A 72,089-nucleotide genomic window follows, 5' to 3' on the forward strand; every position below is an offset into this window, starting at 1 on the left:
CAACCATGACGCTGTTAACATTCTGCATACATTATGTCAGAAGATTTGGACAAACCTGCAGTGGCCACAGGATTGGAGGAGGTCAGTTTACATCCCCATTCCAAAGAAATGCAGTGCCAAAGATCGTTCCAACTACCGCACGATCGCGCTTATTTCGCATGCTAGCAAGGTGATGTTGAAAATCCTCCAAGGTAGGTTGCAGCAGTATGTGGATCGGGAGCTTCCGGACGTGCAAGCTGGGTTTCGCAAGGGCAGAGGAACTAGAGACCAAGTTGCCAACCTTCGCTGGATCATGGAAAAAGCAAGAGTTCCAAAAACCCATCTACTTCTGCTTTATTGATTATGCGAAAGCGTTTGACTGCGTAGATCACTGCAGATTGTGGCAAGCTCTCCAGGAGATGGGAGTTCCAATTCACCTCATCTGTCTCCTCAGGAACCTGTATGAAGGGCAAGAGGCCACAGTCAGAACTGGGCATGGTCTTACTGATTGGTTTCCGATTGAGAAAGGAGTGAGGCAAGGCTGTATACTGTCGCCCTGCCTATTTAACCTATATGCAGAGTGCATCATGAGGAAGACCGGTCTGGACGAGTCTTCAGCTGGAGTGAAGATTGCTGGAAAACGTATCAACAACCTTAGATATTCGGATGATACCACTTTAATGACAGAAAGTGAAGCGGAACTCAAGAGACTTCTGTTGCGCGTACAAGAAGAGAGTGAGACGTTTGGGCTTAAACTGAACATTAAAAAGACAAAGATCATGGCGTCTTGCCCTATCAAGTCCTGGAACATCAAGGGACAAGAAGTGCAAGCTGTGACAGATTTTCTCTTCTTGGGCTCCAAGATTACCTCGGAAGGAGACTGCAGCCATGGAATTAGGAGACGCCTGCTTCTGGGAAAGAGAGCAATGGTTAGCCTTGACCGCCTAGTAAAGAGCAGAGACATTAGTCTGCCAACCAAGATCCGTATAACTCGTGCTATGGTCTTTCCAGTTGTGATGTATGGATGCGAGAGTTGGACTGTGAAAAAGGCTGACCGCCGAAGAATTGACGCGTTTGAATTGTGGTGCTGAGGAAGACTCTTGAGAGTTCCTTGGACTGCCAGAAGATCAAATCAGTCAATATTGTCGACCATAAACCCTGACTGCTCATTGGAGGGTCAAATTCTAAAGTTAAAGCTCAGCTACTTTGGTCATCTGATGAGAAGAGAGGAGTCGCTGGAGAAAGATTTGATGTTGGGAAAGGTTGAGGGTCGCCGGAGAAGGGGTAGGCAGCGAACGCGATGGTTAGATGGCATCCTCGAGGCACTGCAGATGAAGTTATGTGATGTTAGGAAGATAGTGAGAGACCGGAAAGCGTGGCGTGACATGGTCAATAGGGTCACGAAGAGTCGGACACGACTGAACGACTGAACTGAACTGAAGTATTTTTCGACCTGGGAATCTTGAAAAAGGAAAGGGCCGTCCTCGGCAGGGCGTGCTTGTTAGTTATTGTTTTTGAAGCTGCCCGGCGTATGATATTTCTGTTATATACTCGAAAATGCCGCGCGCGCGATTTGACCGTGCGCTAGGAACGCTTTCGTTAGGTGCTTGTAATGACTACCTTGGAGCCGGGAATCACGCCTGCACTGCGTGTTCATCTTATATTTGTTCTAGTCGAAACCCGCTTGAAGATAAAATACTGCCGAGCCATGTAGCCGTGGGGCCGTAGTGATGGTGGTTGTTATGGTAAACGTTCATGTAAAATGAAAAAGATGCTGCATCTGTCTTTTTTGGTAATAGCTAGGCACAAACAATTCAGAATACAATAATAGCAAATGGCATTCAAATTTCAACCTTTCAACGAGAGCTGTAAAGGGAGAAAAATATACATAAACAAGGAAGGCGAAAGTAGGATTATATTTCTGATTGGAAAAGCAAACACGCATAGTTCCAGGACTTCCTGCACAATTACGCTACAATAGCTCACTGAACTCAGCCTTGAGTATATTGAACTTATTCATAATATAAGCCAAAGGAGTAATACCACCTCAGCATCATTTTTACATATACGACAATGCTTTTGTTGAACACATCGGAGCTGCTACAGATAATTGACTAAGGAAATATACTATAAATACGTTTCTCTCGACTTGCTGCGGAGGTTGTGAGAAGAAAAAAAAAATAATTTTCCTGCTATCAGCGGCCTTATTTTTCGGTCACCGGCTATGATAGAGATATCTTGGTAATATTTGGCTCTTCTATATTTATGCGTTCTCTCAGCGCAGGAAGCTCAATGCGATTGACCGCAGCTGCCTTGAGCATTTGAAGGCAGTAGTCCAATACTGTCAAACTGTCAAATAGAATCGAAAAAAAAAACCATACTCAGTGTGATGCGTTGTAAGAAAAGCCATCGACACCTAAGAGGGCTTTCTATTGTAAATATAATCCCTCTGGTGGCTCGCTCGCTAAGGTGTTCTACTTTCTCAACGTATCACGAACGTGCGAGGCCGATACCTGGCCGCGATGCCTGATGACTGTGAGGGGATACGACCATGTAGGTAGTTTTGTATTTGACGTAAAGCTATCCGGATAAATGAAAGCCATTCCTTTTAAAATCTTGTGACTGCAGCTTCGCGGACGGCCGCTAAATTTGTTTACAGCACTGGCCATAAAAGCAATTTTTGAGAGATAAAACGGTTTTGTCTTACTACGCCAGCGTCAGGAAATTTCGCGTTCACTAAAACGCCAATGAGAAACACTGTATTTAGGCGAGCCAGAAAATGGGCGCTGCTGAGAATGCGAAATAAAAAAAATATATATATTTGCTACTCGGCCTCCAAATTAAAAAGAAAAATGCTACGTTCATGTTCGCTTCCACAAACTAAATTGTATTTTTTTCTTGTTCGGCTTTCATATGAAGCCGATAGCAAATTTTGTAACCATGCGGTATTGAATGAGCTGTGAAATCAGTGATTTTATTAGGCGAGACGGACATGCCACATACAGATGTTAACAAATTCTAAGAGAATCAACGCAGAGCTCTCAGCACATTATCATTGGGTTGAAAACGAAGAGAGTAAAAATGACACGATCATGGAAATAGGAATTGTTCATGTCTCCTAACTGCTCTTTCTATTAAAAGAAAAAAGTAAATTATCTATATGTGAGAGAACGTAGGTGCACTAAAACATTGTCTCTGCCCATCACTGAAGATCGTAACGCAGCCCGGACGACGATGGTGGCTGCCTTTTATCTTTCTGTGCTGGGCTTTTCTTGTAAACAGGGGGGGGGGGGAATGCTAGCGTTTTAACTTACGCTGTTGAGTTCCTTAAATTTCAAATTGTCAATAAAGTGACTACAGATGGAGTGCGGCATCGGCTCCGAGACTCTCGTGCCGTCACTCCTAAGAAACATAAGACACAAAGCATCCGGTTTCAACCGGAGTTTAAAACAATCGGCACTTTCCATGACCACACAGTAACCAAATACGCAGATTGGTGCCTCTGCTTTTCAAAGAACCAAGCATAGGTCACCCGTCACTCTTGTGTGGAAACCCGTAGAAATGAATCGATTTAAAAGCATCCGACGAGTTTGCGTAGCTGCCAGTGCAGCCAACAACGCACCACGTTTCGCTAGCCTTGTTTGGCCAGACTTCGTTTCACCGGACATATTCACAAAACTAGCCCAAATATCTGCTCTCTTGAGGTATATTCACGCACATCATCATCATCATCATCATCGTCGTCGTCGTCGTCGTCGTCGTCGTCCCCACTGCAGGGCGAAGGCCTCTCCCATATTACCACACACAGCATCACACACACATCATCTAAACCTAAGGACTACCAATTTACACACAAATCAACGACAAACAGCACGCTCCGATGCGCCGGCTGGGGCCGGCGCATGCCAGCAATTGAGCGATGCGCCGAGAGGCGGCGCCACCCGTTAAGCTGTCCCGTCGTTATACGGTTTGAAGAAAAACAGAAAGAGACGGAGCTAAGGGCACTGCTACTAAAGTTGCTTCAACAGGAATCTCGGGCGCCAGGGAAATGGATAGAAGATATAAGAAAAATAAAACAAGAACTAGAATTATAGGAAGAACGGTATCGTGCAGGATTGCTGTGGGCAAGGACAGAGGACATAGCCTTAGGGGAAGCGCAGTCAAAGTGAGCACTAGCGCTGGAAAAAGCAAATGCTGAAAGCAACCACATCGATAAAATAGAATGGCAAATGATCTATAATTTTTATTTGTTATGTGGGATCATGGAATTCGTTCATAAAAAACTGCAATTTCTTAAGCAGTCAGCATACTGTAAGGCCGTGGTTATGTGGGTACAAGAGCATCGGCGCGCAGGTCTTTGAAAATGGTTAATATAGAGAAAAAAAGTTAGAGGACGCTTAAGCTTCGCCTATAAGAGTTTAGTTTTGGTAGTGTTTTGGAAGAGAAATTATAAAAAAGATATTGGTGGGGATATTTGGAAAGTAAGCGTCCAGATCTTGGGCAATGAAGTTGCTATTGAAATTTTTAGCCGCGCTTTGGAAAAGTCAAAATCACATAAAGAGAATTTTAGCCAAATTGGAAAGTTCTAACGAAGTTCTAAACAAGAATTAAATAGAAAGAGGCGGTGAAATTGTCTAACACCAAAAGAGTCCGTCGAAGCCTGCTGAAAATAAGCTACAAGTACTGATGCAAAATGAATGTCAGACCCTAGGGTTATACAGCGAAGACGTACGTGCCGGGGAATCCCAATTAGAAACGTTGGATAAGGAGCATTTTCAGTGTGCAGTTGTACTACCGAGAAGAGAGCTCTTGCTTGGTGAAGCCCCAACAAAAAGGGCTCTTAGCACAGTGAGAATGTATGCTTGCAAAAATAAGATCTTTAAGATTGAGCATAACAAAAACATACTTGCAATCGTGCAAAAATGTTAACAGCCTTCACTGCGCTTTATATAAAGCCTTTTTCGGCCGATGTGGTTCACTTGGAGAAGAATAAAAATTCCTTTTAGAGCTGGCACAATTAAATGAAGAGCGTGCGCTGCGCCGTGACCTCTCTGTTACTGTAACCGAAGTCACCAACGCTATTTAAGAGATGAACAATGGAAAGTCGCTAGGCTCTGACCTCTTTACTGCATTCGTTTACAAAATGTTTAAGCAAAATAAACTGCACCAATATATGTCAGGTTTTTATGGAAACATAATTTCATCTTGCTGCCCCATCATTCTAGTGTTCCCACACAACACTGATACCAAAGACTGATGATAGTGTAAACCTCAAACAGATTTCGAGTTATCGTACATTTAGTTTGAGAAATGTAGATCATGAAATAATAATAAAAATTCCTGATGCGAGGTTGCAAACCATAATTGAAAATTTTGTGGGCCGCGTCAGACATGCATCATAAATCGAAGGTGAGTTGTTACTAATATTTAAATAACCAAGAGTATATTAGAGTGCTGAGATTATATGAATGGTGTCTTTGCCTTTGACCAGGCATCTCGTGAAGTACCATTTCCGATACTGAAGCAGACAAAGATCGGATCACTCCTTTTGGAGGGCCTACGCATGGCGTGCAAAATTTGCAATCATAGAAATATCGCGAATAAAGCACTTAGCGACAGGAGTCCGGTTCAACGCTCCATGCGAATCGAATCTTCTGCAGGCGTTTCCTCGCAAGGAATTAACTTTTTGGGTTTGCACTGCATTTATGTGAAGTACGAATTTTAGCATATACTGACGACACATGACCATATTGTGCTCACACAAGGAAAGCTTTAGGCAGGCAGCCAATACGGTCAAGGATTTTCGCAGGGTTAGTGGGAGCACATGCTGGAAGATATTACGTGATTATCGACTCCAGCCAAGTATCTCGGACGCCACTTGAGATCTACAAGGATAGCACAAGGCGAGAACTACAAGGCGGCAGCGGACATATTAATTAGCGGTAAAAGGCTGAAAAATATAGGGGGGAGGAGGCAAAAGAATTGTCAATGTTTGCTCGAGCGACAAAATGCGACTTATATTTTTCCAAACTAAGTGTGGTATTGTGATGCAGGTTTTGTACAATTCAAGAGTAAATTTACAGAAGATACACCGGGCCTTGCATTTTTATCTTCGCTCCAACTTGTGTGCAAACAAGTTGAACGAACCTTTTCGCCGAGTACACGATAAGAGATTGTCTTTGTCACACTTATTTTCGCCTCAAATTGTTAACCGTTTCATTTTGTTACGATTGGTAAGGATCCTTTTATGCCTACCGTTGGTCTATTACGCTTTACGAGAGCTTTGCCAAAGATGCTGGTGTCAATTGCTTGTCAATTCACTGGTGAAACGCGGGATTATTTTCGTGAATTGCTCAATCAATACTGTTGCTGTGTACCCGATCTTCAATGGAATGTTTAACCAATGTCACAAGATAAAGGCTCTACTAAGACCTTATTGAACTAATCTTGCCTGATCCTCTATACTGGTCGTTATGCTCTGCTGCGCCGAACAAAATGTTTTGAAACATCTAGAAAGAATGCCTGTAGAGCCTTCTGTGTTTTTAATTTGCATATAAAGGTTCCGCCTGTGAAGAAATGAATGGCAGAAAAAGAAATCTGTGTGCCATGGGGTGCGAACTATCTAAGTAGAAAGCCAAAGAATGTTTAACATGTGTTTATAGGTTGTTGGGATGGGGTTTTCTTTTAGGTTGTCCTGGAGCGAGCTTTCCATGAAATTTTCCTTAAAATTTTCTTGTTATTATGTTCTTGGCTGTAGAGAATGATGACAGTGTTTCGTATAATATGATATTGCTATTAGGCTTGCATATCGTGTGGAAAAGCAGACTGGCTGTTCGACATGCTGAAATTCACCTCAGACCAATTCAAGCGTATAGTGAGATTCTATCCGACCAATAAATGATATATAGAAACTCAGGCTTATGTACCTTGGTTTATCACTGTATTTGCAAAAGGGATTAATTTGAAAAATTTCTTATTTCGGCTACTGCATGGCAACTGGCTTATTTTAGCAAACTCGAGCAGCCTGTTGTGGTTGTGAAATATTGGCTATCAAGACAAAGATATTGTTCCAATTTGGAGTGGCTACGGGCTCGCGTCGCACTGGAAAGGAGCCGTGTTCGACTTAGCGTGTTTCCGTAAAATTTTATTGTTTCTTTACCTTCTTCTGAGTTTCGCGTTGCAACCGCAATGCCGACACTGGCTTTTGCGCGATATCGGCCCTTACCTTTATTTTACTAATAGAGGAGTAACAGACGACCTCGGTCACACATCCACGAAGAGCTTGGGCCTCCTCACTCATAGCGTTCTCGAGAGACATGTGCGCTGACTGTAAGAGCGCGAACATTCTAGCACATTGTAATCAGGCGGGGAGGGGAGCATAGCTTCGTCTGTGTTGCAGATTGTGCTCTCTCAATTCGAACTTCACTCCTCTTTTAAATATTTGAACCTGATTATTCGAGAACGCGCTGCTCCGCGACTACCGGCTCTAGTTCAGGCTGAGACAGCCGAACAAATCAGACTCTGTGTTTCAAGAAGGGCCTGATTGGAGCGCTGTGAAGTCAAGTGGTAGGTAGCTCCATAGTACGTGCAGCGGCGTTTAGCGTGAATCAGTCTCTGTTGTACAAGGGCAATCGCCTCTTTTCCTTGTATTGTTTTCTTGTATTTTTTTTCTGCGTCTTGTATTGTTTTCTTATTATTGTTATAAAGTCTTGTGCATTGCATTTAAATCATATTTTTCGTCTTTCCATGTCAACTACAGGTCGCCCGCATTCCAACTGCACTTCGAAGTGTTGAGGTGAAGAAAAAGAAAAGAAAGAAGGCGAATACAACGAACCTGACATTTACTAGTGCCGCTATAACGAGAGCGTTGCAGTTTTCCTTGCTTTCTTTTCCGTGCTTCTATATAGAAACGTTTCATGGAAATCTGCGCATAGGCTTTTGCAGCGGTTATACTGCGTCATCGGAGAACAACTGCCGAAAATAATTTCGAGATGAGAAATAATGTCTTAGAGAGAAAGAAAGTAAATTAATGAGAGCACAGCTGAAGGGGTCCGCCAGCGGCATGCTGCTCCATACTTGGCAAGGAAAAAAAAAACTGAGAGCGCTATAGGTACATTGAAATTCTTACTTGCGATTTTAGTTATAGGGAGATCACACACTTGGTGGCGTTCGTGCCGCGCCGCATAGAGCACATGTTTTCCACACACACATCTCCTTGTCAATGTATTTACACCAGCATAGTTGCAGAGAAATGGTATTCAGTCTAACAGCGGCGCAAAGGCGTAAACAAAAACGGCACGCTGCACTTTAAAGGCAGAAGTACGTAGAAACATGTAGCAGCGCAAACGCGTATGCTTGCCTGGCACAAACTGTAGTGTGTGCACTCGCGCGCTGCACAGTGCATGCAAGTGTCACAAGCAGGATCATTGGCCGGTTTGGCTTAAAAAGACAAACAAAGCTTTCATGGCATGGCTGTTACTAATATGTTTCGCCCTGACGCCTAAAGTAGTTCCTTAAAAAGAAATCGGCTGTATGCGCCTAATTTTCCAACGCCATCTACGTATTACTATATTTTATAATGTAGTGATGTACAGGGAGTATTCAGCTAAGTTAGAGTGGCAGCCATTTCGGGGCGCATGAAGCATGGTGACAGGCTGCAGGTATATCTGAGTGGCTTATCGTTACCGTTTTCGGTCTGTGCGCTGCTGAAGCTGGGCTCGGCACCATAGAATGATTACCGCTTATGCGAGCTGCGCCTTTCAGCGGATATGTCATAAGCTTTTTTTTTTTTTTTTTTCGGCGCCTACGTGGGAGTCGATAGCGGCAAAGAACATTTCAAGCGTACTGGTATATGAAGTGGCCTCGCAGGTGTTGCTATGTATACATTTCCTCATATTCAGTTTCTTTAAGGACAGGGCTAAAACTTGCTTCAGCTGCAGTGGCGACAAGTAGTTACGAGAAAGTTTCGGTAAGCCGCGAACAGATACACACACTACTTCGGCGGAGAAAAAAACTTTATATTTCCCCTTGAGACAGCACGCAGTCACAACGTGTTGCAAACATTGATTTTAAAGCATTAGTTCAAAGTTTGTTTCATAAATCCTTATGCAGGTCACAATTAAAATTGAAAATGCGCTTGTTGTAGTCAGAAAGCCTGTTTAAGAATTATTTATTGTATGACGTTTAGCACACTTCAAATGCAGGACAACAAGAGGGACTGGCTTGATACTGGTATTATTAATCGAGAATATTTTCTGGTGAATATCGGCAGATGTAATCATTCAAACATTTAAATCATTTTAGTTATGAAGCACGTTTTCAATTAAATGCGCATCCTGACTATATTCCTCATAAAAAAATACCCAGGATTCAGCCTGGGTATTTGTTTATTACCAGAAATATATTATTATATGCTTTATAGAAAAAAAAGCTATGAAGAAGCAGCCATGTACTTACTAACTGAATCAAGAATGTCCGAAGATGATGTCCGGCGCTGAATTATTTCCGGTGCATAGAGATGTAAGGTGTAAACAAGCTCAGTCTGATATATTCCAATTAAAAGCCCGACCTGAAAGCACATTGTGATAAAAGGAAAGTTTGTTAGATCTGTGTCAAAGAGAAAGTTATGGAGCCAAGGAAAGTTTTATAATGGGGTAAGTATTTCCTTCGCGCTTCAGCAAGTAAAAGCATTTTGTCAAATATCCTTGTAAAAAGATTATTTTTGTTTACTTACGAAAATCCACCTTGATTGACAGGTAAAGAGAAATTATTTTTTGTTCCTTTCAATTAAAGGAATCTGACATCATTGTTCTGATAAAATGGCCAAACGTGTTACTAACTCATAGTATGTAATTACTGGGAATTACGGTTTAACACATATAAGCAATGAAATTATGTAAAATTGCATAAAGAAGCTGTAAACCGCGCGCCGAACGCTATGCTAGTCTCAGAATCATGTGCATTCATAGGAGCCTATATTGGCAGTTTTAGTAAATCCCATACGCACAACACAGATTTGGAGCCTGTTACCGGGTAAAAAGCGAAGATTCAACACGGTTGTTCCGCGGGAAAGGTCTCTCCACGAGGGGTCGAAGAAGCCGAAGAAGGCGAACAAGCTCGCCTGTGAGCTGTTGTCTCTTGAACTGGTCGTCTTGTCTGGTCGTGATCGTCGTGGTGATCCTGTGCTAGCTACAGCCAGAAGAAGACTACTCAAAAGCTGTCCTGGGAGTCCTCAAGGTGTTCGGTGCCTGGTGCTTCTTCGTGGTGAGGCCTCTCCACGTTCAAGGGGGTTTTGATCAGGGTTCAGGCTAGCTTTATAGGATTTGGTAATGTAAAGGTGTCATTACCTTGCGCACAGGCATGTCTTTCACCTCCCCGGGAAGGGGCTCGGCAGATTGGTTCGCCAGCCTGCCGAATGAAAGCTTGCCTCTGGAATCATTTGCAAAAAATGGTGTCGATGTGATTCCTGTCGCACTCATACCGATAGGCGATGGAATGCTGGAAATGAAAAATCCGAAATCTATTCAGCAGCAACTCAAAAGTCTGACGGATCACTACCGTGATATCTCTGAGGTGCGACCTTTCGGGAGAAGAGGTATAGTTTGCAAATCTGCAAACATTAATTGTGTGTCAGATCTGCTACGCTGCAGTTCTTTTACATCGATTCTTGTCAAAACTTTTATTCCTGAACAGCTGGCTTGCACTAAGGGTATTGTGCTTGGAGTGGATCCTGCATCTACTGCTCAAGAAATTTTGGAGGAATTTCAGGACGCAGGAGCTGGTGTTCTTTCAGTGTATCGCTGCTCTCGCATAGTGGCCGGGGTGCGTGTTGCTACAGAGTCAGTTATAACAACCTTTGCCGGTCTCATGTGTCCATCTGAATTAAAAATTTGGCCAATTATTTATCGTACTGACCCGCTACGTCCTCGCCCCCTTCAATGTACCAACTGTTGGCGATTTGGACACGGTGGACGAGCGTGTAAGTCTGCGACAAGATGCAGGCTGTGTGGGGAAGGACACTCTCCTAATAGCTGTACCGCTGCAAGACCTAGCTGTTGTCTGTGTAGCAACGAGCACGCGACTGATGACCCCAGTTGTGAGAAACGATCTCAGGAGCAAGCGTTACTAGAATTAATTCAAGAGAATCGTTGCTCTCGAACAGATGCTTATGCCCTTCTTGATCGGAAAAGGCACACTTATGCCAACTGTGTGCGCCCTTCTACTCCAGACTTTGAGACCACGTTGTCTACCGCAATTGTGAAAACGGTTGAAAAAGCCATTTCTGTCGTGGTTGACCGTATGCTTACCAGCTTTACTGAAGCATTGTCTAGTATTGTTGGTAGCCAGTCACTTTGCCCACCTCAACCTGTGCTGACTCCAGCATCTATTTCATCTCAAACCTGTACTGAAGCCCCGCCGGGGTGGTGCAGTGGTAAGACGCCCGACTACTGTGCCGGAGTTCCCGGGATCGAATCCCGGCCTCGGCGGCTGCGTTTCGATGGAGGCGAAACGAAGTGGCGTCCGTGTGCTGTGCGATGTCAGCGCACAGTAAAGATCCCCAGGTGGTCGAAATTACTGCGTAGCCCTCCACCACGGCCCCCCTTTCTCTCTATCCACTTTCACCCCCGCCTTCATCCCTTCCCTTCCGGCGCGGTTCAGGTGTCCACAGAGCAAGTGTGACAGATACTGCGCCTTTCCCTTCCTATGAACCAACCAACCAACCAACCTGTACTGAAAGTTTAAATGCAGATTCTTCTCTAGTGCTGCCTCAAGTGCACCCAATCGACAGTGTCCCTGTAGGCATTTCTCGCAAAGGTATTTGCTCTAATGATGTTGAAATGGCATGCCCTACTCAAAAGCGCCGTGCTTGTAGCTCACCCTCTAAGTCCTCCATTTCCCAGACCAAAACTAAAAAAGGGCCTTCCAAAGTTTTACAGCAAACCGATGTGTTAAAAGAGGCTGTTGCGGTCTCAATTTTAGATAAGTAATCATGGCAGGTGTACAAGTTCTGCAGTGGAATTGTCGCTCTATTGCATCTTCACTTCCAGATTTATACCTTCTTCTTTCAACACATAAGCCAGACATAGTGTTTTTGCAAGAAACTTGGCTCTCCCCCGCAAAGTCATTTACCTTAAAGAAATATGTTTTCCGCGCCGATCGTGTAAACAGTAGGGGCGGTGGTTTATTAACTTTGATATCGTCAAAATTATGTCACCGGGCAAAAATAAGCAAAACAATAATGAATCCTAAGTGTGAGATTTTGGCTGTAGATATCACATTGCCGCATTGTGGCCCTGTCACAGTCGCTAACGTCTACTGCCCCACTGGTGTACGTAGCACAGACAATTTTGAGAGATTACTTGCAAATTCTAATAGGGTAGTTATTGCAGGTGATTTTAACTCGCACCATACTCTTTGGGATAACTACTCCGACGCATGTTGACAGCTGTTATGGACGTGGATGTCGGCAAATGCTGTGCGCTGCTGCAATTCTCGGGCTATAACCTTCATGCGCGGAAATTCGCAATCTGTCATCGATTTATCCCTGGCAGCAGGTGGGATAGCTTTAGGAGGATGGTTCACAGTAGATAGTGGTACGTCTAGCGACCACTTTCCAATAACATTTACCATCATGATGAGCACGACACGAGATAGAACTTTGGACCGTAAACTAGTAAACAACGCCAAATATGCAGCTTCGCTACGCTCCTCCCGCAAGTCAAACCTTTGTTCATGTAGGACCGACAAAGCACAAAAGGTATTTTCCTCAATTGTGAATGCTACTGTAGATTCCCAGTTCACTGTGCGGTCTACAGTAAACAATAAGTCGCCATCCCCATGGTGGAATGACGCGTGTGAGAAAGCCTTCCGCCGTAGAAAAGCAGCACGGAAAAGCCTCTCTTATAACCAGAGCCCAGTAAACTGGATAAACTACAAATTTTGTTCTGCGTCATTCAAAAGAGCCATAGCGCAGGCAAAGGACGAGTACAACGAAAATTTAAATACTTATTTGTCAAACCCTAAGCACAGGAAGGCTTTGTATCGTTTCATGGAACAAAATAGAAACTCGCACCTTTCACAGTCATTAAGTTCAGTAGTGTTGTCCCCACAGGAGGCAAAGGATGAGTTAGAACAAATTGCGCAAGGACTAGCATTACGTTTCCAGGAGCAGTGCAGAGTTCCCTTGCACGCTCCCATTTCCTGCTCAGAGTATGTTGAGGTTGATAGATCAGAACTACTATCTGTGATTTCTTCCATGAGAAACTCGGCTCCAGGTTGGGACGGGGTTACGATAGGTATGGTCAAACTTTTAGCAAATGATTTCACTCAGGATCTCCTGGATCTGGTTAATGAATCATTAGAATCTGCATGGCTGCCGTACATCTAGAAAGTGGCGAAAATTACATTGCTCTTGAAAGACCCTGGTAAAGGATTTCATGTTGAAAACATTCGGCCGATAGCTTTGACTTCGAATCTAGTAAAATTAATAGAAAGAATTGTGCATGGCCGCCTCTCAAAGCATATCTCAGAGGTTAATGCTTTGAGTTCTTCCCAGATTGGTTTCCGCAATGGATGCTCAATATGGTCTGCACATGTAGATTTAGAAAGCAGGATTCGCCTTGCAATGTACAACAAGGAGGTATCAGCGTTAGTGACGCTCGATATTGCTAAGGCCTATGACAGCATTGAACATTCCATTCTACTAAACAAGTTGTCATTATTACGTCCTCAGTTCTACATTTATGCGTGGATCAGGGAATTTTTGAAAGGACGAGAATTCTTTTGCACCCATGGCACATTAACCTCAGACACCTATGCACAGACAAGTGGGGTGCCTCAGGGCTCTGTGCTCTCCCCACTCCTTTTTAATATATTAATGTGCGATATTCCGGTTCATCCTGATGTCACTGTATATGTATATGCAGATGACATAGCATTCTACGCCTCGGCAAAAGATATTCATGACCTATATCGTTCACTACAGGCTTACCTAAATGCACTTGATGTCTGGTTGGACAAAATTAAATTGGTTTTAAATGTGTCCAAAAGTAGTGTGCTAGTTTTTAAAACCGTAACCCCCTTATATGTTTCGTTAAACTACCGCTCAGATGTCATACCTCAAGTGGAATCTGTGCGGTATTTAGGCATTACGTATGATGCTAGTATGGATTGGAGGCTTCACATCAAGTCTAATGTTCGGAAAGGTGAGCGTGCCTTTGGTAGACTGACACGGATAAGTAACAGGAAATTTGGTATGCGTCGAGATACTCTTCTATGTTTGTACAAAGCCTATGTGAGACCGATTCTGGAATTTGGCTGCATTCTTTTTTCTGGGTGTCCAAAATATAAGCTGCCTCCTTTGCTGCCATTAGAAAGACGGGCGCTGCGCCTCTGCCTAGGCCTTCCACAGTCAGTCTCTACCACTGTTCTGTACTTGGAGGCCCGCATTCCGGACCTTAACTCCCGTTTCCACCTTCTAACTGTCAGATCATTCTTGCGATCATTTGAGACTACTCCCGGTGTGGCTATACCTATTTTTGTGTCAAACCCCGCACTCTTTCTCACTCACCAGTGGCCGAGGGTCTGCAAGCCCCAGGCTGTTTATACGCAGAGCATTTTAACAAACATTGGTGTGGACCTTGCTTCTGTATGTCCTATTGGTTGCTCAACGTCCTTTGTGGTTATAAATTATGATTCTATATTTCCATCTAATGTGAAGCACTTGCCCTCAAGTCTAATATCCAGTCTCCTATGTGAACGCCTTGAAAAGTTCCCTGATCACACTGTAATTGCCACTGATGCGTCTGTGATTGCGCACAAAGCTGCGATTGGAATTTTTTCGGAGTCTCTTTCCTGGAGTTTTTCGGTGCGTGTCCCGGATTACACACCGATATTTCTAGCAGAGTTTGTGGCAATTGGGCTAGCGCTACTAAAAATTCCCTGCAGTCATTCAAAAATAATTTTTCTATCAGACTCTCTTTCTGTTTTGTTGTCACTGGAGTCAGCACGGGATGCTCTGTTGAGCCGCTCACTAAAGTATTTCATACCGGGGTGGGTGAAAGAAATACGCTTTATCTGGGTCCCCGGACACAGCGGTATTTTCCACAACGAAGCGGCAGATTTCCTGGCTAAATCAGCTCTTGAGGCACCTGTTCCATGTACCATCCCTAATTACATCATTTTTGGAATGTCCCATTTCCAGCGATATCAATACCTAGCCGCTACATGCAATGAATCTTTGCTATCTACAGCCGAATACCAGCATCTCATATACTCGTGGAAAGTTCGAGCATGTAAATCACGGCAGTGTGAGGTTACGATGACTCTCCTGAGATGCAGGATTCCTCGCTTAAATCTTTATTTATGTAGATGCGGGATCAGCCCCACAAACCTTTGTGAGGCTTGCGGTGAAATTGAAAATATTGATCACTTCCTTCTCGCTTGCCGAAGGTCTTCACATCAGAGGAGGGTGCATTTAGAAAATCCAATTGCACGCTTAAGATTTACGTTATCGGTCCCGCTTCTACTCTCCTTCGGTGCGAGTGCGAAAGGATTTGCGTTGGCTCAAATTTGTCAGTACTTAAATAACTACATCACAGCTACGGACAGATTCCCTTGCTAATTGCATTCCAAATTTACAAAACTCCAAATTTTTGCTTCTTATTTTTTCATTCAATAACTTTTGTGATCTTAAATATTTTGTTTTTGTTTTGTTGTGAATTATTTTATTACACTAATTCAGCTTGTGTAGGACATTTGGCGGTCCACACTGAACCCTGGCCAATCCCCCTTCGTGGGTATGTGCCAAATATCAAGGAAGAAGAAGAAGAAGAAGAAGAAGAAGAAGAAGAAGAAGAAGAAGAAGAAGAAGGTCTCTCTAAAAGGGCTTGCCCCCTTTACACGTTCAGGCATGACGTCTTAAAGCGTGTTTCATTCGCCAAAATCTGCGATAGACGTATCACTGCTGAGACAGGTTAAGGTGCATATGTATGCATATTGCTGTTTAAATTAACATGTTATTGCCTAGCTTTAACAATTGTGATTTGACGTGCAGCTTCAATATAAATAGAATATTTGAAAAACATCCGTATTTTAACAGAAGACATCTTGTTGTTGTGAACAAAGCAAGTGCTCTATCAATAACTTCGTAAGCTGTGGATAAAAAAATGAGTGCGCATGGCTACTCAGTAATTGCGGCAATCAAGGTCAGGCCTAAATACGCAGAACACATAGTAGATTAGGCTACTAGATACTAGACTATGATTCCAGAGTGGTTTCTGAGATCCATTTCTCATATATCTAAGAAATCAAAGCAAAATGAACACAAAACCTTGTTGCGGGCCTTTCTTATGCACCAGCAGACGCTGGATATTTTTGCAGAAGTTGCCTTCTCATAAGCTTGCGATATGGATCCTACCTAGTCCCATAGATATGTGTTTTGCCCGTCTGGCTCCAGAGCGATTGGTTACGTACGTTTCAACTAGCATTTCTAAGCTACCTCTCAGACAGGTTTGAAAGCCGTCAACCCTACGCTGATGCAACCTGTTTGGCAACACACTCGTTGTTCAGAAATCCCCTTAACGGGCAAGATTCTTGGCCCCTTATGGGATATGCAATATACGTGTATATAGTGTCTCCTCAAAACAGTTGGGAAACACCGCTTCAAATTAATTCTATTGTCCCTTCCTGTTAGATTCCAGCTCCAAGCCCGTTCATATTCGATACCTCCTTCCCGTCCCCTTCCTCCTACTTATTACCTATCTTCTCTGTACTAATTGACTAGCAGACTGCCGTAGAATAATTGCTGCCCACTAATACCGCTGAAGCAAGCACTGTATTATATCAGTTTTCAAAAATGATTGAAATGTATACTGCATGCACTTTCCCTTTTCAAGCAGAAATGATTGCGTGACTGTTACAAGTTTAATTTTTGCCCCAGTAGTAATCGCACAGCGGTGTACGAAAGGGAGATTTTAATGACCAGGCTGGTTTACCTGCAAGTAGTGTGTGAATTCTTTAACTCTACACACTCATGTCCTGCTCTGATCATTACGTGCCACAGGGGCTACTTTACAGCCAAACTGAAGTACCGCAAAATTTCCTATGAGGCTAAAAAGTAGCATTCACTTACTATTATCTTCCAGGTGAAATAGTTATTGATCGCAAAAGTATACATTCCGTTTATGGTGCGGGTGTACTTGTGCTGAAATGTGCGCACTGGTATAAAACGTTTTTGTAACATACATAATAGCCACGCTGTTACTTAAAAGAAATAACAGCGGAGCTCCCACAATGCATGAAATGTGAGAACCGTTGCTGAGAACATCAAAATAGAATAGACACCGCCAAAATGTGATCGCTCATCCATTACTTCGAAAATGTTCAGCTTTTTTTCTACCGAGAAGAATACAAAAAGAAGAGATTCTTAAGCATTGTTGACAGCACGGCTTTATGAATTTCATTCCGAGATGGGGGAGAGGTTAGTGATTTTCACATTTTTGTTGTATTGGGAAGACATTCGTGGGGGTCAAGTGAATGGAGCCAGCACAGAATCGGCTTAATTGGAGAAATATGGGAGAGGCCTTCGCCCTGTAGTGAGTATAGTCAAGCTGATGACGATGATGGGAAGTATATGCTGGAAAAGCGCTTCTGTTTTGAGGACACAAAAACACATTTGCCACAATTTCAGCCCCGCAGATCAAACGTTTCGAGGGGTTCCGACACATGTGTAAATTTTTTCAACCCGCATTTTATTCTGCGTGTGCGGATTTCCTTTAGATTGTCATGGTTTACGAACCACCAGAGAGGCATATTCTACGGAATCGCGTTTTGAAAGCATTAAACGAGAGATACAAACAGGCACTTTTTCAAAAGTATCGCGCTATCACCAACTGGCTTGCGCGGCGACAGCGAGGTATAGTAAAATAAAACGAAATATTCTTTTTAACTGCATCCAAGACAAAGTAGAGCGGAATGCTGCTGCATATACTTTCTACTCTTACCTAGAGAAAAAGCCGGGAGCGCTGCACTTCAGCCCCCATGGGCTCGCTAAGAATCATGGGGTGGTGTGCTGTGTGGTGCAGGACAGTTGCATTTTTGCGATAACGCAGAGAGACGTTACTGAGATGCCGCCTTTTGGACACTGAAGCATGGAACCGCCTCCCAGAAGAAATTGTGAGTGTTGATTCTGTTGAGTTATTTGAAACTCAAATCAGGCCACTTCTGTGGGAATAGGAATGACTCTGAATATCCTAATGGTCAATGCGACTTTTGGTTTATGCGTTTCTCTTTTTCGCCTTTTTTTTCAATTGCGCCGTGGTTTGCTTCCTGCGCTGTTCCACTTCGATTTGATTCTTTGCTCTGTAATTTTGCTGTTCTTCCATTCCAGATTATTTGCCTTGACCCAGTCCTGTTTGAGCCTGAATAGGTATCTCTAAATAAATAAATAAATAAATAAATAAATAAATAAATAAATAAATAAATAAATAAATAAATAAATAAATAAATAAATAAATAAATAAATAAATAAATAAATAAATAAATAAATAAATAAATCATAAATAAATAAATAAATAAATAAATCATAAATAAAAAATAAATAAATAAATAAATCATAAATAAATAAATAAATGAGAAATAAATGAGAAATGAATAAATCACTATCACCTCGAGGCGCGAACGTAGAGCTCAAAAGCCACAGTAGCGAATGCGCAGAAGCAGACAACGCCCATTAAAGGTTCCTGTTTTACTCTTCTATCATGTTTTGCTCGCTTTTTGCAATTTATTGTCACAGTATTGAATGTTAGGAAGTTTTTTATTTTACAACGACGTTTATTTCTGCCTTACGTTTGGCCAAATGATGTAGTTCTTCACCCAGTAGCTATCCGCCTCATGATGTTTTGGTGGGCCATGGTGGTCAGTTCATTCATTCATAAATAATTATTCCTTATGATGACCTGATGCCTAGCGAGGAAGGCCTGGCGCCCTCAACCTCATGGTGGCGGAACTGGCATCCAGCAAGCTGCATACAAACTCCCCTAGATAGCGGTACAGCTTTCCCTCTAGGTAACACTATAGGGAACTCTATGTACTACTCTAACTAGCGTCCTCAACTTGGTGGTTCCTTTTTGTGCGTACTAACCCCTATGCAGCGAGGTGTATGGCCACGTTCTGAGTGTGTTCGTTTTGTGTCCTATCTGCTAAGTGTTTTTTAGCAAGTGCGTAATTTTTAGCATGACTCTTGGTCTCAGTTGTGTTGCTAGCTACTTTCATTTGGGCGATCTATTTAACTAATATACCATGTCACAAATCCAATGCAATCATTTATTCGTAAGGAACAATTTCAGCTCTTTCTTGGGAATGCTACATTGTTTATCGGAAACGTGTACTCTTTTATATATCAGCAGTACACTGTATGCAGCCGGTAACAAATTACAGGATTTTACTCACCTTCACTTACGAGTCGAATGGTGAAAGCCTTGCTACATACAGTTACCAGTTCTTCGTTCGTTTCGCCGTCGCTCTCATATGAACGATATCAGCCACGTCATGCGATCATAGCCACGGCATTGCAAATAATTGTTTACCTACCACGTGACCAACCATACAATGGAGTCCATCTCCTGGCCCACTGTGTGACATCATGATACTCCAAAGCACTTTGACCGATGCTTCCTCACCCCCGCTGCATTATACTCCGTAATTCTGGTGCAAACGAGCGACAGTGTATAGCCAACGCAAGCTTCAACTACTAACCAAGAAGGCATGATCTCACGCTAAAGCATACTATCCCACTAAGAAGAGGAATTAGTCTTAGATGTCCTGAAATAATTGACTAGAGTGACAAATAAAGTGAGAAACGCATGCTGCTATTCGTTTTGCACGTCTCACGGAAACCTTCTGCTTATAAATTTGACACTTCCCTCATTACTACTCCTAAAAACAATACTCTTCTCTCACATGCCACTGATTTTTGCTGATGTTAGTGTTTGTGGATTTGTATTATAAACTATACAAGCCTCTCCTTGTCTCTCTAAGAATGGCTACATTGATAAATTTCGGCTTCCCGATGTCGTTCAGTTTACTACCTAAGAAAAATAAAATCCATGAACAAGATTTTATTTTAATATTTTATTCCTCTGCTGCCCTGTCGGTTATGCAACTATTTAGCGAATCAAAGTGCGTCCCTGTGCAAGTTTTCTCAAGAGTATCTCAGAACTGGGTACATGGCAAACGTTTACACTCTAAGCCTAAAAACCATTAAAAACAAGAAAAAAACCACGCAACCGCCAACAAGGGCGAAACCAGAAGCAACACGTGCCAAGCCCCAGGCGAGGTAAAATTTCCAAATGTTGAGCATACCAAAACCGGAAAAGCAGATTACAACAAGCAGCCAAAATAACTTATTCCACTTGCCTTCTTTTCTATTTATGGATGGTGCTCACTGCCTCTTTCATCATCATACTTATCGTTCCTTCGTTTTCGCCGTTATCCTCACCTAAGTATCTGCTTGTTTTGATATCAGAACTATTTTCTCCAGTTGTGTCATGTGATAACCAGCAGATTTGTATGAAGACACGGTGTTGATTATATTGTGTGCCTAATAACAGGTGGCAATTTGTAAATTATGCTACAAGAGGCTACTAAGTTTTTTTGGATCCGCGTCAGCGCTTTCTTCAACAAGCAGCTGTACTGAACACCTATCTTCTGTCTAAAATCTTGAAACTAATCTTACACCCCAGGAAGCACATAAAGTGTGCTCGTTTGCGCCTCATTGTTTCTGGTCTGAGAAATGATACCTTTTTGAAGCAAAATTTAATAGCCCAATTTTATGCTTTTCGGGTCATAGCAGTACACAGCAGTAGTTCGTTTTACCCTAAAAAACTTTAGCATGCCATGGTAAATTCAAAATTAAACGCTTTGAAAGCAGGTGCTCGTTCGGGGAAAAAACAGTTCTCAAATATTGGAATAAATCTTCTAGTGTGTTACTATTTTTGTTACGGTTAATTCGTCATGAAAAATATTACATAAGTGACATTATTATACATAATGAGAGGAAATTACAATTATTAAATACCCACAGCAGCCCTTGACAATTTTTCAGCTTTGTTTTTTTTTTTATCTGTTCTAAAAGAACTCGCTCCGTTTTCACTGTGAGGAAACTTCCGTATTTTGAATAACAGTTTAATTATCGTATAACTCCTTCGGAAGTCACATTCTATATAGTGGTAATCGCTTACTCAGAAGCAGCTAATAATATGAAAAATGAATGAAAAGTAATTTATACTCCCAGGAACCCTATGCACAATGCGTTGAAACAGATAAAGGCTATAAAAGTGGGCAACAAGAAAGCATAACAAATATCGAAATTTCCTACAAGGCAATTAGAATACGCGTACAGAATGCCAGTTGATAATACCAAAACAAGCGATCCTTAGGTCCCACGCCTTTTTATGCGAACAGACTGAATAAGGAATTTATTTTTCTGAAAGAATATCGTATTTGTCGACGGAGTATTGTATCAAAGTAATTTAAATAGCTATAACATATTTTTACAGTGTTTACGTTACTGTTGACCTCGCCACGCTCTGCGGATGCGCGACCATTACCGTGGTGTGAGCAGTTTAAAGATGTGTTTTAACGTTTCGAAGAGTTATGCTAACCGATATGACGTCACTCTGCACGCCGGCTGCCGACCAAACAACGCATCGCCGGAGAATTATTTGGTGCCTTATCTCACCTGTACCAGTGTATTCGCTTTTGGGACCACTTGGGGATATTTAACGTGCGCTCACATCGCACAGCACACGGGCGCCTCTTCGTTTCGCCTCCATCGAAGCGCAGCCACCGAATTCGGGTTCAAACCCGGGTACTCTGGCACAGTAGTCGGGCGTCTTGAGTCGTGAGAAAAAGGAGGAAGGTGGCATTGAAAACAGACAGAAAAAGGCGCATAGCCAAGCCAGCCAATATTTTCCAATACATGCAAGCCATTTAATAAGCATTATGATATCATGCGGAACACCGTCCTCTTCTAGGGCTATGAATCGAATTCTACTGGGGTTTAAAGCGAAATATTTGTCCAAAGTTCGCTGTAGAACATCCCAAAACGAAATTTGTGCAAAGTTCGCTGTAGAACATCCCAAAACAAAACTCCTGTCCTAACAATCTATACACACTTGATCAACAGTCTCTGGCTTTCTACCCAATATATACTTCACACCCCACCGTGGTGCAGTGGTAAGACGCCCGACTACTGTGCCGGAGTTCCCGGGATCGAATCCCGACCACGGCGGCTGCATTTCGATGGAGGCGAAACGAAGTGGCGTCCGTGTGCTGTGCGATGTCAGCGGACGTTAAAGAACCCCAGGTGGTCGAAATTTCCGGAGTCCTCCACTACGGCGTCTCTCATAGCCTGGGTTGCTTTGGGACGTTAAACCCCACAAACCAAACCAAACCAGCATAAAAATTTATTTCTCTGCCATCGATGTCTTCACAGGTAGAGCCCCTACAAGCAATTTAGGAAAATACATTTTCACAGCAGGTAGTCCAGGAATCCCTTTCACATGTTTCAGTACATTTTTTCCTGGCCAAGGAGTGTACTGTGCTCGGCTACTTTATCGGAAGCGTTTGGGAAAACTCTCCAACCTTAACTGGAGGCTCATTTGCGCTGAAACCGCTCATAAAGCTTGCGCTCTGTTGACCCTCATGTTGCGAGGTAAGTTTGACCATAGTGCTCACCTGGTTAGCCGCGCATGGTTAAAAATCAAAAACCGCCTGCGACGAGATTGAGGAGCAAACGATGCCAACGCCGAGTTAGCTGAGCTTCTAGCAAAAGGCTGCTGTGGCATCATCTGGTGTCGCTGGAAGAAAGTGCCGCTTTTCGAAAGCGTCCAGGCAACCGTAACACATTTTGTTGCGAAAGCAATACTCCGACAGCCAAAGCGAGATCTCGGGTTGCCGCAGCTACGGTATTCTCATAAATACATCAGTCTGCCATGACATTTGAATTCGCGTTACCCATACGCCCCAGGCGGGAGCTGCCAACTCGGGTGGCTACTTGCATATGGAAAGGTGATACCTGAATCAGCCTTTTAGAACCGTTTGCATTCTCATTACACCTACACATATATACGGATTTGGTTTAAGCGTGACTTTATATGTGGGCTATCTTACGCTCTCGTGCCATACCCTTAAAGGATGAACGCAAGTGGCCCCAATAATTTAGCACCTTACACTGAAAGGGCGTCATAGGTGAATAACGTAGGAGGCAAAAGAACCTTCTGCCGTTACTTTCGCAATTCAACTAGGGTTAACCAGAGCTAAACCACAATTAAGTTTTGTAATGATGCTAGATGACGCCACCACTGCCCTTCAGCGGAAAATTGGCTTTTGCGTCTTTTGCTCCTTCAGCTTCGTCACAGAGGGTTCTGGTTCCTCATCATGTGTTACCAAACCAGGTAAGAACCACTGTAAGGCCTACAACACAACAAAAGGGGCAAAAGAGCAAAAGCTTTTATACTTAGTTTAACTGTAAATGAGCCTCCGGTTGAGGCTGGACAATTTTTTATAACATGTCGATAAAGTTGCAGAACACTGTATAATGACCGTTATACGTTAACAACCAAGATCATTCGAATAAGTCCTTTGTACAACCTTTTTTCGGCAAGCAATAAATATTCCATTGAAAATTTAGTTCATGAAAACTGTGCGGCTTGTACAATATCGCCAAAATCACTGGCATTCCACCAACAGTGTGAGAAGCAGTTCCCGCAAGGAATACTGGCAAAGCTCTTGCTAAACGTAATTGACAAATGGTACGTAGAAATGGATCATTTGCATCTCGTAGGAAAACGACAGGGTTATCAACTTGACCCCAAAATAAGTGCTACCGAGAGAATGCAACATCACCTACTCAGGAAAAAAGGTTAGTTATTTGTATACTTATTTACAGATACCGCAATCGACGAGGGATTTTACAGGTTGGGAATATAAAATAACGGTCAAACAATAATTGTAGGAAACAGAACGAAGTGAAGAAGAACATTGCACTACCATATGAATACGACAACATGAAGAAGGAAAATTCACTGTCAAGTAAATACAACAAACATTATTTTTCAATACGATGCACTGCGTGAGAAGAAAAGAAAGCAAAAACGAAACGCATATTTGAGCTTTTACGTCATTAGCTCAGATTGGTGGTAAACAAATACAAAGAAGGTTGAGTCACTGCTATGTTGTTCAAGCTATTCCAGCCTTCTACAGTTCGAGGAAAAAATGAACGTTCAATTGCAATCATTTTTTACATGGAATGATGTCATTGTTAGGTGATGCCTCTGTCTTAGGGCATATTCAGAAGAAAGTGTAATTATAGAACTTTTAATTTTGTAGTGTTCATTTTCAATCTGATACATAAACTTTAGCGTGGAAAATAATTTACGCTGTGTTAGTAGTGACAAGTTGGCTCGTTTTAAAAGTTTGTGACGAAAATCCTACGATGAAAATTGTTGTATATAAAGCGAACCGCCATTTTCTGCAGCCTTTCGAGTTGTTCCATGTTGGTTTGTGCTAAAGGTTCCCTGATAACTGCTGCTAATCAAGCACCGGAAGTATAATTGCGCTATATTATAATAAACGGGCATTGCTTGTGGACAGTTTTAAAGCTCTTCGGAGAATACAATTTACAACTGGCTTTAGCGGTTACTTTATCAGTGTGGAGCTTTCATTTCCGGTGGTTGGTTATTCACAGCCCAAGGTATTTGTATACTTCTCTGAATAATTGAAAGTAAGCTTACGTTTTTTGTGAGTGACACATATATAAACAGTTTTTTCAAAATACCGCATGGATATGTTCGACTTGTTTTCTCATGATTTGAAGCCTAGATAAAAACTTCAAACACCCTCGATATTTTTTGTATCTTTATCCTTGAGCAATGCACAATCTGCATTACATACCATACTTTGCTCACAAAAACAAAAATTGCATACGGTTGCGCGAGAATACATTGGCATTTTTGCCCCCAATTTTTCAGCATTGGTTTCTATTGTCGCCTGTTTTTCTCAAGTGGGACCCCAAGATACATTGTCGGAGTCGATAACCCCGCAATATTGACAAGTAGTGAATGCGTTGTTTGCCATTCCCCATGTCAAATCCCCAAACATTTATGCCAATTAACAACGCTACCACTAATCTTGCGAAATCGTTTGATGTATTCACTGTTTAACTAAACCTTTCTTAGTCTCACATATATTTTTGTATCGTCGGCATATACTAAAATTTATACTTGACATGAGTGCAGTGAAAACTCAGCAAATAAATTGCTGGTGCGGACATTGCTGCACAAAAAAAATGATATATATACCAAAGAGAAGTGGCGATAGTCGACACCCCTGCCGCACTGAGCCTTGAACCGGCATCCTCTCGCAAAGCATCTTGTTCGCCCTTAATCTTGTATTGCACAATCTCTACGCCATTCGTACGCCCTCCACCAGGAGCGCTCCGACACTTAAGTGGTCTAGTATCGGAAATAACACTTCGTGTAAGACTGGGTCACATACTTTCCCTAGATCAATCTCAAGCATGGCTACGACACCATAAATAAAATTACAGCACTCCCGTATACTCCTGGCTACTTGGATGTAGTAATAATTGATTGACCTCTTTATGCCGCATCTACGTCGTAGTCTCCTACAAAATAATCTCCAATAGCTAATGCAAGAGGAACGCCAGGTGCCTGTGGCTTAGAACAAAGACATACACTTCATTAAATCGCTTTTCGAAGAGGTGATGATAGACCCAGCGAGCTGCAGAGAGTGTAGCAAAAGAGGAATTCAGCACCACTATGATTCCTTGTTTTCAAAAATGGGCAGTGTGCAATTTATGGTAATCTTTGTTCGCACAAAAAATGGCGCAAAGGATTTCAGGAATAGCGTGCAAACGAGCTTTATTCCTGAGTACTCACCGAAACCAGTGGCGGCAAGTCAAGAGTAAAGAAGTTTCCGCCGCAAAGTGACAGTTCCTCTGGACGAATGGAGTTGTGCAAATAGGCAACCTGCGTGCGTTTGAAATTATAGACACTCTTTCGTGCACCTGAGACGCAGTGCGGAAGTTATGAAGCCCTTTCCATTTTCAAATTAAAAGTTATTTATAAAAATGACTGTATTCCTCCAATAATTGTAAGCGACGTTTTACAAAATCTCAGCACTTTAGATAAATTTGATACACGAATATACCTGGCGAAGTTCCACAGGTGAGCTTTGTTACATAGGTGTTCTGACTAAGGTGTCCTTTATTTCTTGAACCTTCAAAAGGAGAGAAAGAAACAGCAGTCAGTTAGGTGCTCGACGGCTCGTCTAAAATTGATGTCACACGCCGCACTTGGTGTGATAATATCGCCATAAAGGTTTGAAACAGTTCTAGATCTAAGCCTTTGTGCCGATTGCGAAATTCATCTAGCGTTTGCTAGTAGGCGTTAGCGCTGTACTTTAGCGTATGGCCCAATTTAAAAAAAAAATATTTTCAGAAAATTGGATGTCGCGGCATGCTGTCCTAGCATGAGCGCTTAGAGTATTTTATGAAACATGAGGCAGCTCCGCGTAAGAGAAAGGGTTGATGACCTCTCACGACATAACTTGCACCGTACAGGTTTTACAATGCTGCCTCAACTCTACCAGACATGTCCGTAAAGGGCGAAGGAGAGTTTGAAATTAATTTTAAGCGCTTATATTTATGCTTAAAGCGCTACAGGCGCAGAGAGCGGGGCAATGCTAGCACTTTACTATGCCAGGTAACCTCGAGGGTAGCCTCAGCACCAAGACACTAAAATCGTGGAGCAACCGTCGTTCTTGCGGCTACAGTAATTCAAGTAATTACATTTAAAACAAGTACTCGCCTCATAGCTCAAGGCGTGACTAAGGCAGGCCATGTCGATCAAGTCCAAGGTTGAGTAAGAACAGTAAGACAAGGTCAAGAGCAGCTGGTTACCGGGGACACCCTTGTAGAAAATGCAAAAGACAGATATGCAGCCCACGACCAGTAGAGCGGCGGATGAAGCCTTCAAGGAATAATGCAAGGTGGTGTTGAGCAGTCTTCGTAGTTTTCCGATAGATCGCAGACTGAGCCTCACTTCTTGCAGTTCCGCGACACCGCCGGAATCCATCGCGGCATTGCCCGTTGTCGGTAGCACCGTCTTGAGGACGTCGTGCTGGTGGCGAACGTACGTGATGAGGACTTCGCAGCAGGGTCTCATGAAGATAGAGTGTAGAACATCATAGAAGAAGAAGAGGAAGTTGGTGATAATTGTGCTCATATTCAGCACAAGATCCAAGTAGTAGTTGAGGTCAGAGTCTGGCGTGCTCATGATGACATGGACGGTGGCAGCGAGGTTAGCCGAGAATACCACTGCCATAAACAACCTGGATCAGAGGGAACCATGTTTGCATGACAGCAGTATAACAATTTATTTTTAAGTAACCAAACGTAATCAAGGACATGACGACGATAGGGAGACTATTTATTGTATATACAGTATAATGAATCAGCCTAAATTCAGCAAATTGAAAAATTTTATACACTTCAAAGCAAACATTCAGATAAGAGATGGAGAAAAACAAATATAATTTTATTATTTGTTGAATATCTTCCATCAGTTATCCAAAGAACTTACATTTCCATAACTCAAAAGTAACTTTCTAGACTTAAACCACATGACGTTGCTTTCTGACCAAAACTTATCCGCAAACGCAAATGAAAACTGCGGTAAACTTACCACTATTGTTTTCTCAGCATTGGTATTAAATGCCTTTCCGAACTTTCACTTGGATGCTGGCTCAGCGTTGCTGTTTACGCATAATCTGAGCTCTTCCTTCTCTACTCAACTGTTTCAGAGTATTAAATTTTGAATATATTCATCTATAAACAATAAATAATTTTTATGCCAGTATCTTTACAGTCTTTTCTCTATCTTGGTCTCAGTTTTTTTTCTTGTCATTTCTGTGCTCCTTCCGGAATCAGCAAAAAGTCCCCTCATCAGAGTCTGTTTGTTTAAGCGGCTTTAAATTACATTTATGGCACGTAACCACTGACTTAAAGTAGCACTTAAGAATGAAACAGTAAGGAGACCAACGAAGAAAGTTTCTCGTCCTGTAAATTTCAGGGTAATCTGTATTGACAATAAAAGGCGATTTGATCTTTGTGAGCACCGGTAGTCACACTCGGCAGGGTAAATATAGTGCGAACAAAGGCCAATAATTTTATGTAGAGAACCATCTTAGAATGCGTGGGGTAATTGTCGTAGTGCGGCAACCTCATGGTTGCACGTCATGAATTAAAACTTCAAAGCATTCAATGACGACTACATAACTTATTTTTCTTAGAACCGCACAATTGCGCAGCAGTGGGAGTACGGGCCACTTTTGAAAAGTTGTGAATTTCGCTAATGCATTCTTTAGTCATACTGTAATGATTGGCTCTATTCAAATATAGATTCAATTTCGTGCTGAAATTTGTTCTCTTTAATAGAGGCGATCCTCTCGTGAGCACTGCCAGCGCACTTGAAAGATGCACAAGAAAAGAAATCTTGTTGGGATACCTGAGAGTGTAAGAGGTCCAGGATTTGTAGCGATATTTCTCACTGAAGAATGCAGTCCTCTTCTCGTACTTGGCAGACTTCCTGAAAAACTCCAACATCGTCCAAGAGCCGAGGACTGCACTGCAGAGGTTGACAGTGACCTTTATGGCCACGGCCGCCGGAACGACCAAAAATATTGACCTCGTGAAAAAGCGAGCTTCGACTGAGAATCGCACCAATTTTGTGGCGACAAAAGCGATATTCATAGAAGCGAAGACAAGCAAACAGGCCAATGAGTACACAGTGTACCAGGACTTCCAGGCCACCACCAGTTCGTCGATATAATCGGTTTGTAAATTCTTTATGAAAAACACGCCTGCGGCTCGGCACAACCAACCATATATTTTGAAGTGCTCTGCCATCCAGCTGCCCATGGCTGCCGTCGTTCCGGGCGAAGCAGTCACCGGACTCTGCAATAAGACTATTTTTTGTTTCAATAGAAGACGGTTAGTTTCACAAAAATATTGTTATCACAGTGTTCCGGCCTATCACCCGAAATATAGGACAAACTTAAGAGAATTGAATTATCTGTTGTGATGTCAGTCCCGAAGTTTTATTCTGTCATGCATGTTTGTTGGAAACAATCTCCTATGAAATTATAACCTTCAAACGAACTGAACTACATTATTATAAGCTATTACCTACGGAAAGGGGGCGGTACCTGTCTTCACTGAAATTGAAGCCTGACCAATGCTGTTTGCTGATAGATGAATATGGATTAGAGAGTAGAAAAACAAAACAAACATATATCTACAAAACGCATCCCACGAGACTAAACGGTATTATACGGCATTATATGTAGCTGGTGCGAAGCGTTGCCCTGTGTATTTTATGCCGTCTGGCCTCGGCCCATATAATGATGCTTTTACAGATCCTGCATACATCTAAAATAATCTTTAAAGGTATACGGGTGGTTTCCCTCCTCAAATCACAGACATGGACAGTATGAAGAATGTCATAAGTATATATTATGTTGCAGATCCCTAGCCATGTGGCGTGCAGCTTTTGCCCTCCAGTGTATACAATACCTATAAAAGCAAAAAGAATCAATTTTTTGAATAGCGGGATTTGAAGCCAGAAGGTTTTAAGAAATTTTGTGTTGGGAAGTCGATGAAGCAGTTGCTTTAGACAACGCTAAGCTTAGGGAAAGGCTGTGGGATAGTCTGACTGAGGTAACTAGCACCGAGAAAGGCTGCAATCAGACGTAACGGACGTATGACGTCTTACGCGTGTTGCGTCCAATTTTGTCCTTTCACGGCGCCAATTACATCAGTCATGTTGAAACAACTTGCCCAAAAGCACGTACTATATGCTTCCGCCTACGCTTCCCTAGAATGTGACCGGCAAGGCAGTTCTCGCGGACGAAATTTATAGCTTGACTGCGAGTTGTCGTTGTTCGTTTGTTGTTTTAGAGCAACTGTGGACCTTAGAGGCGCCCCATGAAATAGTGTGCACGTAGAAATGCCTGTACCACGTAAATGAAACATATCCAAAAATACGTAATTTACTCTTTAAAATAATGGGTATCATACACATTTCTGTCACCTATTATTACGGAGCACTGTTCCGTTTCACAACAAACATTTGATACATGGCAATTACTGAGCCGATTCAATTCGGTATAGGAAACACACGGCTCAATTCCATCCTACTCATCCGAAATAAAAACTAATGCATGCCAGGAGAAACACTTTAGGCTGTCAAAAAGTTGCTGCAAGGGATTCAATGCAGCTATCATAGAGATGTTTCCATGCAAAATTCACTAGACCAGAATTAAAATCAGCTTTTGGCTTCGGTAACCCCGCCTGTCTTGATTCGCTTTACAATACACGCTTTAGCCCTTGGACCTATCACTGTGTGATATGATTTTGTTCTGAATTGAATCGGGCGTGTGTAGCTCGCCTCTGGCGGAGTAATATACAAAAAATGAATAAGTTGTACCTCACATCAAAGTTAAGGTGACAGTAGCCCATGCATTGGATACGCAAAGCAATCTTTAAAATCTGCCCAGAACTGTGTCACAAATGACATGTCTGCGAAGTAGTTTGGCTGAAGCCACTGAACGAAGCAACGCAATAGAAATAATTTCAGACGATGAGTAAATAGGTACTCTGGAAGTACTTGCAGTAAGTGTCTGTGAGTTGTGAAACTTTTTGCCGTACATCGTCTGACACGGAAGAAAGATCTGGTTATTAAAATAGCTAAGGCAACCATGCAGATTCCACTATATCGGGTGGGCATTCATTTGCAAACATCGTGAACTGCTATCTTACCTCAACTACATCAGTTATCGGCTCGATCAACTATCGTGTTCTTCAGATAAAGAGATACATGCCGAAGTTGATGTTTCTGAAGACTCTTCAAAAATTTAATTCCTGAAGCCTGAAGCCGTGGTTTACGCAAAAATAAGCCACGTCATCGAGGACCATTCAGTAACAATCTTAAGGGGTCCCCTCATCAAATTAAGAGTAATTGAGCACATAATGTGCGAACTCTCTGAAACTATACACACGTATCTCTGCATGTAATACATAACATAAATTTTCTTTCTGAGGGCAGGTTATGCTAGAAGCCACAAAAGCAATGAAATTTCTTAAGTGCAAAGAGATCATTCTACTGCAATGCTAATTTTTGTTTCGTGTCGGCCACTATTGATGCAGATGAATTAACGGTCGAAGATAATGAGTTAGATGGTTTCATTTCACCTTCGGCAGCAGCATCTCACTCCTATCAGGAAACACGTTACCTGGCACAGTTTTATTTTATAGCACTTTAATTGATTTCAGATGCATAATTTTTGTGTGTAATTTTTGAGCACATTACACAACACGGAATATTTGCGTAACTAATTAGTAGGCCAATTCGCTCATTGACAACGTCCATGATAAATTATGCTGGCATGCCACTTAAACTCCATGTCACCGTTTTAGTGCATGAATAAAAAGTGTTAAAACCTCTTTTTCAAAAACTGAACTACTGACTCACCTCAAAGTTACTGAAATCGGCAATCGCCGTAGTGTAAGAACTGAGAGAGCACCACCCGCTGACTGAGTACGTGTGCAGCGTTTCTTAGCGATGGCGCCGAGAGACTCGTTCCTGACCCCGAATAAAAGTAAACGGAGCATAAAGTGCCAACTTGCCGCCTGCAGGGGATCGATGCGAGGAGGCTCATCAGCAGTACCAAATATGCTCCCGTTACAAGGCGAAAAACAAAGCAAGCGTGTCCTTATGCCTTGAATGTAGTGTGCCCAAGTTAGCTTATGCACGACCAAGCAGGCGTGACTTCGCACTGTGATCAATTACTTGCGGGAAGACAACTCTTTTCGCCTCACATTTGTTCTTGTCCACAACATTGGTGAGGGTCGCCATCAATATTCACTCTTTTAGTGAACAAACGCACCCTCGTTTGCATTTGATGTTACGAAGCATGGCTGCGCCACTCATATTTATTTCATTCCCGCATGCGCAACTGCGGCTGCAATTTTCATGCTTCATTTCAAGTCATTTATACCATTACAGTTTTTTTTTTCGTGTGCGCGCAATTTAATTCAACATCTCCCCTTCTGAGGACATTCCGACATTATCCAAAGTAACTAGATGGCTTAAGTGCACTAACTCTACCAATGTTATTTTCAGCCTTATCTTAGACATCACATTCACCCAGTCCATCCTCACAAATCGCTTTTAATGCACAGTCACCGGAGGGTATCCTCCGCCACTCACGAGGTAATTGCGGGTCTGCCGCAAGGATCCGTGCTTGGATCATTGCTATTCCTTATCTTTAAAAATGACCTCCCCTCTGGCATAGCATCGTCCATACATCTATTTGCCGATGACTGCATGTTAAACCATTGCATTTCTTTTCCCGACGACCAAGTAACCGTTCAGAGCGACGTATGTAAAAACTGAAGCCTGGTGCTGAGACTGGATGATGAAACTCAGCGTAACCAAATGAAAATTTAATGCAGGTCTCACGCAAACGTACTAATATTTCCTATACATATTCACTAAAGACAACTATCATATCAGAGGTTTTTTCCCAAAGGTATTTCACCGTCCTAATCAGCAATAAACTACATGGAATGAGCATATCACAAAACTAGCAGCTGACACTTCAAAAACCCCAGGCTTCATTAGACGGTCACTCACTATCACAGCCATCCATTCGTAAAATTGCGTAAAAACTTTCATTTGTCCAACGCTCGGATGCGCATCCGCAATTTGGTGCCCTCATCCGGTGTTCTTATTGTGACCTTCTCTTCAGCATCAGCAGTAATAAAACATCTATCGGTAGGGTTTCAGCTCACTAGCCCTAACACGCAACATTTCAAACCTATGCCTGTTCCATAAACTTTACCGTAACTTCTACCATCTCCGTGATTCTGCATTAGTTTTACCAGTGCGTATATTATCTCGTCTGTTCACCTCCAAGAGAATTTAGCGCTTACATGAATCTACTAACACATTCAACAAATCATTTCTAACAGTCGCAGTTCAAGAATGGATTCAGCTTTTTGAATATGTAAGTGAACGTGACCCGACTAGATTAATAGATCGCGTGACATGTCATTTCGCGTCATAACCGAGCGCTTCCTTTTCTAGTTTATTGCACCGCCTCCATCATTTGAAGGGTTTGTGTTTGAGCCTAATGGCTGTTCTGCCTCAATTTAGGCCATCAACAATTGTTTTTATGTTACCTCTCCACATATGTAATACCTCACCCAGGGTCCTTAAGGGTATAATAAATTATGATGATGATGAGTCGGTCTCTTAGCCGTGTGGTGGAGCTCTTTTTCTAAACTAGGCACCAAAATAAATTCGGATAATGACGTTAAGGAAGCTAGTGCGAAAGCCCTACTTCACCAGGCCTATGCATCTCATCGAGTGTGTGCGCATTTCGCAGCGCCTACCGGATGTTCGCTGTTAAGATGGGCATGTGAGATCATATTCTAGCTTTCTAGAGCTATTGAATACTGAGCAAGACATGCTGCCTGCATCTGGTGCAGGCAGGTTCTTGCGGCTTGACTGAAGGGGTGTTTTAAACTACTGCGAGCGGCTCAGAGCAGTTTGCCATGCCATCGCACTTACATATACTCTTCGATTGAGATGATCATGCCAGGTTTCCGCCATGCAACCCATATGCCATTGTATTGTGCTGGCGGCCGCGACAACAATAATATTTTAATAAGAAACCTGTCAAAAAATTATTCCAGTAGTACAACTACCCTTCTTAGCCTCCTTGCAACAAAATGGTATCTATTAGGAGTAATTATAAAAGCTGGGAAGAAAATGATGCTCAGCATAACATCTTGAGTGGACAACTTGGAGGCCACACATTTCTGCAAAAATTCTGCCCTTATGGCAAGCAATTTGTTTTTGACGTGATACGTTTCCGCATATGCGATGTAAAGTTTCTTATCATGTTGCTATGTGAATACATTACCTTATAAAGACAGTTTGCTTTACGATTTCCTCTTCTTAACCTGCCTTCCGGGTGTTCTCAGAGGTGGCGAGCTGGGTGCTGTTTATTGGTAGCGAAAATAATTGCGTCATTATATCTTTATTAGTGTTATTTGTTATTCCTCAAATTGATGCCGTGAGGTTCGCTCTCGAGGTATCAGATATGCATTTCGTTGTGCCCTCCAAGTCTGGACTTGTTTGCACTAGTATCACTGTGTACGTTATGATGGATCCCGCCATCTGAAAAGAAAACGTGTCAAAATAAATGAACATCGAGAACAGACAATACACGAAGGTTTAGTTTGCAATTCTGCAGTCACAAAATATACCCTGTTTACCGCATTACTGAGTAGAAATGTTTCTTTTAAAACATGTTTTTGTACTGACTACGCTATCGAAATCTATGGCAGTCCTCAAATTATTTACTTGACAGAATTTAATTTCAAACCCGTAATTCAGGGTCAATGAAGCCTTCACAACTTAGATCAGGCCTACATGCTATAGTTCTAAATTAAAAGCAATAAGCACCAATCTTTAGTTAATGTTTTAAACCTTTCCGAATATGCACTGTTTTTGGAATCATCAAATGTGAAAATGTTGCCTTCGAGCAGCCCTAAATTTAGACTGCGCATGTGATCTTGGTTTTTTCACGGACGCATTACAAATTCTACAAAACCCTTCTATTGCACAAAACTTTCATCAACCATGAAGTGTATAGATCCTTATACTGCGGAAAGAATAACAACCTCATATATCAGTAGTATATTTGACGTAGCCAAATTAATCAGGCTTTGTTAACATGCATTTGACAATAATATGGAAATTTTGCTTGTTTGGTGTGACTTTGTTACACCGTGGCAGTGCAGCAAACGACAGAACGAAAAGTGTTGCACGTGTTCATCCTCTCGTTCTCTGCCCTTTTCGCTTATTTCGGTAACAAATATAGGACGCGGCTGGTCGTAGAAGTGCTGTACAATCATTATGATCTTGCAGGTTCTCAGTAGCGCCGATATTATGTTTTATACGTGCAATGCAGCAAACGGGTCCTCTCCAAGTATCTCTTTCTTCCTACAACACGCATGCAATATGTGAAGTGTTCAGAGTAGTGCAAATTAATCTAACCAATATCTCGCTGGCTGGCAGGTGACTAGCATTATTGAATAGTGTTCCTGTTTTAAACGGTTAAACAAACTCTAATCACCAGAATGGAAGGTTATATCTATACTACTGGAGTGCTGAACATATTTGAGATAAAATACGGTATTATGATAAGGTTGAAAAATTTGCGAAAATAAAAACCAAATTTTTCCGTTCACATCGTAACCTCATATCTTATTAGCGACTTACGGAAACCAGCAGCCCCATGTTGATTTTGAAGAAATCATTGCCGTGTAAGCTGATGTCATCTGGGTTGATGCTGTTGTCCAAATAAATGATCTGGAGAATGAATTAATTACTGTAAAGTAGAATAAAGCAAAACTTATTCTCGCGTGCAAAAGTTCCAACCGTAACAATTTTGCATAACGCACTCCGAAATTGATAGTTTGAAAGTGGATAGCGGAATCAAGATTAGGGAATGTTATAGTGGTTTCTCAAAAGGAAGGCATTTTGAAATTTTCTGGGTTGTGAAAATAACAAATTACAAGACTGAGCTTAAGTATGACTAAATGTAGAAGTGATAGAAGCCACATTAAAGACCTGTTTTCAATAACTGCAGTGATTTCATTCCTACTACCTTCCAATCACTAGCAATCATCATTATCAACTAAATGCACCATTATTGTCATCGCTACTGCCATCCCCACTGATGACAAATAAAAACTAAGACCAATTGCTCAAAGTTACCTTGAGAAACTGGTCGCAGTTCTTCTTGTCAAGCGTAAAACTTTGTGAACCTTTTTCCCAACTTAGTGGACTCTTCCAATTTTACCGATCGGCCCTTATAATTTAGGTTTATGAGCGGTGTTTACGATTTTTTGCGTTTTGCGGAACTTCGCTTCTTTATGAGTACTTATTCCCTCTTTCACGTAAAAATGTAACAAAGAATCCATTTCTATACTGTCCTGGCCTCTGATTGCAATCAAATTGTATTGGGCGTGATGTGTTGACAAGCGTACGTAAAATGCCGTTTTCCCTTGTACCAAAATGTTTTTCTTTAATTTTTATGCCAAATTCTATCTGGTAAAGTGTGACTTAATAAATATTTCGTTTATTCTGTTAATGTCGGCTATGTGACACACCTTAAACCATCGAACGCTGTTTTATTGCCTCCGAAGACGCGATATAATTTTAGGACCTTCTACAAAGAACACTGAAGAAAGATTGTTTTGAATTTTTACTGTGTGCGTTACATAATGGTCACTAAATATGACCTTGAACCCTTTGACCTGATTTTCCTCCTTGGACTGCAGAGTCTGTTGAAGACGCACATGCTCATTTCCGCCAGATAGTGCACCAGCTGACGGACACTTACAAAGACAGCGAGTGTCAAATGGACTGGCTCTCATTATAGGTGTATTGTCGTTCTTTTCAACCGTTATAGAGGAGTTGCGTTAAAACATTTTTAATTGTGTGGTATAGAATATTTCAATTTAACTTGTTCGCCTACAGGTTGATTACGTTAAATAATGTATATAGATGTTTACGTCATTTAAGCGCGTGTAATAAATACTGTGCTGTAAAAAACCCATCAGACTTTTACGAGCCCGGCGTGGTGTAGTTGCCAACACGCGGTGCTACATGCGGATCCGTGGGATAGTAGTTCGATTTCTTTTGCAGACACATTACTTCTTCAGTATTGAGGAAATTTGAGCTAGTTGGTACATGATTGCAAATTACCAGCACTACGAAGAGGAACAATAACGAGTGAGGAAGGAAATGACAAGCGCTTGTCGTTGTGCTTCGTCTCTTGTTGTTGTTCCTCGTCGCAGCGCTGGTAATTTGCAATTACTTCTTCATGCGGTGGAGATATGCAGCGAATGGACACCAACATCACCATGAGTGCAGAAATGTCTCCGCCTTAAAATACTTTTTCTTTCAAGAAATGTGTCTTCGGACTTCCAGCAATCTTCGTAACAAAACGTTGGTACTGGAAAATAGGGTTTAACAGCGGACATAATATTTGTAGCCAGGAGTCATGTTTGTTCAAAAATTGTATTCAAATTTTATACAAAGGCATTTCAAATTAAGTACATCTGTTTCAACCTTGAAATTTGGGGTGCTTAACAGCTCACCATAAGCATTCAAATTCTGCGGTCACTTGTGCTTAGTCTACTTATTTTTTAGCGCTATTTTTCACCTGTGACATTTCTCACCTGAATGTTGAAAGCAACTGTGCGATCCAGAGTCAGAGTTCTTCGGCATAAATTCTTGATATTTTCTACCTTAAAGCAGATAAGCAAATGCGAGAGGATATATGTAAGTATGCACATAGTATACGTCACCTTGATATCAACTTTACTTCAGGCGTTTTATACGGCAACAACCCAGTAAATCATGGTAATTTCTGGCTTGACAGGTATTCGGCGCCGCAACTTGTATCACAGCATCAAGCTACGGTTCCGAAAGAAACACATTACCCTTACCTTATGTCAAAATATAAAAAATAGTTAGATAACGAACGTGATAATTTTCTTCAGGACAGCCCAGAGTTTCGACACAAAAAGGTTTGCAGTAGGTAATCTTACCTGCATGCTTTTCAAGTCACTAAGATCACCGGCTGAGGCCCCACTTCAACTGCGTACAATATTACGGATAAGCCATGGCTGAACAATCAACGCCAACTGCTCCTAAGTTTTTTATTCGTGTTTCTCCTCACCATCTAAAGGTTGGCTAAACAGCTTGCTTCCGTAGGAAGCATTATGCGCTATAAAATAGGCAGTATTTCTTCTCAGGTGAAAGCTGGGACGAAACGCATCAGTTGGTAACTTACTATTACGCCTCGCTGCCGTGGCCGCAAACAAATTTTGCAAGGTCATTAGATGTATTTGAGAGAATTAGTTAGACATATATTATCAGCGTTACAAAGCACGAAAGGTTTGTATAAATTTTAGCATATGATGTAGTGCTTCCAGCCCGCAACTCCAAAGAGGCATATGGCTTGGATGCGTCCAAAAATTAATGTAACCACTAAGTAAAGCTCCGGTGCTTCATAAAACGCAGTACGTTGAGTTAAATCAGCATGAAGAGTAGGTAAACAGTTGCTGCATCGGCCATAGGCACATACTGTGGTGTCACAAAGGTTTAAAGGTAAGCACAAAAATAGCATCACTTACAGCGCTGGACAACGACTGACCGACGTTCGCGAGCCTGAAGAACTCGTAGGAAGCGAACGCCGAGTAGCCGATCGCAATCCATATCTCAGTGCTCTTCATCCCCTGAGGGATGACGGTGTACAGAGTGATACAAGTTACCAGAAGGATTCCTATGCTAGAGACAACAATCGACTTCTGCCAGATACCGTTGATGTGGTTCTTGAGCTCTAAAACAGTCGTAAGCTGGATCCTCGTCGCTTGAACTTTCTTCGCTGCCACTTCGCATTGCAGGCAGTTATCGCCTGCATATTCTTCCAACTGTTGCTTGAGGAAGGTCACGTATCTTTCCAGCACATCTGCCGAATGTCGCAGGGTGAGAATGTTTGCACTGTCGTACACAAAGAAGAGGACAGCAGCAAAAATGCAGCAAACTCTGTCAACGATCTCCTGAACATTCAGTACGTCGCAGATGTCAACCTTTTGTTCCCGGTAGAAGAGCGCCATCATGTAGCCTGCGAAGTAAACGACGAACATCATCGCTGTTGAGAGGTCGGACAACAAAAAATGCCTCTGGCTGCAGCACTTGCACGTTGGAATGCTTATTTCCTTCTCGAAACGGGCGGCTTTCAGAAAGAAGTCGAGAATCTTTCGGCAGCTAAATACCATTGTCAAGAAGTTACTGCAGGCATTGAGAACGATGACGACGTTAAGGAGAACGAGAAGGGACTTGGTGAAGAATCTGTATGTGTCACCCAGTACAATCGGACTACGGGTAACAATGTCGATCTCGAACCACAGGTAGAAGATGAAGCATGCGGCTGCGTAGAGGCTGTACCAGTGGACCCAGATTACCTTAGGAGACCTGTAAGCATAACAGCAATGTCTGCGAATTAAAGAACGACGTCTAGATAATGAAACACTTTCAATAAACTCGAAATTATAGTGATTATTTATTTACAAAGTCGCATAATCTTTCAGCAGGAGTAAAAAAAGGCTTTTAGTTTTAGGCCACCACTTGGCTGCAATATTCTATGTGGAATGCTTTTAAGCTTATAAGTTTTTACCCTCGTCAGCAGTATTCTTATTTATTGCAGTCATAAGGTATGCGATTGAGTTTAGGATTGCTGCTTGTAAGTGCCGTCTTATTGTTGAAAATAGAAAATAAACATCTTTCCAGAACACATGCTGCTCACTACCGGTCACTGAAATGTTTCAAATGTAAGCTTTCCATAAGCAATATCGTAACTTCATTGTCAAATATAACAGGTACTTAAAAATGAAGCGTAAGAAGCAACAAAATGCAGTAATTAACCACATAAAATTCGTCAAATGTATGCTTGAAGAGCATTAGAAAAGTTCGAATAGCAGTCCTACCTGTATAATAAAGAACTCATTGGTTTTTTAAATTTTCTCAAACGCAGTTTTGCAAATAAAATATAGCAAAACCTTCAAATCCACTGCCACGTTCACGTAGTTAGAACTTTTCGCAACTATGGTACGTAGTCTTGCAGCGTCATGTACAGAAACAAACTCATCCCTTCTGAGCATCTACCTTGGAGGCTTGGCCAGCATGTCCTTGACGAAGAGGCAGCCGCAGTGACGATAAAGGCGGGCTTGAAAAGCAAAGCTTCTGAGCATGTTGCTATATGGTGATGGTGTGTGCTCGTCTTCTCTGCGGTAGCCCCGGTTGTCACCATGGGCAGGCGATACATCATCGGCAATTGGGCCTATTCTAGTGAGTTTCGTCCGCGTTACATCATATGCTGATGCGTTCATTGTAGTTCTCGTGCTGATACCTGCGGACAGGATGTGCGACAAGATGGCAAGCACTCTTCTGTTGTATACATCTCTCACAGTGGTGCGTGGGCTGAGACCATTCGGATGGAAATGTTTTGAACGCTAGACTTCAGAGGAGTGACAGCAGTATTATTTCAGCATTGCGGTGTTTTTCTAAGGTACGGCGCACAACGTGGGTTATTAGTGTCAAGGTTTCCAAATTTCGTTTCGCTGTTAGCGGTAAAGCTTTACAGCTAGATGTAGACCATCAGTGCACGTTAAGAATTGTAGCTGCCGCTGTGTGCGTGTCTTCTGGGAAGGCACAACGATGCCGCCGGAGCACCTAACCTCCCAGAGGCGTCGCGGCAAGTGGCGGCTTTTCCTGCGGATGCACACCTGCACTACAGACGTTTCGCGGCATTGCTTTGATAGACGTCGTAAAAGGTTTCGACTCCCTGAAAGAGTTCTTATGGGACCTATGCTAGATCAAAATGTTTGATTTAGTACTTTTCTTCGTCCTCTCTGAGCCCGTTGATGTTTTCAATCGCATAAAAAGCTGGAAATATGCAGAATGCACCGTCTACCGCAATGACGTCATCGACGACGTGCTCATCATGGGCGCGAATGTATGTTGCAGGTAGCCAGCGCAAGAATGGCCTGCAACCAAAGAAAGTGAAAACAAGAAAAACGGGAAAGGAAAGGAGAGCACGTTTTCAGTGCAAAAGGCAGGAATTTTCTAAGTTTCTTCTCGAATATAATATCCGTTAACGACGCAAACGAAAGTGCAAAATGCACTGAACATATCAGTCTCTCATTTATCTTTCCTCAAATAACACACTACATCACAGTAACGTTTAACATTCTAAAAGAAGGAAGACAAAATGAGAAAAAGAAAACTGGGAACGAGGAAAATGATACTAACATCTTTTTTTCTCTTGGGGGGGGGGGGGGGTTTATTTGGGCCGCTGCAGATTTAACATCCAGCCATCTGATAGCCATAAGCACTCGACATTCAAGGCCAAAGCCCTCCAAATAGCAACAGGAATAAACGGGAACACTGCCCAACATTTCGGGCAGCTGCAAACCCGGCGAGTCCGAGTTAATGAACTCTTAGTCATCCCTAATCATATTAATTACGAAGGAGCGAATACAATCAAGCAGACTAGGAAGACAAAATTTGAAGAATAATTTCTACTGTTAGTCAGCAAGCATTTTGTTAAACAATGAAAGAAAAAAAACTAAAACATAATGGAAACAAAAGAACACTAAGGCCGCTTCCTTGCCTCTGGGTTCGACGGTAACTGTTTTCTCAAAATTATTTGGCTCACAGCCCCATTCATTTATTTCAATTTCACTGTTGGCGTGCTATACATACGCGGTGCAGTAACAGGGTTTTTTTTTTTAGTTTACAATAGCCTCACCATAAAAATAAAATATCAGGTATCTTTCAAGAGGAGGTTATGCATGATCCGGCACCTTATGTTGCACATGAGCCACCACATCCTCTTCCGCAGTACCCACCAAACAGGTGAGCACAAAAACATTTTTAAAACGACGCAAAATCTGTATGCGGGAAATGATAAATATCTTCGATTGTGAGTCCACCACTCCACGAACATAAGTGTAATTTTACGTAATGAGGCGAACACAACAAGAACGCGCACGTTGACACTCGAGTAAGAGAGCGCCTAAGTCAAATATATCATTCGCAATGTGCGACTATAATTCAGGAATGCGACAGCAAAATTCGCTTTACTTTCATAGAGAAGGCATCCTGTATTCGCTCATGAAGGTCTCCGCTTATATGTTTGCAGAGAAACAGTGCAAAAGAGGCAGATATTTAGTCCGAGTGCTTCCCGCAGCATAGCAGGTACTTTTTTTGGAAAACGACTCATAGAGATGCCTAATCAAGGTAAATATAACACAGGTGTGCAAACCATAAGCAAACATGAACAACGGGATAGCCTCTGCAAAGATTTAACTGAGGGGTAGAGTTTTTCTAGTCAACACAGCAGCGGTTTATAGACCACATTGGGTCTCCTGGCTTGCAATCAAAGGCTTCGGCGAACTGCGGCAGGCTCGCCACTCCAAACAGGCAGGATGCATAGGCCGTCTCGAAGTCCAGCGTTCCAGCGCCGTCCCGAGATGCATTCCGCGATGTGCACAGAGAGAGGCAGGCGCGTTTAAAGAACAACGCATTTGAAGAGCGGACGCGAATCTTGTTCTTAATGACAATTAGGCGGTCGAACTCGCACTTCGCATCGTGCGCCAAGCGCATAGCTTCCACAACGCTAAAAGCCTCGTCGAACTGACTGTCCGAGAGCTGCGCGTGGAAGTGGGTTGAATATCGGCCGTAGCACTGTTGGATGGAGGTGTAGTTCCCCAGTGTGTTTAGGCTCCACCGTGACACTGAGTCGGATGTCTCGTTGTCCGCTATCCTTGCCGTTGCCGTCATCATCGGGTTGAAAGTCTTTCGGTCTAGGAGGGACAGTACCTTGCGGGCCACCTGCGTTAATACAACCGCAATATTGATGAATTTGTCGTCGTTTGCAAATGGGTAGTACAGGGGAACAACGGCGAAGAAGGCAGGTATATACACCGTCATTGCCTCGGGGTCCGTGACCACGTCCGAATCCATCAGGATACTCATCTGGCCGTAATCGCTGCTGTTTATCGTAGGCAAGAAAAGGCAGCTCTCGATGTCGCGGGCGCGCAGAGCCACCATATTCGAGAGGAAGCCGTCGACCTTCAGGTGTTTACCGCTGTGGCACTGGACTGAATGTTTTGCTATGTGGGAGCCGTAGAAACGGGACATGCGTATCCTGTTGAGCTTTCCAAGCGTCGCGCTGCGGTCTCGTTCACTCATCCAGGATCTATTTCGCACGAGGACTTTCGCGCGCGTTGCGATAAAATTCATGTAGTTATCGAAGGCCACTTCGGTCTGTTTGTTAATAGAGAGGAAGCTGCTCATGAGGGGGAGTCAGATGCCTTCGTATGCTTCGGCGGTCGCCTGATAGCACACGCCCTTGACGGCATCAGCAGCGCGGTTCTCGGACAGCTCATAATCGTACTTCAAGACGTTTCCTACAAGCAGAGTGAGAATATAGAGAGGCCTCGCCACCGAATGGGTGTCTATTAGAACGACCTTTAGGTCTCGGCAAATGGCCTCTGATTGCGTGATCGTAATAATCACCTGTTCTTGTAATGAGAGGTCCTTCTCAAGACCTTTTCTCCAGATCTGCGCAGAGAAACTGTGGCAGTTTATATCATCCAGTCTTTTTTGGGGAGTATTATCCTGGACTGCGCTCTTGGCCCTCGTTTCATCCATGTTAAGAACTTCGTCGATAACGGCGTCGCTGGCTTGCTCTTTCCCAATCGCCTTGATGGCGCTGCGCACGTAGTTAATGAGGTGGGCTCTGTACACGGGTCGGACCAAATCGTGAAATGGAGGCTGCCTTCTGATATGCAGTGTCTTGCGCGTTTCGCTGAGTATTGCTTCGATGCTTACAAGCGTATGGAAACGGCTCACTAGGGAGAGGTGCAGGACCTTGTGAAAGAACTGCTCCCAGCTTCTTTCGGCGAGCAACTCTGACACGGGCAAGTTCAGGGCCTGAAATGCAAGAAGCACGTCGTGGAAAGGGCTTACTTGTTATATATGTGTCCGCTATAAATATTTGCTATTTATGGTATGATTACAAAAACGGAATTAACGCACAGTGCGTTTTCGGAAGCATTCATTGCTGCATTTGAACGCCGTAGACTCGGTAAAATAATAACATACTCTTATAATATATTTCTTGAAACACGAAAGAAAAGCGAAAAAAAGTGCTTTGTGTCTGAACTCAAATATTAGCGGTATTTTTTTATAGTCGTCTCGCCTGCGCTAAATTCTGCTTTCGAAACTTTCACGAAGTCTCTTCTGTACATATTTATTGGTTGAAAAAAAGCTTAGGAAAACCACATCCAGATCTTGCCTTGAGTACAATGTGGTGCAATGTGGTAGTTGTGCTTTTCGCGAGCGCACTCAAGCCAATAAAAGACGAATTCATGGCTAAGACATGGAAAGCAATTAAATTTTACATTTAACATAACTTACCATTTAATATTACAGTTAACATCTTTACATTTTGAGCTAGTAAGACTGCTAACATGTAGTGTTCATGGTTCTCAAGCATTCTTCAACGACAAGCATTCGTTTTTCTTGAGAGATAAAAGGACTATAATGATACTTTACATTGCGGCATGTCATTCCTGGCTTCCTTCTATATCCAACTTAAAGTGAGACTTGATTATTTGCTGCAGTACACTTGTGGTTGTCTCTGGCCTTGGCGAACACTGCCCTTTCTTTTGCTACTCTATTTAAGCTTATACAGGCTGCATTGTTATTTAAAGCAGCCCCCTTGTGTTTGTAAAGTAGTGACTCGCGAATGCCTCAGCCCAACCCTCTCCACGATACGAGTAGCAAAATGACATAATAATAGCAGTGACGTCGCACTGAATTCGCGGAGCGCATTTATTCGTCAGTGGCATTAATTCTGGGTGCTACCCTGTTCTAGGTAATATCTTGTGCAGTAATGGTTGGTTGGTTTGTAGGGTTTAACGTCCCAAAGCAACTCAGGCTATGAGAGACGCCGTAGTGGAGGACTCCGGAAATTTGGACCACCTGGGGTTCTTTAACGTGCACTGACATCGCACAGCACACGGGCGCCTTGCTTTTCGCCTCCATCGAAAAGCTGCCGCCGAGGCCGGGATTCGATCCCGCGTCCTTGGGAACAGTAGTCGAGCGCCGTAACCACTGCGCCACCCCGGCGGGGTCTTGTGCAGTAATGTTTGCTCACAGCGGGACTGCAGGTTGCAGCAACGAAGCTAGTTTTAACTCCAGTAGCGGTTTTGCCATTAAGCATATTTATGCCTTCGGAATATTAGCGCGAGAATTCGCGAGCATATGTCCGCTCGCATGACACACATAGCAGTCACTAGGATAACTTAATCCTCTGCAAGCATTAATGTGCAGCTCGGCTACATTCCGCGCTCGTTCATAGTGCCAGTTTAGGTGTAATACTCACCTGGAAAAGTTCTTGAGCGGAAGCCGCGATATCAGTCTGCTTCTCTAAAAATGTAAGGCAAGACCGATAAAATAAAGCAGCGCCTTGGCGGAGCTCGTGGTAGTCTCTCTTAGTGTGATTCCTGATCAGCGCCTGGTGCCACACCGTCGTCAAGTTGCGGGCCGCATCGATCATGAAGGATGATGGGTTCTCCGTTTCCCGCGTCCAATGGCCACACAAGTGCTGATAGAAGTCTTGACAGGGGCTCACGCTATGATCCATAAAGCTCTCAGTGAGTTTCGCGACCTGCGTAGTAAAAAGCAATGAATTGATATTGACAAAATTGCACTAGTTGGCACAGATGTATCACAGCTCCGAGAGAACCATAAACACGTAGACCAAGATAATGTATCGACAACGCATGTGTTGTCCGCGTTCGGCATTTGCGCACTGAATTTGCTCAAACAAAATTAGTTCTGCAAATACCGGTGCGTGATTGCAATAAAAGGTTGGTGTGGAATGTTAGTAGCCTGTGGTGGACGCGCGTATTTCCTTTTAAAACTCCCGAAATTCAAACCGAAAGCTCTCCTGTTCACGCTTAAAGACCACGGACCACATCATACAGATGGGCGCAAGCCATGCGAGATATGCCCCGTATGGTCTGCGGGGTTATTTTTGTCTACAGGTCCAAAAGCTGAAGCCGAAAGCTCTAGCGTCCACTTGTAATGACCATGGATCACGCAAATCACAACAGATATCCAACGTATAGTCTGTGGTGTTATTTCTGTCTACTGTTCCAAAAACAAACTGAAAGCTCACGCGTCCACTCGTAAAGACCGCGTATCACACCATCTAGATGGGTGAAAGCCATAAGTGGTGTGTCCCGTGTGGTCTGCGGGCTTATTTCAGTCTACTGTTACAAAAACCGAAACCAAAAGCCCTCACTTATACCTGGAAAGACCACGGACCACATCATATAGAGAGGTACAAGCCATAAGAAATATCCCCCGTATATTCTGCAGGGCTATTTCAGTCTACTGTTCTAAAAACGGAAACCAAATAATCTCGCCTTCCTGTAAAGACTAAAGATCTTATCATCTAGATGGGTGCAAGCCATAAGAGATAAGCCCCGTATGGGCTGCAGGGTTATTTGTCTGATGTACCAAAAATAGAACCCAAAAGCTCTCGCGTCCACCTGGGCCCGTATTTCGAGTTTGCGTCGTTATCGAAGTATCGCTATCTCACGTGACCTCGAGTCATCTAATTTGACAAAACGCCGGAACCTGGTGTTAACACTACAGAGCTGGAAGAGGCGGCAACATCATGTTCCGGCGCTTCACCCAATCAGATGGCTCGATGTCACGTGAGATAGTGACACTTGGATAACGACGCGAATTCGGAATGCGGGCGCAGTATAGACCACGGACAAAATCACCCAATTGGGCGCAAGCCATAATATATGCCTCGTGTATTTGTGAGGTTATTTCTGTATACTGTTCCAAAGATGGAAGCCAAAAGTTCTCGCGTCCACTTGTAAAGACGCCAGACCATATCATCTAGATAGGTGCAAGCCCTAAGAGACATGCGACCTGTGCTTGCGGCGTCCAAGTCAGCCAAAAAGTAAACGTCGCCATCAATTCATAGTCTCAGTGTAGAGAAGAAAGCTCCTTAGGCCGGAGGCCAAGGTACTGGAAGTATAGCAAGAACTGGCTTTAAAATGCATTAAAATGACACTTTTACGTTGCGTGTACGGTCTCTGGCCGAATGTGTACGGCCAGCTCCTTTTAAAATAGGGTGAAGTCACCTCTTCGCACTGTACACTGACGCAGGGCATGTCTGGGATTTTTTTCTTCGGTCGCAGAACGCTCATGAATCCCAAGATGGTCATGCAGCCTATGACGGCGAGGATAGCACTCAAGGACACAAGGGGTAGCGAGCGGACGTGTCCACCATCTGCACAAGCAAAATTACAGCAATCCAGGGATTAGTGTCTGTAAACACAGCATTTGCGAAGTATGCGATAGCAAAGCACAGCGAATAAATTCGAGCTATCAGGCGCTGTTTGGCGGACGGCCTTTGTAAAAGCAAGCAGCCAGAAAGATTTTCTTCTGGGGTGCATTGAGCGACACGCAATGCGTCATCAGTGTTCCCTATCTTTTGCTAATTATTAAACTTCCGTTTTCCTTTTCAGGATTTCATGAGTCCTGCAATGGCTCCACACTACTCTACTTTGACGTAGACAAGCCGGGTACGTTACTTTTGGCGTAGTCTGTTCATACACCCGCACTATCTAATAGCGCGGAGCTCTGAAAGTACACTTGTGCGTGCTCAAATATTCTTTAGTGTCCTACTTCAAATGGTTGTAAGAGTGGTTTTGTGAGCATGATATTTTTGTACTGGTTTTTTATCGTTCTGCATTGAGCTATCTATTCTCGGTACCCTTTCTAGACTTATTTAATCATCCCTATCCAATACCTTGTACCTTTGGTGTCCGCCGGCATCAGGTCACAAGAATGAATAGTCAACGTCTCTCAGGTTATTGGGCATTTTTTTTTTGTGTGCAAACAAAGCTAGCTAAGTGCTATTATATCATCGAAGTTTTCAAAATTTACTATGAGAAAGGGCTTAAAAGTAGTATAGCAGGAAATGTGGCACGTATATCATTAAATACTGATTGAGTTTTAGCCAAACAATGTGGCTAATGGCTGGGCACTACTGATTCACGGCTAAGGTGGCGGCGACCAACCCCATTATTCGGTTAAATAGGGGCAACGCCACAGTCACTGAACCACTGCAGCCAGTGCGTAGAAACTGTCATGGCTGTCTTACCTGCGAATCCGTATTGAGTCGGCACTTTCACACTCGCATCAAATACCTGCCGCTTTTTAGTCACCTGCTCTATAGGACATCATATCGAGTCCGAGGTCCCCTGCATCTGATGTGTGACCGAGCGATGTGCATTGCTCTAGTCATGCCCTCCGTTGAGATAGTTGCATACAAAGCTCTGTCTTCGGGCTGAATAAGAGTGCTCTGTCAGTATCCTCAGCGAAATCATTTATGACAGAAGCGCAAGGCAACTTATTTGGCAAGCAGTCTGAATGATTTCCGTGTTCTTGATTACTTGCTCGATCAACAAAGGGCATGGCAATATATTATTGAAGTATTAGAAGAAGTACTTTTAAAGAAGGAAATCTAGTCTGTTAAATTTCAACGAATGTGTAATCAGAGTTCCTACAGGTTCATTTCACATGACATCCTCGCCCCACATGACGTCATCGCACGAGCGCCGTCCGACATTTTTTTGGTCACGTGCGCCACGCTGCCTGGTCGTCACATACCAAAGTTGACGTGTGGTAGAGTCGCACGACGGATAAAGTCGTGCAGCACTATCGCGATCTGGCATTGCGTGACTATAGTGAGCTAGAATATTCTAGAATACTGCAGACGTGACCCTTAAGTCAGCGAGTTCCACCGCTTTGCTCCCGTCCGCGAGCAGCGTTTTCGCAGTTCGGATTCATGCGCGAACGACACTTTCCTTTTACTTTTATTTTTTGTAGCATAAAGCATTCCAGCCACACCCTGGAGCTCAAGCATGTACAGTCTACTAAAACGCCGGAGAAAAGCGGGCTTTGAGGGACTGACTATTACGGCCGCAAAGCAGGCACGAATGGGCGTCGCCGACCATTTTAGCCCGACGCTTAAGTAGTGCGGGCAGCGGTATCTCTGGTCAGCGCCTGGTCTGGTACCTACAGCCACAGGAAAAAGCTAGCAAGAGCTAATTAGTAACGTGCAATGGCCTGAAGGTATTCCTCGCTTTCCTCCAGCGCTTTAGGGCGCTTGCAGTTGCACTGCATATACGTACTGGGAGCAAAACGGAAGCAGTCCGAAATGTTATCCTCCAAGGGTTGAAAGTAGCATGTTTTTGAAGTTGTCATTGAGTAAGAGCGATCACTTGCACATACACAACCGTGTTTTTATCACATTGAGTGGGACAGTCAGCACAGCAATGATTTAGCAAAACGACGCAGCAGAAGCAACAACGCAAGACCAGCCACAGCAAGCGTCTACTCCAAAACATTGACAGCTGTGCTGTTCTCGGAGTTTTTACACCTGCAGGACCTATTGCCGCCTCCGTAGACAGCACAATTGACCATTATTGTAGCAAATATACAGAGTTCACAGCACCTTGAATCGTCCGAACTGCCCAAACGAAACCTCAGCAGACGACAGCGATGACCAAGGCTATGGCGGACCGGAAGCAGAAATGCTTCATTTTTCCGTCGTCCCCCGCACGGCAGCCGACAGTGAATACAACCTCTATTCACGATTGTATATATATAAACTAAATAAAGAACAGCCGGTGCTTACCTCAGCTCAAAACAATTTAGGGGCCGCTGAAATGCTACTTGCGGTAAAATTCTAACACAAGAAATCTATAGCGATTATCTTTATGTGCATTTGAATCAAAGTGGAAAGCTTTGCGTGGAGCCGATAATTTAAAAACAACGTTTAAGAATGGCTCCTGGCGACCGCTCGCAGCCGATCTGGGCGACACATCTCCGCGCACAAGCCTCCCTTATGACGTCATTGTGGCCTGCTGGGCGCTCCCACTCATTGCGCGGCGTGGTGAGGTGCCGCGCGACTTGTTTTCTTCTTTACTTCCCTGGCCTTGGACTAAGTTGAGGAGGTGAGGAGGAGGATCATTTTCGATCGCCTACATGTTCGATGCTAATGAAGCTATCTTAATATTGCTACGGTCGGTAGAGTCATCAAAGATCCCACTCAGCGATCTGTGCTTTAACGTCCGGTGGACCCTGTGCTTGTGTCTCACTCGGCGTGAGTGTATCAGTGTTTTACGTTGTGTGGACGCCTCCTGTCACGTAACATCTTGGGGGAGGTGCGGACTTTCCCATCCTCCGCGTCCTAGCATTTTGCACCAGGGAGCTTCGCCACAGTGGCTACACTGGCACCGCCACCATGACACAACCCGGCAACTCGGCGACACCTATTCTTTGTGCACGTTTTCTAGATTTAGTGAACGCCTTATAATGGGTCCTTTAAGGCGTCGAAAGCAATGTTCGGCATAATTAGGCATGCTTTTGCTTGGCGGTTTAGAATTGAGAGATTGGCACAGAATTTAGGCAAAGAATTAGGCGCCCTTTAGATGAAATTGAATTGATTTACTTTAAAAGAAAGCCACGATATCTACCACTCGTTTTTTTTTGTGCACATCTGAAGTGCGCTGTAAGGAAAAAGGGGAAGGTGAAAGTGAAAGTGAGAAAGAGGGGCCGCAGTGGACGTCTCCTCTTTCTCTCATTTGGTTTTTGGAGAAAGGAAACACTCATGATCTGTCTCTTTTCTCGGTGGGCGCTTGGACAGAACGGAATATCCCTGAAGGAGTATATATCATCTCTGAATATCTATTAAAAAGTAGTCCCCTACTTGACAAGCAGATGGGCGCTAATTGGGAGGCGAAATGATTTATGATGCCACTTTTAATGCTGTACATCGAACGGTTGCGTCAAAAATTGATATCAAGTCACATTATATTTTTGCTGCCACTTCCTACAGCATTCTCTTTATACTTCTTTACGAGAAAAGTAAGAGTTTTGCTTTAATAAACTCACCTTAAGAGATAGGACGGTGCGACTAAACGCTTTTAGACATTTTAGAAAAGGTCATATAAGGTATTTTTAGAAAACCCTAATAAATTTGTCGTCGCAGCGGGATCATGCAACGGCATGCAACTGTACTGAAAGATATTGAATAGAGTGCGCATGTTTCGTTTTGTCATCAATGCAATTATATGCAATATTTGTAATAATACTCACTCTGGTTGGCTATCTGGGGAACCTGGTTCTGCTGCACCAGACCCTCTTGGGTTGCTGTTGAATTCGAAAAAACAAGGACAAAAAGAAGGTACAAGAGAAGCAATTGAGGAAAACGAAATAAAGCAAAAAAATGTATCGATGTTCAGGTGCATTGCAGGAGTCCGTAGGAGAAAAGTATGCACTCACAAGCGATTGTACAATGCATTCCCTCTGCAGATTTGAAATTATGGCGAGGGTGACAGATGACTGAAAACTGGCGTAATTCTCGTTTTTTTTTCTCTCTATATTTTCAGCGCATCTCTGATGAGATCAGCTTACATCATCGCAGCCCTCGACCCGCGAGATACGCATCCTAACTGCCACAAAGACCAACGCCAGGCAAGAGTTCGGGCCCTTTGCAAAGCGCGCGGAACATGTCCGGAAACCAGATATAGAAACCACGGTGATACAAACCTACAAAAGTGAATACACATTCTGTGACGAGCCAACCTCCCCACAATATATTGTGATGGTATTTAATAGACAACAGGGTGCGATAGCCACCAGAAATCTAACGGAAGAGCAGTGGGATGCCCAGCAGACAAGCCCCACCCTGGATGACCAGTGTTGTCTCCTCGACGGGACTATAGGTCATCGCTCGGATCCACGGATCCCTGGACTCAAGAGGCTGCCCAACTGTTTATAAGTTTACCTATCTAGGCTTCTGCTGTAGCTGTATCATAGATGGGCTTTAAGTAGGTAGCTGGTCGATTCGTTACACGACGCGCTGAAATTTACTTCAGTCAGAAGAGCCGCACGTTACAGAAGACATCGTTACATAGACCATGTACCGTTGCAAATAACAACGTCGGCCGAACATAATAAAAGAACAGAGCATATGAGAACAATATGCTTATTCGAAGAAGGATGTGATGCTGGTATATTTTCAACAGGTTCATTTATGATACCCCAAACTGTAAAAAAGAAACCTTTAAGAAATTGCGTCTTAAAAAAGTTTCATCAACTTAACAGGTTACTTTAAAAAGTGGATTTGAAAGCATTAAGTTTGTGGAGGGGACGCAAAACTGCGTTTTCACCCGTGCATGAGGTACATAGTGGATGTCATTACCTTTTACCTTTATCCATTTGCATCAGGTTGAACAATATGAAGAAATGAAAAATAACCCGCATTCTTTATCTGGTGCTCACAGGACACAATGAATGTGACACGAAATTTGAGTTGACTGTTTCCTGACTACTCTTCGACTAAAGATGTGAGACAACACATAGGAAAGAGCATGCATAGACAGTGGTGGATCATGAGAGGAAGCAGTGAAGCCTTCCGTATTCTCTGGTTGCGTAGTTGGTACTATGTATTTCTTGAACATGACAAAGTCAAAAGTTACGGAAACCATATTTTACTCATAAGACAGATGCTGCTACTTACGTTCTAGTAAAAGGGAACACTTGGGCCTGTTGGAAGCTGCGATAGATTGGAAATGTTAGTAAAGAAAAAAAGAAAACAGCAGTTCAGCCTTTAAGCATGAAATGCTCCCGTTGAAGTCTACCTTGAGGGGACGTCGAAATAAAACAGAGAGACAACATCCTGGCACTAATTTATCTTCATCTGGGCAGCAAAACACAAACTTCCGGTCACCAAACGATACTCCACGAAACGAGTTCACTCTGTCTGACTTCCGCGCTCTCAACTAAGAATATGGTACCACCGTGCCTATATGCTGGTGGGTAGAACAACACCCGACGCTGGCGGTCGAAGCGGCGGCAGCTCGAAGAGTACTCAGCTATTAAGAATCGAGCAAGTCAGTGTATTTTGTCGTCAGCTCATGGCGCGTCTTTCTTTGGGAGATTGTTCTTTGGGAGACTCTCTGGTAGCATTTGAACGCGGTGCTCTTCCATGTTGTTGTCAGGTCAGCGTTTCTTCGTGGCCGCGTAGACATTTGCACTACTTTGATTTTCCCTGCCTCAATGCCGCTAACGTCAAAGCTGCTTAAGCCGAGATGTGGAGCCTCATAAAAGGAGAGGTTGGAAGCATTGAGCGGAAAGAATTCGCTTTACGAGTTATACGCCCCGGCAAAAGACTGCCTGCTCGCCTGTGTCGATAACGCTATTATTACGTGGCCACTCACGAAGGGGACCAAACCATAATGGACAGCAGCTGCCTACCTAAGGCGGCAAAATTGCTGGCGATCGCTTCGACGGGACGAGGAAAAACTACAAGAACGACGGAATGCGCTGTCTTGTCCGGGGAAGGAAAGCTCGTAGTAGGATATGCTGCGTGCTAGCCAATAGTGCAATAGGCCGATTTAGAGATCATGGCTAGTACCATCTACAACCAATGTGCTACGCCCGTGAACCATTACTGATGTAAATTTAGTTTAGCACGATAACAGAATAGCCGACGTCCAAAACGCCAGAAAACAAGCTTCGCTGCCTACGCCTTCGTAAAGAGTTACGGCGATCTTGACAAATTGCTTTCAGGAACGCAATGTTACTTCTCCGAATGCTCGATGTTCTGATGGGGGCTTATTTTCTCTACTCAGAAAAGCGATAAATATGTTCAGTAATATTCGCGGCATGTCTGGGAGCTGGAGAAAGTCAAAGGATGAATTGAGTTACAAACGCTTCTGAGAATTGGTTAATAAGAGTATATATTACCTACAACTGGAAACAATATATCAACGAGTGGATGCGCATTTTTTCAACACTTTTAAAGCTAAAAGCGTTTCGACAAATCTGTCAGTATCCCTGAAGTTGTTTGAGGCTAATCTTATTTCTAAATCTTTTGTAAAACGAATGTAAGTATATTATTTATCATTTGAAAACCGTATATCACCTCAAGACATTTTACTATATAAGCGTACTAAGCATGCAGTGGTATTTAACTAGGTAAATCTATTTAATAGCGCCTTTCAGAATAACCAACCTTAGGCGTAGTTAGGCGAAATGTCCCTTATATCTGTGATTGAGCATAAGGGCGTTATATAATGCTGAGAATTTCGTTTATATAAGATATGTCGCTATCATTGACTAACGCCACCGCCAGGCCCCGCCGGGGGGGTGCAGTGGTCAGACGCCGGACTACTGTGTCGGAGTACCCGGGTTCGACCCCGACCTCGGCGGCTACGTTTCGATGGAGGCTAAACGAAGAGGCGTCCGTGTGCTGTGCGATGTCAGCGCACGTTAAAGATCCCCAGGTGGTCGAAATCACTCCGTAGCCCTCCACTACGGCTCCTCTTTCTCTCTTTCTACATTCACTCCCACCTTCCTCCCTTCTCTTACGGCGCGGTTGCGGTGTCCACAGAGAACAAATGAGACAGTTACCGCGCCTTTCCCTTCCTATAAATCAATCAATCACTGCCAAATCGCCAAATACAACCTTTAGAGGCACAGCTGGGCATTACGTTAATAAAACTCTCCAATGCATAGTGCAGTTAAATACAAAAACTAGCAGACGTCCGCTTGCTAGAAATATGGAACGTCCTTCTTGAGGCTAAATAAAAAAACTCTAAACCAAATCAGTTAACTCATTAGCGATTAAATGGCTTGCGCAGCAGGCAGCTTGACCTTCTGACGCCATGTTCTCATAAACGTGGACACCATGCAGGATTTGTCAAATGTATGGCGGACGTAGAATTGGCAGTTGCGTTGATGAAGTGAGAAGTCGATCAGGTGAAGCAAATCCCGAAAGAAAACTTACCCGACATATCCTGCTCCGAGGGAGGTCTTGCGTCCGTCCTCTGGCGTCTCATTTGCTAGAACGAAATGAGGCGAAAAAAAGGCATAGATGAAAATTAATATTCCTGCCATTATAGTTATGCATTTAACCCCGAGAAGGATTAATTATGTACCTCGATGCAGTAGTATCTGAGTTGCATCCCATGAATTGCTTGTCGACCAGCAGGTGCGCATGTGTTTACTAAAATTAGAGCACAGGTATAACAGAGTAAACCTCAATGACCAATTTGTCAATCACATTGATGTGAAAGTTTTAGTTCTACCAGCACACGTTCCCGCTATCGTGGCGCTGTAGTCGAACTCGTGTCTCGAATTTGCACAGCAATTTTTAGTGATGAATTTTATTTTGAAGTGTTGGAATCAGCGTTTTAAGTAGTGGAGAGTTTCAGGAAGTTGCCACCACTTGAAGATCTTTAGCTTGTACTCAAATCGCCCAGTACAGAACGACCTTACATTTCAACTCCATAGAAATGCGATTAAAGTGATAGGAATCGAACCGTTATCGCAGAATCACTAATCGAGCGCCGTGACCACTGAGCCACCGTGGCGTCGGAAAGGTTTACAGCCTTAACCAGACACGGCAGTAATTGAATTACAGTAATAAAATTACTGTAATGTAATTACTTTTTCGGTAATTTGTAATGTAATGAATTACTTTTTCGGCTTAGTAATTTAGTAATGTAGTGAATTACTTTTTGGTAGTAATTTCGCAGCAAAGTAATTAATTCCTCTCGAAATTACTTTCACTAAAGTGCGCCATCACTCCTTCAATAGACAACAACGTATAGTGCGCGAAAGCAGGAACGACGTACTGCAATCCGAAGCCAGCGCAACGGATTGGCAAAAGGTGACAGAATTGAGCAGAACTATAGTCATCTAGAATACTCTGGAGAACAAGTTGTTTTGTTTAATAACTTTACTTAGTTTTTCCATTTATGGAAACTAGAAAGTAACTTCAAATTAATTGAATTACTCAGTCGAAGTAATTATAATGTAATTTCATTACTATTGGCGAGCAGTAATGAGTAATGTAATTTTATTACTTTTCTGGAATTTTCAGCGAAGTAATTAGTAATGTAATTTAATTCCTTTTCAAAAGTAATTTTGCCATGTATGGCCTTAACTATAATATGTTCGATCCTGAGTTTCGCGCCGTCGTCATTAACGTTAGCAGCACACCTGCCTCACCTGTGTCCTTGCAATGCGTAAAGCGAGGAGGTCTCCTCTGTATTTTAAGGTGAGAGGAGGTAGATAAGAATTTGGAGCGGGAAGGTGGGGAGATGGAGCGGCGGCAAACGGACTTGGGTATCTGCTTTGGCTGTGGGTTGTGGTTGATTGAAAATCCACCGCCATGCAAACATGCCACAAGGATCCACTACACCCCTGCTAGTGTTTCAAAAGGACATGAGCTCTAAAGACGGTCCACAAACCCTTCAGGAGCAAAGCTGTTCCGCTCCCTTCAGCTTGCAAATATTCTTGTTGGCGTACTTGCTCACTCGGGGGGTCCGTTCCAGTTTGTACGGTTTGACCAGATTGTCAACAGGCGTAATCATCAATGCTGCAAGCTATCTTGACGAATGTTCACATAAGCGTTTCAATGCAGTTCTGGGAAAGTCACGATTCCTTTCTGAAGCTTTTGTGAGAAACAAGAAACGAAACATGTTTTCAAACATTTCCGAGGCTCCATAATAGCAAAGTGTCAAACACTCGCATTGCATACTCCAGTAAGATTTTCCACCACCTGCCGTTATTCTGAACATTTTGAACAGCACTTGCAAGTTATTTCAAGTAGAGACAGAACATGCTACAAGATTTCTCACATGTTGCAGCAGCATCCGGCTTCGCGGTGGCGGTTTTCTCCTTTGGTTCTGTTAAAAAACGAAACAGGTTCAAAGAGAAATTGGGGCCACTGTTTGCACACAGCAATAAAAATTAAGTGAACTGAGTAGTTTAAGAGTACCTTGAATTCTCAAATTCCTGCCTAGAATACTGAAAGTATGTGCTGTTCCTGCTTTTCATAATTCTGGAAACATACACAATGTGGGGCATTAATTGATAGGCAGGAAAGTGGTAATTATTTTTTACTTGTGTTATTTAGACTGGACTGAGCTCTCTGTCCAAGAGTGTATTTACATCCCATCTGGACTGGAACACGGCCGGCACGCATGGGGGTTATTACTTGTGCTTTCATACTAAGCTGTATTATTCAGCCACCGTTGAAGGTTGGGTAGATTAGCATAAGAAAGTAGCTCTAACTTCATCTCTCCAAACCTCCAAGGCCATTCACGCCGTGTATTCAGCCGGAGTAAAGAAATTAAATCTCCATTCACTGTAATCTAATGCATACAGGATAGATTGAGGAAAGCTGCAACGGAAAGATTAACTTTGAGTATGTTATGCATTAGTCTGAGGAAACACACACTGCATGCGAGAAATAAATAGTAACAGTAAAACACTATCATTTTTGACTAGCGCTTGCAGTAAGTATATTGAGGTTCAACGAATAAATGAGATAGATACAAAATCCTTTAATTAGTCTGACGCTCACCTTCAGCCATTCCTTGTAATTTATAGGAAGACAAAGCTCGGAACACAGCTGAGACAAAACCTGTTAAAAGAGGAGACAATATTCAAGTAATTAGCGAATTCTTGCACCTGGAATCTGTACTACTAGGTTTGACTGAGGATTTAACTGACAACCGATGTTGGTAACTCCACAATGCTGAGTCACAGAGTATCTGAATACCAAGCGAAGTTGGTTGTGGGTAATGTCGAATCATGGGAAATATGATGAAGATAGCGTTACCGTGTTGGTACAATTAGCTTTGCGCTTTGCATGTTTTAGCTGTGCGGCCTGAGCTCCTAATTGCAATATATTCTGTGTCCATCGCAGTTTTGTTTTCAAAATGTGATACCCCCATCGCACGCTCCTTCAAAATGGTTTCCTAAAGCTGTTGCAAAGGCGAGTGCCATCTACAGACTTCAATACTACAGACCACAAACAAATTTGAACATGTCGCTCCGTGGCATTATGTTGAAATCTGTGCTTCTCTATAAATCACGCTTAAGGAAGGAGAGTTAAAAAAAACGTGACTTAGTTGTCCCTTTCTTTGCATAAGGACGAAAGAAAGATTGGACGTAGATGCTTGATGTAGCACAGGGTTGGATACCAGAGGTTAGCAACAGTAGCCAAGCCTAAAGAAGAAAAGCTTTTAAGGGTATGGCAGAGTATATATCAAGATGATATAAAGATTATTACGAGTCCATCTGAAAAGCGCCGGGTGAGTGAACTGGTTCGGCACTTAAGGCTCGAAACTGCAGAGTTAACCTTTTCTTGAAGTGGACGTAATGACTACAGAAAAATGGTGATAATTAGGAAGCCCGTTATTTATCTTAACTGAGGTGGAGCTATAAGCACACTCATTGAGAGCCAATCTGTATGACGTATCTACCAGTTATGCCACGGATTTTACTCGCGCTTGCTATCAATTCGCAAACCAAAGCACGTATTCTGGAAGAATAATCTTGAGGTAAACTATAAATGTTTTTTTACAAGGTTTCAAACAACACTCATAAAAAATATAAGCTTGGAATAACAGCTTGATGGGGCTGAGTGTTGATGAGGAAGTGCGTGTTCAGTTGCCTATTACAGTTGGTAGTGTTGACTTTCTATTCACGTGTTTGTGTACGTTCCGCCGCAGTTCTGGGTAATATAAGCTTGATCATGCATATACCTTTGCGCATAAAAAAGGTACCAGGAACATTCTGCGTTTGATATTTTAGTGGTGCTGGTCATTATAAATTCAAAGAAATATTGCGTTTGAACGTTATAGCAACTTTGGACATTTTACTGGCACTGCAATTCACCCTGCAGTCTACTGTGGTGGCAAGCGCATAGGAAGAGTTGACTTACCCAATGCAAGTGGCAGGGGGTGAACCACAAGACGCGAGCTAGGTCTGTAAAAACTGTTGCCAAAGAGAAAAAGCTAGGCAGCACGCTTCCTCGACAGTTGGAAACGAGTGTGTTTCACCGAGACGTAGTTATCACAAGAGCCACTTTCCTCTCCTCTTCTTCACTCCTTTGGCAACATGGGAACATTGACTTGACTATCTTTTTTCATCGTGAGGTGGTTGGCAGTGCTGCTCTTATTTTTACACTATCGCAACTGTAGCTGTATTCATTTCCGCAGGTTTTTTGTATAAACGTGCTTCCATAGATGCATGAGATTGTTACGACCTTACATACGTTTTATTTTTTTTTCGACCTATTTATGACTCTTCAGAGGAATCTAAAACTGCCTGAAATACGTAGTATGATAATTAAGGTTCTTACCTATCGGCCTAGGGCGTTTGCCTAGAACTTAGGAAGGCCCCAAATTCTCTAAAATGATGCCCAGGCTCTAATAAAATAAAGCCGTTTTTTTTTTGTTGCAGCAAAAACTCTTCAATCATATTACTTTACCAGATATTGCGCGAGCGGCTGCCTAAGTATCTATTAAATTTTTCTTAGCGCCTCCTCACTCTACAATTTTTGAAAACATCAATTTCCCGGTACCTAACTTATGAAATAATAATAATAATCAATTATTAAGGTGACACCCTCAAAGGAAATGTGTCGACAAAATCTCAAACCAAAATGTGTCTGCAAAAAAGTGAAGCCAGAGCAGTGCGCGTGAAAAAAAAAATAAAATCTTGATGGTTTAGATACGGTTAAGCCTAATATATACGTAATGGCTTCTTTCCCGTCCCTCTCCTCTGGCTCCATGCTCCACCAATTGTTCGGCGAATTGCGCATTTCTCTTTATATACTCAGTCACATTGTTACGTTCATTGTCACGTACCATCGAACCGTACGCACATGTCATAGTAGATTACTTTGACTTATAAAATTTGCTCTTGACCTTTGTTAACATTGGAAACTACACCACAGCCACAAAGTCATTCGTGGTATGAACTATGGTTCACTTCAAGGTCATACTATTGTGTACGGAGACCTTGGTTTACATTGCTTATAGTGAAGATAGCTTCAAAAGTCAGATGCCGCGCCTTTCCTTTCCTTAGTCATTTTTCATATTAAGTGTAGGTGTCCACTCTTTTCCAGTTCAAGCTCCGGCTCTTTCCTTTTACGGCGGGGCTCAGGTGTCCACAAGTGAAAGTGTAACAGATACAGTGCCTGTCCTTTCCGGTAAAGCAATTACTATTTTGAAAGCACTAATGCATTCGCATCTTCCCCATCCATTTTCACTGCAGCTTCACTGGGGCTAACTGCGGCGCGTATCGCGTACGCCACATTTTGATCTTCAACTAACCTCCAGTCGGGTGACTAGCAACGACTCGCTTCTTCACTTTCTACTGCTTCTGCTTCGCTTTATCTACTACACAGCATACCTGCTTTCTCTTCGCACGTGTGGCGCATCGAGAGGGCGACGCTTGAGTCTTCTTCTGCTGCTGCTTTGCTTCTTCTTCATTGCACACCTGCACCTTCATCACACACCTGGTCAACTTTATTAGTGCATGGTACATATCTCCGCAAATATACAGTATTGCCTGTCACAATGCCACACAGCATTGCCGTCCCCTGCCTACCTTTTCCCTCCACCGCCGCCAAGCTAGTGCCGCGTCCAACATGACGCCCATTGAAAAAGCATGCGCCACTAATCGCTAGGCTGCTCGGCTCCTGGGGGCGGTAGATGCTAGTCGGAACAGCCCGATTTCTTCGTCTCTTCTGTCGTTTTGTCCCTTGCGGAGCCACCATACCGAGCAAACCCAAATACGCCGCCGGTACCCATCTGGCGGCCTCCTAGGACCTCTCTCTTCAAAAGGTCATCGACACCTTCGGGTCATCTAGACCCGGCTGTGGTATCTTTGACGTCCTCAAACATCTATGCAGGAGTCGCACGCTTTCGCTTTGTCAACTTATGTTTAACCCTATTAAATATTTCCTTACTTTTTTCAGTCCATCACGACATTATCACAACGGTTCGCTTATTATACCCCTCCTTATTAAGCACCACCTAGGCATGTAAGTTTAACCCTGTCGTTCACTTATCCCCGTAGCTTTTCCAAGCCGAGCAGTCCAGCTCAGAAATTAGTTAGAAACGAGCCTTCACTGCCTTGAGGGAAGCACAGAAAAATATTGCTCCGTTCACGAGGTACATAAGATACGGCCAACTTTTTTTTTTTTTTTACCGGAAGAAAAAGAAGCTAGAGCAGTTAGTGGAGCAGACGCAGGAAACAGCCCTGGATCGGTAGCAGACATTTTGAAAGTGACAAGTGAAAACCAGCATCGTGTCGTGTGCGAAGTTGTGCGACAGCTCTGGCTGGAAGAAACCACAGGCTTCACCTAATAGATGTAATTCACCTCATCACGCCGATTACATTGATTACAGAATTATTTATGGAGCGCGGTAATTTCAAGCCGCTGCCGCTAAGCGTACTTGTTGGCTCCGTTTATGCATTTTCTGGAGTACTTTTACTTTTCGAGGTCCTTGTTATGAACTGCAACTGCGACGGTAGCGCAGAAGCTGCGTCGGTATACCCGCTGACCCTTTAGTCCATCGACTCTATTTTTGTTATATAAATAAATTACATAATTAATGGCAAAATTTTGTGTGATGCAGCGCTGCAAGGCCACGAGATGCATGCTACAGTATTTTTGTCCACGCGGGGTTCACTGAGTTACGAGCTGAGAACCAAATCGCACATCAGGCAGTCCTTAGCAAGTTAAGGGGCCGGGCAGTGTGAGAAGAAAAAACGCCTCATCAATAGCGCGGGAAGCGGCCAGCGGGAAAGAAAACAGCGAGAGGGAAAACTAAGCACGCACAGTCATATTGCAAAAATTGGCTGGTTACGAAATGCTAGGTTCGGGAATGCTTTTCCCCTTAAATTCATTCACATTACACATGACGTCTTTATCATGTAAGTGGAAGAGCATAGTCAGTAAAACCTTAATATGTGCATTATACTACGGGTGGGTACGAAAATATAAGTGGACTCTTAAGGTCACTGTTTGTGGCGCTCTGCATCAGGTGACAACGAAGGCGCGTAGTTCGAGTGCAAAGTTTGCATCACAACGCAGAACGCTGAAGCTACATAAATATGTGGCACTCGGGAGTAGCCTCAGCAGTAATGAATGAAATACTGCGGGTAATTCATACTTCAAATTTGATCCGTTGGCGCAGCGGCGTACATCACATCTTAAGGGTTTCGGTACCGTCGCACGCCGACGCCGCTATCCATTTGTACCAAAGACGATAATAGGAATCCCAACATGCACTTTGCTACTCGCATATTGACAAAGTCAGAGAACGGGTTTTTTGTTATTACACACATAGTCATTAGCATACAGTCCTAAGATAACATAAAACCCCAGCTTGTTTCTAAACCGAACAAGCATGCTGTGCGTGGCCTAGTCAGTATCGTGTCTGGGTCACCACAAAATGGTCGTAGGCTCAAATCGCGCTTATTATTTAACTGTTTGATTAAACAAGTTCAAGTTCCCTACAAAGTTAAATCATTGATGACGTGCGGCGACGTTTAATAGTATTACGTGTGATGTTTCAATTACCTTCATTTAACGCATGATGTCACGCTTAATTTGAGCGTTGTGGGCATTTCAAACTCCCGTTTACGGTCTGTCGGTGGAACGTTATGACCCTGTCGATCCTTCAGATTTTTCAGCTGACGGGCAACTACTCTGACGCTGCACTTTATGTGATGCGGGGACCTTAATGCTAACTGGTTACTGAATTTTAGCGGCCGAGTAGTCACATTTAAAGGAACAGCTGTTGCCGCGTTCGAGCCCCATTGAGCTGATGACAATTCACGCCCCTAATGCAGCACCTATACATTCTTTCTGATAAAACGCAAATTACAACATGTACAAGTTCGACACTATGAAGTAGACAAGATTTCACAACCTCTTGTCATTAGTTTTCGCTATTTTTGCCTCTAAGTGTAACAACCTAATCTTCTATTAAATTGAGCCGAAATGGATACTTCGCCGAGGGTTCTAGCGATTAGAGTGTTTGACTGCTGACTCCATGGAAGCGGGTTCAATCACGGTAGCGGCAGCTACAATTTGATGAAGACGAAAAGTAAGCCGCCCGTGTGCAGTGCGATGTCAGGGCACGTTGAAGATACCTTGGGGGTTAAAAGTCAAAAAGCTATCCGCTACGGCGTACTTCATAGCTGATGTCGCTTTGGAATGTTAAACGAAGTACACGATACTGTGCCGATGGCATGAAGTTTCTTTAATTAAAAATAAATCAATCTAATCAAATCCCATATGCAAAACTGTATACACTGCGAGGGAAAGCTTCAAGTTTAATAATTTTGTTTAAATTCAACATAGACTTATGTGGAACGCCGTATCGGTTCTAATTTGAATATTATTATTTGTAATCGTGTTCCCGGCCAGGCCTGCTTGTAGGGGTATACCCGGCGAGGCGAGGAGATCCTTTAGAAAATGGCCTGAAACCTTTGCCTTGGACATTGATCATTTAGCACCATTTGGAAAGGTTCAACTGGATCATAACCCTGTTCATCCAGCTACTAGTTCCTACTTTCGATAACGCTCTGGCCGTGTTAAGCGAAATTGGAATGCCCTAAACGTCGTTCCAGCTAAATTGAATCAAGCAAAAAAAAGAATGTTTTTACGAGTTCATGTCAGTCAAATGTTCTTGGGAGTTGTACAGCCGACGAAGGCGATTATCAGCCAATAGTAATGAACCAGAAATCCTAAGAAACTAGAAGAAAACATTTATATGCGCGAACAGGCACACTTCATGGGCGCAGATGAAAAATTGTGGGTTCTCCACCATGTAGAGTGCTACAAAGTAGCCAAAGCAATAGCTCGCTCATTGTTTGCATCTCTTTTTCCTAAAGCTATTTCTATCTAGATATACATATCACTGCCAGCTGTTCTCTTTGTTCGCTTTACACTTCAAACATATATTTGCGACCTTCTTAGAATTTACCATAGCGTGTGTCTGTTTACAACTGCTTTGTGTAGATTGCCCTTATTTCCGCACCAGCCACTTGTTTTTGTACACACGTCGAACTGTTGTTGACCCGTTTTAACTGAGCTCATTTTTTTATTGACGTATTCTATATGAAAAGAGGACATTTGATATTCGGCACAAATCACGTCCCATTGAAAATTGTGATATTTTAGTGACACGCGATCAATTTCATCTGTGAGCTCGTACATTGCGGAAGATCTTTTTTCTATACTGTAGTAATACTGTGAGCATTAGCAACTGCCACCGAGTACAAAATGAACTCTACAAATGATTTCACTCAAGCCGCTGCGATGCATTTATAATGGCAGTCCCTGCAGTCGGGTAAAGCAAAGTAAAACAGATCTGTTTATCCATAATGCAGTAGGACATTAGACGGTTGCGTGCAAGAGAACAACTGATACATATCAGACACGCAATTATGTTCGCACGAGTTGGGAAATGTGATGCAGCGATAGCAATGGCCAATGGCTAAGAGGAAATTGAGGCAAAGGATCGCGTGAGATGGTGAGCCCCTGCCTCCCTATTGGGTAATCGGCTCGAAGATGAAGTGAAACTGATTTCCATGCAGAGCAGCCTACCTGTCGATGCTCACTTAAATTCGTACAATCGAAAGTGCAGCCCGAAAATCTCGGGTAGATTACGCGAAGTCTGTTCGCCCACCTCATTGTTTCAGTTGCCTGAGGTTATTCTTTTAGTCACAAGCGTTCCTCGAATGAAGGATATTATATCCCGATGGAGTTCTTGAAACGTAAGTAAAAGTACTTCATTAGCCTCGTCACCTGATAGGACATCAGAAAATCTCATTCAGTCTTTTCCGCACCGACCGCATGCTTTATTGGTCTCTGGCCTGATGGGAAAGTACTGACGCATATTCTAGTTGCCATCAAGCTTGGTGAATTTAGCAATCACGTTCACTTGAGTAAATGTAAGTCCTGCCAGCTTGAGAGTGCAGTTCAAGCTTACCAGCGTGATCCGCAATATAGTTCACCTGTACTGCGCTCAGAATACTGTAGATTCACTGTTACGCCCCAATGGCGCTCAGGCTATTGAAGGCAAGCGAGAAATAACCACAAACAAGACCCAGAGGTTAGGGCGCACAGTTTGAAGCTCTAATACTTTAACCCATGGGCGGTGTTGATATAAAATTGTGAGGCATGACTGATGCGCCAGAAGGCAAAGGATGCCAACCTGGCGAGTGGAGCTTGAGAAGTATGTCAGATGAATGATTGGTCCCAAAATATCCTGTCCACAAAAGTACATGAGGCGACGCTTAATTTGTTTCAGTTGTTTGTATGTGATAATGGGTGTTCAGCCTACCTTCTGTAACACTGTATTGGAAGAATGCGTTCCCGGGAATCCCTGCTGTACTAGTGGGAAGGAAGCCGATTAATATAAGTTGGCGATGTGACCCAGTATGTATACATGGAGGAAAAATGTTTTAGTTATGGCTGCGGGATAAACGAGGAAAGAGCAAACTCGCTCATGAAAAAAGAAGAATGTTCAATGTTCTAACCTGATAATTTGCATTCGTTACTCCCTGCCAGCAATTTGAAGACAGAATGTGTCGCTGCCAACATTGACTTTTTGGATAGCCGGTGCACACTGGATGTTTTTTCGTCACACCTGAGTGGAGTCGTAAAAAGTAAGATATAAAATTATAGTTGCCACTCCTTCACGTGTTTGATAAAAACGTTTTTCTAAGTGAAGGGGTGCCCATACTAGACACGACGAACCCTTGAGTTATACGCAGATGGCCTTTGGTGCTCTATGATGAGAATAAAATCATTTTTGTTAGAAACAAATGACGTTTATGAGAACTTGCCATACATTCCGTATGTTTGTACAAACTTAGTCTTAAAACTCCATTTAAGGCTGTGGCATCAAACTGAACACTAAGCACACCAGCGAAAATGCTCCGTCTCCCAATGTGGACCGTCAGGAGTACTGCAATAAAGAACCAGCACAGGGGTCGCTCATCGTTCAGAGTTTTATTTGGTACGCCAGACTGGGTCGCTTCTTCGGCTGCCTATTCATAAAAAACCTCAGCGACAAGTCCCTGGACAAGGCGACGGCCCCATGGAAGAGCTTCTACACGCTGTACTCCGCAGCTTGGCTGTCGATGCTCGTGTTCTTTGAAGGAAGCATTATCTTTGAAGCATCCGAGTGTCGCAAAAATTCGATCTGCAAGTTCACCGAGTCATTGGGTGTCATATCCCACTGCGCCGCTGCCATAAAGACGTCTGTGAACTTTCTATGCTTGGCCGGTGGGTGCCAGAAGCTCTTGAAATTTTTGAGTGATGCTGTAGCTTTCGAGAGGTCGAATAGTTACATTCTTCCATATCAAAAACTGGTCCGCAGTCGCTCCTGGTTTAACATGCTTTTGAAACTGGCTGCGCTAGCTAGCCTACTAACTACGTTGTGTAGTGTGCTGGTCGTGCATTTCAGCAGCTTCTCTTCGAGTCGAGTAGAATGGCACCCCGTTCTGAAATCTCTGGCAATATGCAGCTGCTTCTCGTTTGCAATCTACGAGTCTTTCATGTATGTAGCGTTGACACGGTTGAGCGAGGTTCTGGCGCACTACGTGCAGCTGGAAGTGGAGCGTTTTGAGGAATACAAGAGAACAGAAGTGGCGTTCCCTGCTAATGCTGAGAGGAGAAGCCTTAGTGGCATTGAAGCAATTCGTCTGAATGTATGCAAGATTAAAAGACTGAAGGCGGCAGTGAACGAAATATGGGCTCCGGCCATTGTGACCACCTCTGCCTGTCTCGTGGTGATGCTCTGCAATGCCCTGTACAGTTCTTTTCACATCACGCCAAGTCAAGTACAGGCTTGGGCTGGCGTTACCTACGCAATCTACTGCACGCTGTCCTTTGTAGATATGGTGCTCGTTACCGACCACCTTAGAAGCCAGGTGAGGAAGACACATACAGTTTCGTAACTGCATTTGTGCGAATAGTTTCTGTTCTGCCGTTTCGTATTTCCGAAAACAGAAACGTATACAGAACGCGGTTGAAAGCGTGGCAGAGGTTTGAAAACATATAAGAAGAAAACATGGCAAATGTTTATAACGAAAACTGCACCTCATGTTCATCTTAATGCGAAAGCTCGCGACAAAAATTCGATACTTTAGTCGTTTAAAGTTTATTTAGGCGTAACTTGCGCAAATATTATGATATATACTGCAACCCCGTCTCAGATATTTTCATTGGCTCGCCGCTGCATCTTAGATCACATTGGCCCGCCGCTGCATCTTAGATCACAAAAAGGGTGTTTGTCTCAGCATTTTTTGTTTAAGCTCACATGTCGCTGCTTTGGGGAGGAGGGGGGGGGGTGTAGGCACCTCGCTTACATAAATAGGTGCTTAAATTATCTAAAACATCTGACGGAGCCTTTTGTGCGATATGGCTTCCTGTGCAGGCGAGACGTAATTAATATCGATTAGAAAATGAGCGCAGTTTAAACAATTGAAGATGCTACGGTCACCAGCGGCTGAAAATGGGCCTGGTCAGCGTGACACCTCTAGTACGCTGTCCTGAATACCTCACCTGGCACGTCTACAAGGAACTTCCTTGATATTGGGAACCAGCTGAATTGCTAAGGCTGTCACCACAGATCTTATAAACTCTTACATGCCATGTTTGAGAGAAACCTGCACTTCTGTTCTGACTTATTTAAAGAAGTACGAAAATGTGATTACCGTTCACAGCGTGTGAAACGGAGCTTCTTCGTCTGCTATCATTTCGCATTTTCTGGTCTATTTTAGGCACAGAAATTGAAGGATGCCGCCAAAACATTAACCATGCTTGATTCATCGGACAGTTACACACGGCAGGTTAGCATGGCCTTTCTGAGTAATGAATGAAATATACAACAAGGTGACATCAAAATAATGCTCTTCTGCCCCACTTCTCAGGTTCATTACCTTCATGATGTTATCAACCCAGAAGATATGTATCTTAGTGGCGCAGGTTTCTGTCGCCTGGACCGACCACTTCTTGTCATGGTACGTACTAAATTCACGTCAAATTTTAGGAGCCTTTTACATATTGGTGCTACATCCCTACATCGCTCTCCTTAATAGATTCCCGATAAATTTACACTTTATTGTTTTTGGCATCAGAGGGCAAATTTATCAGTGAACTCACGTTGGGCTATGTACGCACGCATGATTTTACGCAGATGGCTGGCTCGGGTATTACATTCACGGTTATCCTGGTCCAAACAAGCGAAGACCTAAAGCCCGAGACAGAAATGTATGGATGATGTCAATGAACTCAGCTATATCTCCCCACTTTTGGACCTCTGCAAGTCTTCGCTGTTGTGCGATGGGGATCTCGATAGTATTCAGAGATTTTGTCCACTCTATATTTACTCTAAAAACGCTGTCTTTCTACATCGGTTCAATGTAAAAATACTCGCCCTCTATTTATATTTCGCGTATATTTCTGTATGAACATTTTCTCCAAATAAAGACTGCCAGCGCTTGCTCACTAAAAACTTGACAGATCTGTGGGCTTTAAACGTTACCTTGTGTCTAACTGGGAGCGGCATCTCATGAAAAGCCTCAAGGTCTTTGAAGAACACAGTTTGGCAACTTCTATCTGAAGCTCTTAGTGAGAAGATATATTAGTATGTTTTTTGACGTCCACATCGATTATGACTAATTGTGGTGTATCGCGATAAGCCACGGCATTAAACGTCCACGTTTTCAGATATACCAGTATTCTTGGCGATTAGCACGTCCATCCCATGTTAGACTATCATGTTTGTTTTGACTTATAAGGGTTAACATTCCAAAATGAGTCACGCTATGAGAGACGCCATATTGAAGCCCTTGTTTGAAAAGAACGGCATACGACATTTTCAACCTAGTCACTTCCCTGCAATATCACTTGCCAACAAATTTTACGAAAACTTGTTCTTCGGGATTTATCAATTTTCACTGGAGCACTATATATAGTAGTCTGTGCTGAAACTTAAAGACAATTTCCGAGCCCTCGATAAAGATTCACATGAATAAATTGTTCATAAAGAACATTGGCAGCCACCTTTTCTTTAGTGCATTCAATGAAAGGGTGTTTGTATTCTGGCACGTGTGCACCCAAGGTTGAGGGAAAATGTTAAACCTCGAGTGCCCTAGATCCAGGAATAAGCAACACCCACTGTTTGCTCCAACATAAGCAGTTTACGAAAACTTGCTTTTCTACATCTATATTTAAGGTATTTTAGTGTTTCGCTTCAAGCAGTGTTTCGTCATGTTTTGGGATCTTAGGTTCATATCGGAAACAGTATCTCAAGCAGGCACTCAAAAGTTCAAGTAAGCTATACCAGTGAAAATCATCCCACACTCTGTATGATACGGCTAGTGCTCTGCGCTGAGGAACCTTCGAAAAAATACCAATGAACTGCAAATTTATTTGAAAAGAACGGCTGGTTAGCTTCTTCGGCTGAGTGTTTGAAAGGAAACCCAGCGATAGGATACTACGTTTCTAAAGTTACTTGGAACACTACGATAGGTAAGCATGTCCTCGGTCGACCAGGATGGTGCCCCTATCGAACACGGTGCAAAACTATGATAGAAACATGATCATTTGGGGCTTGTGGTTTTGACTGTTCGAGATCGCCCCCTTCCGCTCGCAATACCGAAAACAGCACGTGACGCGAAGTAAAAAATGTGGCGGCCCCCTCGAAGCACTTCTTCGATAAAAGCATTATCGCAGAAGCACCCGAGCATCTAGAAAACTATATCAACAATCTCACCGAACCACTGGAAGGCATATATCACCCCGCAGATGCTACTAAGATCTTCGCGAGCTTTGGAAACCTTTCTGATAGTGCTAGAAAGTATACAGCTATCCTTGTAGCTACGTGGTATAGTCCGGTCATCGATTTGAGTCGCACGATGGGTATCCATTAATCAATCTCTGAGGACTCGCTGCTGCAAGGGCGGAAGAACGGGCTAGTTGGTAAATCATCTTGGAAAGCAAAATAGCGCACTTCAAAACACAGACACAGGAAGGGAACGACAACACAGCGCTGTGTTGTTCCCTTCCTGTGTCTGTGTTTTGAAGTGCGCTATTTTGCTTCCCAAGACTCGCTGCTGCCTTTTTGCTTTTGATAATTTCTAACACCACAGCGTTGAAGTCCTGCTGATGAAAGAAAATCGAAAAGGGTTCAACGCTGCTGAACCAAATATGGAACGAAAGCATTAGATGCAGTGACCGAGCGTTCTTCTTCTTCTTCGCCTTCTTCTTCGTCTTCTCCATTGTCTTCTTCGCCGTCGTCATCGTCGTCATCGTCGTCTTCTTCTTCGTTTTCTTCTCCGTCGTCTTCTCATCCTCGAGGAGCGGGGGGGGTCCACGGGCCACGAATCACGCGACGAGTGGTTAGACCTGGCGTAGTATTGCTTTCGCAATAAAATGTGGCGTTGGAGTGGAGTCCTGACAGAAGGATCGCGTGCATTACTTTGGTAGATAATATTTTGTGGCTGGCATGGCCGGGAACTGATTGATCGTAGCGCTGGTTTACATAAGAGTCACGTGACATGACCCATCTGGCAGGAGCTGCCAGTTTGAGAATATAGGAGGGTGAGAATAAGAATCCAGCCTTCCAGGACCTTTGATGTTAAGGATTACGCGGTCCTGCGCATTACTGCCACAGACGTGCAGGTGGATAATACCTGCTTTGAAAAATACAATACAAAGTAGATGCTAGTTCCTTTCAGTGCGGAAAGAATCTCCTGTCTACCATATACAAGCCGCTTGCTGCACCTTTTCAAGACGAACAGGGTCAAGAGAAGAAGGAGCGATTCAGGCTTCAAGCAATTGCGATCTTCAGTTCTTTTCTCACAGTGATTGTGTGCGATGAGACCCACGCCTCTTTCTCACACCACAAGAAATCAAATATAGGGTTGGACGGACGTCACGTAGGCGATTTACAGTGTCCTGTGTTTTGTCATTATATTCTTCGTCAGCAATCACCTCAGTCGCCAAGAGAGAAACAAATTATTAGGGCACAATTAGGCTCTGTGGCCGATTTTACATTTTTTTTCTCTTCACATTCATATTCCTAAACAATGCATTATATGCAGTCGAAAATCCTCCAGAGTTTATTTAGCTCTCGTAATGAATCAACGACATGACAAGTACAAATATTTAGAGCATCCAGAGTAAACCGGACGGGAAGGTAGATGTGCTAAAGTAGTTTAACTAGTTTGAGTGTAGCCTCAATAAGAACATAATCAGATTAAAATTCCCACATTTTCTTCGGCTTGCTACCAACACATTGCCGTTGCCTGCTCAGTTCAGTGAAGAAAACTGTTCGCATGCTTAAGTGAGGTCCGATGCGTGTACAATAGGGGAACGTAGGCGAAACACTTAAACCTTGGAGGTTTAGAACTTCGCATATCTTTGAGAAATGACGTAGGACATCACTCCTTTGTGCCGACACAAAACATTGTTGGTTGAGAAATTTAAAATTGAGGGTGTGAACTACCGCCAGTGAAGCTTTATCAGTTGTTAAGAAGGCTCTCAAGCCAGTTGCACTTTCTTCTGCGTTATGGTGCCCAGAGCTACTCTCCAGGTTCCAGTAGGAAGGTGTGGCTGGAATCTATAACACCTCACCCTATCACAAAACAGCGCTATTCAAAGGAGCTATTCATTCTAATTTATGACAACAAAGTCCTATTCAAAAGCGAGGCACAGTTGCGAGACTGTAAATCCACATTGCGTCTGAGCGGGACACCTAATGTTATGACCTCCAAACTTTTATATCAGAAGTGGTTTCAGACCGTGTGAAAAGCATCCAGTTCCGATGTTTCGTTTGGTCTTGCGAGTGATAACACTTACGTCAGTCTAAGCATATTATTGAGGAGCAACTTTGAAAGAGATTGTTTCTCGCTGCAATATTGTTTCAATCTCTGAACGTTGTAGTCAATGTGCTCAATATGTCAAGGTGAGTATTTTAGACCGGTGTTACGTAAAGAACAGCAAGACGTCCTATGCATAGTGCTGCTCCGACTTTATTTCGCAGGTTCAGCATGTTAAAAGTGTTTTGAACTAGATAAGAACGTGTCAGCAGCGCAAGCTTCTGTTACATCGACTGGTAGCTTCTTGCGGTACCTCATGCTATTTGCACCAGGCGCAGCTAAATGCTCCCTACATCTGAAATTAACGATGATAAATTACATTATACATCGCGAAACCTAATTACCATCATTATTATGGGCATATAAACAATAGCGACCATTTTGGACAGATCGGTCACAGGGGCACAAACTTTTTAAAGCCTGTCTCATTTTTGACTGAAATGTGCGTATGTTGCAAAGCCGCTTCTCTCGCCCTCGTCTTGTGCCGCGTAA

General features: G+C 43.1%; 2 protein-coding genes and 1 pseudogene across 2 annotated transcripts; all 3 read right to left on the minus strand.

The window, feature by feature from the left end:
• Nucleotides 1–23,349: 23,349 nt before the first annotated feature.
• Nucleotides 23,350–28,999, minus strand: LOC146173717 (uncharacterized). The gene is made up of 4 exons (XM_084585253.1): nucleotides 28,531–28,999; nucleotides 27,105–27,379; nucleotides 25,941–26,030; nucleotides 23,350–23,454 (listed from the first exon to the last, which is right to left on the minus strand). Exons 1-4 carry the CDS (start codon nucleotides 28,979–28,981, stop codon nucleotides 23,350–23,352), a joined length of 921 nt encoding a protein of 306 aa, XP_084441379.1. The 5' UTR covers nucleotides 28,982–28,999.
• Nucleotides 29,000–34,190: 5,191 nt separating this feature from the next.
• Nucleotides 34,191–40,096, minus strand: LOC146173718 (uncharacterized). Its single transcript, XM_084585254.1, has 4 exons — nucleotides 39,873–40,096; nucleotides 38,342–39,182; nucleotides 35,415–35,504; nucleotides 34,191–34,307 (listed from the first exon to the last, which is right to left on the minus strand). The coding sequence occupies exons 1-4, from the start codon at nucleotides 40,094–40,096 to the stop codon at nucleotides 34,191–34,193; spliced, it is 1,272 nt and encodes a 423-aa protein (XP_084441380.1).
• A 1,999-nt stretch (nucleotides 40,097–42,095) lies between these two features.
• Nucleotides 42,096–47,029, minus strand: LOC146173719 (uncharacterized; annotated as a pseudogene).
• Between the last annotated feature and the right edge of the window lie 25,060 nt (nucleotides 47,030–72,089).

Source organism: Amblyomma maculatum, chromosome 11 (assembly GCF_055883805.1).
Source record: "Amblyomma maculatum isolate TAMU_Amacu chromosome 11, ASM5588380v1, whole genome shotgun sequence".
NCBI classification, from domain to species: Eukaryota; Metazoa; Arthropoda; class Arachnida; order Ixodida; family Ixodidae; genus Amblyomma; species Amblyomma maculatum.

Bases quoted from the DNA above. Each gene is read 5' to 3' on its own strand.
- LOC146173717 (XM_084585253.1), bottom strand. From the start codon at position 28,981: ATGGGCAGCTGGATGGCAGAGCACTTCAAAATATATGGTTGGTTGTGC. The intron at 27,380-28,530 runs GTGCGCTGGCAG...TGTTTATGGCAG, and splicing joins TTTTCTTGTGCATCTTTCAA to TGGTATTCTCGGCTAACCTC. The intron at 23,455-25,940 runs GTGAGTACTCAG...GTTGTGTTGTAG, and splicing joins ACTTGCCGCCACTGGTTTCG to GCCTTACAGTGGTTCTTACC.
- LOC146173718 (XM_084585254.1), bottom strand. From the start codon at position 40,096: ATGAACGCATCAGCATATGATGTAACGCGGACGAAACTCACTAGAATA. The intron at 35,505-38,341 runs GTAAGTGATGCT...TTCATTCTCCAG, and splicing joins GTCAGTCGTTGTCCAGCGCT to ATCATTTATTTGGACAACAG. The intron at 34,308-35,414 runs GTAAGTCGCTAA...TTTTCTTTTCAG, and splicing joins ACATGGGGCTGCTGGTTTCC to ATGGCGGGATCCATCATAAC.